Genomic DNA, 72,089 nt, shown 5'->3' with positions numbered 1-72,089 from the left:
CTGAAAAATATGATATCTCTTTATGACTTCATCATCCTCAAAAACCTTCCCTTTTTCACTATAAATATGAACTAAAAACAATACATGTCCTTTCTAGAAACTATGCCTTTCCCACATAGCTATAACCATTCTCATTGATATAGGCTTCTTCTTTCCCTACAATATTATCCTTTCCCTGTCATCATCTAGGCACTCAATAGCCTTACCATAGTAGTCCACTTTAGTCCTATGAATAAACAATCAATCCATGCCCAAACGCATACTATATGAAGCCAATAGAATCACATTCAAATGTGTTGATGTGGCCATACCATTCAGCTCAACTGAAAAATATCTCACCTAGTGATGAACTCTTCTCTTGGTCCCTATATACAACTACACCAACCGAGATTCTGCATGCACTTCTTTATTCAAGCAACACTTGTCCACCAGATCGAGACTAATATAACTATAGTTAGATCTCGAGTCAACCAAAATAGAAACAACTCGATCATGAAGCTTACCATCCATCTCAATAATGGATGCTTGATGATTAACCTGCCTATTATCCACTACTGCATAAATATGAGGAATACTCTTACCAACATCACCAACTCTCTGTGCCTCCTAAGAACCGTAAATATGAGTTCTTCCATCCTAGTATGATGGGAAATATCTCCTGTGATGCTCTCCACCACAAGTCCAACATTGCAACAGATTCCTACCATCACCCCTATTCTGCTCCTCGTGTTGAAATCCATGTCCTCTATCAGCTGCATTGACCTTCTTGTATGACACTACATTCTCCTTATCACTTGCATCCTAAGCCCTTCCTCGCTTCTTATCCCACTTTTCTTTAGTCCTCGCATTAGCTTAACTATCCTTCTTAGACTCAGACTTATTCTTAGAGTACTCATAACAATGCTTTAGCTTAACAATGACTTCCTCCAATGACCAAGGATCATCATACTCAATCTGATCTTTAAATGCTATAGGAAATCCACTGATGAACCTTTGGACCTTTTTCTTCTCATCCTTGAGGTTGGGCACATACCTCAAAACCTCCTAAAACTTGGTCATTTACTCTTCATCTATCGTGAAACCCATCTTCAGCTCATAAACCTCCTTGGATTTATTATCATAATATCTCTCTGACAAGTTCTGTTTCCTGAAGAGTCTTTTAAACTCATGCCAATTTAGATCCTCTATCTTGATGCCTCTAACATGCTTCACATCTTCCCCCAATATTTTTTCTCTTCCCTTGAGACTAAAGATAGAAATATTGGCTTTCATATTCTCAGAATAATCATGCAATCTGTAAAACTTCTTCATCCCAAGAAAACATGATTCCACACCCTATGGTTTCTTCACATTAGCCATCAAAAGTAGGAGGCTTGAATTTCCTGAACTCCTCTGGAAAATATTGCTTCTCACTCCTCCTATAAGGATGTTGACAGTAATGACAATGATGTCTCTCAGAACAAGAACTAGAATAGAATCCATGAGTGCTAGCCCACCTGTGAGGTTTATTCAAATATCTTCCACCTCTGACTATTTCTTCCTTGTCCAACCTATATCTTGATTGAGAGCTGCTACCATATGCCCCTTTAGTCTTCTCTTCCTGGCCATGACTGATCCTGAACTATCCCTTCTAAAAATTTCAAATACGCTGAAGGATTACTACATTAACCTCTACTTTCTTTTCTTGAGTTTTAGAAAGCCTTTCTTGTGCCTCAATCAACTTGCTATTATATTCCTTCCAATTTCTAATTTTTTCCTTCAAACTTCTAAGTGTGTCTTCTATATCAGGAGATTACCCTTCTCCTTGCTGCTCAACTAACCTACCCCATTCCATTGAATTCCAATCGGGCTTGTAAAGTGATTGATGTGAACTATATTCCACCATTATTCTCTTCATATTTGATCTTATATCTCCTTCAAACATGCCATGTTAGATAAACAATGTAAACTTTGAAATGGGAACTGATACTATTACCCATTTTGTAGAGATAGCAAAAAGGTGACCCGATTTTGAAAAGAGGTGATGCAAAACACACATGTTTTTTTTAGAGCATAGTTTTTTGCAATTTAATTTTTTTATGTACATTGCATTTTAGAATGGTAGTGAATGGTAGTGATTTTCATGCTGATTTAAAAAAGTGGTTATTCTGCATCAGACCCTTTTTTAAAAGACCTATTTTTTGAATTTAAATTTTCTAATGTATAAAATGTAAATAATTATTTCATAAATTTAATAATTTTGGAAGTGGTCTTCTTCTTTATATTTTCTAGTTTTTATTTTTATTTTTATTTTTTTTTGTAGTGGGGTTTTTATTGATTTGCATATTTAAAGAAGAAGGTCGATATTTTGCATTTTCGATATTCTACATATTTATACATCGTTAAATAAAGAAATGTTTAAAAAAAAAATTGTTTCATAAACCATAAAAGAATTTGAAAAATAAATAAATAAATAAATTATATACATATAATTAAGTAAGTAAAAATAGAAAGATTAAAAAAATCATTGACAAAAATTAGCAAAAAAAAATTAAAAACAAACTAGATTAAACAAAAAGAGAAAATTAACCAAAAAAATAATTTAAAAACTAATAAAATTAATATTAAAAACATTTAGAAAAAACTAAAAAGACAAAAAAAAGCTTAAATAAAATAAAAATAATAAAAAAATAAAATAAAATAAAAATAAAATTCAAAATTCAAAATTTTAAAAATATACGTCTTTTCCAATTAAAAATAAAAATTAAAAAACATTTTAAACTTAAAAAAAATTGTGTTTTTGATTTTAAAAATAAATAAATAAATAAATAAAAATAAAATAAAATTTATTAAATTTTCATTATTTAATTAAAAACAAACAAAAAAATTTAAATATAATTTTTTTTAAACGACTTTTTTTTAAATAAAAGCAATTTTAATAAAAATTATTAAATTTTAATTTATTAAACAATTTTAATAAAAAATATATTTTAAACAATTTTAATAAAAATTAAATTATTAAAAAAAATTATTAAACCATTTTAATGAAAATTAAATTTTATATATTTTTTTAAATTTTGTTTTTATAAAAACAAAAAAAAAGGAGTTCGGCACCCGGCCGCGCCACCACCGGGCGACGGGAGTGCCGTGGGTCGATTCAAAATTTAAATATAATAAACAATTTTAATAAAATTTATTAAATTTTAATTTATTAAATAATTTTAATAAAAATTATATTTTAAACAATTTTAATAAAAATTAAATTATTAAAAAAATTATTAAACCATTTTAATGAATTTTTTTTTTTTTTTAAATTTTGTTTTTATAAAAAAAAACAAAAAACAAAAAAAAGGGAGGTAGGCCCCCGGCTACGCCACCACCGGGCGGCGGGAGGGCCGTGGGTCGATTCCAAGAATCGACCCACGGCCCTCCCGCCGCCCGGTGGTGGCGCAGCCGGGGGCTGAACTCCCTTTTTTTTTAAATAAAATTAAAAAAAAAATTAAAACTTAATTTTCATTAAAATGGTTTAATAATTTTTTTTAATAATTTAATTTTTATTAAAATTGTTTAATAAATTAAAATTTAATAATTTTTATTAAAATTGTTTATATATATATATATATATATATTGGTTTGTTTTTAAGTTAAAATAATAATAATAATAATAATAATAAAGAAAAAAATAAAATAAAATAAAAATAAATAAATAACAAACAAACAAACACAATTTTTTTGTAAGTTTAAAACATTTTTTTATTTTTATTTTTATTTTTAATTGGAAAAGACGTATATTTTTAATATATATATTATTTATTTTTTAATTTAAGCATATTTTTATCTTTTTAGTTTTTTCTAAATGTTTTTAATATTAATTTTACTAGTTTTTAATTATTATTTTTTTGGGTTAATTTTCTATTTTTGTTTAATCTTTTTTTTTTTGTATTTTTTTTCCCTAGTTTTTGTTAATGATTTTTTTAATCTTTCTATTTTTACTAACTTAATTTTATATATATCAATTTTTTATTTTTTTTCCAAATTTTTTTATGGTTTATGAAACAATTTTTTTTAAACCACTTTTTTAATTATTTTTTGTCTTTTATATATATATTTTTACATTTTTTTTTAAGTAATCATCATTTTAATCTTAATTTCACTAGTTTTTAATTTTTTTTGTTAATTTTCCTTTTTTTTTTTTAAATCTAGTTTGTTTTTAATTTTCAATTTTTTTTTAGTTTTTTGTTAATGTTTTTTTAATTTTTCTATTTTTACCTACTTAATTTTATAGGTTTTTTAATGTGTCCCAATTTTTTTAATGGTTTACATATTTGTTTTTTTTTTCCATTTTTTTTTAAATATGTTTTTTTAACTATTTATTTGTTTATAATTTGTAATTTTTTTCTAGTTTTTTAATTCTTATTTTTTATAGGTTAATTTTGTTTTGTTTTGTTATTTGTTTTTTTTTTTTCTCTCTACATTTTTATGATTGATTTTTAATTTTGATGTTTGATTTTTTTTTGTTTTTTATTTTTATTTTATGTTTTGTTTTTAGTATATATTTTTATTTATGTTTTGTTATTTTATTTTTAATTTTTTTTGTTTTGTGTTTTTTCATTGTTTTAATTTTTTTTTTTTGAAATTTTAATGTTTTTCGGGGTCATGATAAAATATTTTACGCTATTATTTTGACATGTTGAAATTTTACCCTTGAAAAAAATTTGTTATCCCAGCATCAACACTTTTCGTTTTGAGGGTGTTTTTTGCACAAAATTTACCATTGAGAAAAAAAAAATGCTATTCGAACATCAAGACTTCGTTTTGAGGGTGCTTTTTGGACAATTTTTGCACAAAAAATTGGTTTTCACCGCCATTTTTAAAACATGTTGAAAATTTACCCTGGAAAAAAAAGGTGTTATTCCAGCATCATCACTTTTCGTTTTTAGCATTGTTTTTGATGTTTTTTCGGGGTTTTTTGGCCAGAGTTCCCATTTTGAGTTTATAGTTCCCGTTTCAAAGTTTACATTGTTGATAAACCAAATAGAAACATGATCAAAATCATACCTCAGTGTATCTCAGGGGAGGCTATCTCATCTGCATAATCAATCCAGAATAGCACAATGACATCAATCATATCAACATATCAGCATCTCAACATCATTCATGATAACACAAATTGTAACACCAACTATATACATGACAACCATATCCATTGTAATGCATACATAGTGGACACACATATGATTAACATACATGCATAACAATCACATCTAGCCCATCCAATATAAGTGTTTGAACCTAGAAGCTTGATACAACCCTGTAATTTCTCCTCCCATAGTTACCCATTTCTATAAGATTGCCAGGGTAAACATGATATGAGTGTCACTATGATAGGACTCGACCTCCAAGATCCATTTATGGAAGCATGGCTGACACACCGAAAATTTACAAACATCCCTTAGAGAATATAGACCACTCAGGAGCCTACAAACCACTCCATATGGTCAATCTCTGAGTTGGAGCTCTTTTCACTGGGAAAGCTCCCCAGCTGATCCCACAAGACAACATCAGTGTGGTTATTGTTGGCATTTTGGCACAAGTATGGTGCTACGGTACAGGTGTTGTCCTTGATGGCAACTCTCTTTGATGACAGATCTCAGTCCAGACTATAAGAATGAAGAGAAAGTTCATATACGCAGGTTCGTTAAGCCCAAGTTGCGTATACACGCTGGTACGCTATATACTAAGTCGCGGATACGCAGGCTCGCTATATACGAAGTCGTGTATACACGCAGGTTCATGGACAGAAAAGAGCGTACATGTCGAGAAGCTTCCTTTTGGTCTGTGGTAGTTAGTCCTCGGTACTTGAGCCTATGTTTTTGACCAAGGTATCTCGACAGACGTGTTGATCCCTAGTTTTGAAGTTGTTGGTATTGGATTACTATGGTTTTGGCCCGTGGTATTGAGCAAGGCCTAAGACTATAAAAGGAGAAGAAGATCATTAGGCAAGTGTATCGAAAAAGTCTTGAATATCTGATAAAGAAAGAGATCTAGTATGCAGGTTCTGGGTTGCTTGATCTAAGCTAAGGAGAGATCACACCGGTTGATGGAAGACTAGATCTAAGGATAGATCGGGATCAAATGGTTTGAAATGAACTATCGTTATATGGTTGATTATGCGTATTTCTTAGATCTGCATACTGACGCAATGTTATGTTCTGAGTATGACTAATGTCTGGTTCAGCTGCAAGTTATGAAAAATTATTTTTAGATCTGTACGCAGGTTGCCTTTGGTAAAAGCGCGTGTATACGCGGGTTGGTCTCATTGAAGTAGCGTATATCTTTTGAAGCTTAATTTTTGGGGTTGCAGTTGGGTCTGACTGTTATTGCAGAGTTCTGTAGTCTGCTCTGTGTTCTGGTGACTGGGTGTTGACAGGGTTTCAGTGGTTCAGTGACTCAAAGATTGATGATGCTAGTATTGGTTGTTTTGTGCTTCAATGATCTGTTATGAAAATTGGATGAATTGTGGTCTTCAGATTGTAATGTTGTGCTTCAGGAATATCCAGTCTGAAAATGTATGAAAAGTGGTACCTGAAGGAAAGAAGATTGTAGGCCTGCACCTACGTACTAGTATCTTAGCTAGTACAAGAGCAAAGGGGGTTGGAGCTCCCTTCCAGGAGAGTCTGGAAAACAAGAGAAGGTTGTAGCCTTCTGCAGGTTGTAGCCTGCGTACTGGTATGAGGCTGCACCAGTACAAAAGATTGTAAACTGAAGTTTCTTATTAAAGAAAGATAGAGACGACTTGCAGCAGATGGTTTTCACCCACATTAGGTTTCCACCTTATATCATGGTGTTCATGTGTGTAGCTTTTGTGTGATGATCTGTTCTGTTATACTGCACTTGTTTACTATTAATATGGTTAATAATGTCCTGATGCATCTACTGAAGATAAGCTAACTGAATCATAAGATTTCTGGTTATACGCTGGTTGCTTTAGACACAGTAGCGTGTACACGCTGGTTCACTTAACTGAAGTAGCGTATATGTTTCTGAGTATGAAATTGAAAAAGTTTTATTGATCTGATAATACTGATTCACCCCCCCCCTCTCAGTATTATTTCCAACAATTGGTATTAGAGCAGGTCCTTCAGAGAAGCTTGATCGCTTGAAGGTAGATCGTTCATCATGAGCAACTACGAGAGAGAAGCATCAATCAGGCCACCGGTTTTTGATGGGACAAACTTCAATTATTGGAAGGTAAGAGTTACTGCCTATCTTCAATCTCTTGGTACAGAAGTTTGGGACATCGTAGAGACATGCTACACTTTTCCTTCAGCTACTCCTATAGATTCAGCCGAGAAAAAGAAATATGAAACAAATGCGAAAGCAGTCAGTAATTTATTGGGATGTATATCCCAATCGGAATTCATGAAGGTAATGCACTATAAATCCGCAAAAGAAATATGGGACAAAATTGTCACAAGCTATGAAGGAGACGAACAGGTAAAGCGTGCTAAACTTCAAACCCTCAGGATTAAGTATGAGACTCTCAGAATGTATAATGATGAAAGTGTGGCTAACTATTTCCTTAGGGTAGATGAGATTGTTAATTGCATGAAAAACTTGGGTGAAGAAATAAAAGAGGCTATTGTGGTTGAAAAGGTTCTAAGATCATTGTCCCCCAAATTTGAATCTAAAGTGTCTGCAATAGAAGAAAAGGAAAATCTACGAACTCTTACTATGTCTCAGCTTCACGGAATTCTAACTGCTTATGAAATGAGAAAGGGAGGTCCATCAGACAGAAGAGAAGCTGCTTTCAAGGCTTCAGGAAAAGGAGATTATTATGAAGCAAGTCACGTACCGGAAGATGAAGAAGAAGAATCAAATTTTGTCAGAAATCTTCAAAGGGGTTCTGGAAGGTTCAGAGGTAAGTTACCTTTTAAATGCTTTGCTTGTGGAAGAGTAGGTCATTATGCTGCCAAATGTCCTCACAAAGATAAGAATGACAAGGGAAAGGAACCTGTTAAATGGAACAAGAAACAGAATGAAAAGAAGAAAAGCTATTACACTCATGAAGATAGTGATGGTCTTTCAAATAGTGACGAAGATGAACAAGGTAATAGATATAAACTTTTAATGGCTTTTGAAGATGATGACTACATGGATGCTATAGATGTAGAAGGATTTTGTGAAGAAATGAATAATCTCAAAGTTTGCTTAGAAGAGAAAAGTGCTATTATTGATTCTCTACAATGTCAACTGGCTGAAAAGGAAAAACATCTTGAAGAATTGGAATGTGAGATTGTTTGTCTTAGAAAGGAGATTGAGAAAACAAAAGCGATTAATCTTAAATTTGTTAAAGGATCTGAAACCTTGGATGAGATTATCAATGTGCAGCGTTCTCCTCTAATCAAGACAGGTCTGGGATATAATGGAGAAACATCTCAAGCTTCTACCTCTAAAAGTTATCTTGATGCAGCAAGGAGGAGCGAGCAAAGGCCAAATAAAAGTCATCAGGTGAATCAGGGACAGTTTACCTCAAGAACAAATAAAGACTATCAAGAAATTCGGGGACAAGCTGCCTTAAGGACAAATAGAAGCTACAATCAGCCACGGGTAAAATCTTCCCAATTTGCCCCAAGAATGGATGTCAATAGAAGCTACAATCGGTTGGATGATAGATCTGATTATCGCAGAAATTTCTTTAATGGCCAATGTTTTTCTTGCCATAACTTCGGTCACAAAGCAGCTCAATGTGTTGCCTACAAGACAATCATGACTAGAGAAGCTCAAAAGCAAAGAAGTATGACTGGAACCATGAAAAGGACTTATAACAACTTTTCGGTTCTTGAAAATGAAGTTGAATGCTCTATTTGTAATAACTTTGGTCATGAAGACTCTGAATGCAGGAGTAGGTTCTGGAAGACAACTCAGAAGGAACAAACCTCAAATGTCAGAACATGGAGAATAAAGGAACCGCAACCAGAAAGATGTGGGATAACCTTTTATGCAAAAGGTCAAGAAAATCTATGGTACATTGACAGCGGATGTTCGAAGCATATGACAGGGGACAAAGAAAAACTTGAATCATATACCGCAGTAGAAAAGGGAAAGAAAGTTTCTTTTGGAAATGATATCTCTGTAGCCATAAAAGGAAAAGTCGTTGCTCCGTTGAAAGAGAAGGTCAAAGCTGGAAATGTTTTGTATGTTGATGGATTGAAGCATAATCTTCTGAGTGTCAGTCAGATGTGCGATCAAGGAATAGAGGTAATATTTAGATCAAATGGATGTTGTGTTCGTGATCTTGATACAGGTGAAACAGTGATCAAAGGAAGAAGGACTCCAAATAATCTATACATATTTGAAGAAAGACAACAACAATGCTATTTGAGCAAGGATGATGAACACTGGCTATGGCATCGGAGGTTGGGACATCTAAGCTTTTCACAAATAAGGAAAGCATGCAAATATCAGGCAGTTCGTGATCTTCCAGATATCAAAATTCCAGACAACACCATATGCAAATCATGTCAGTTTGGAAAGCAAACCAGAACTAATTTTCCTGAGAAGGAAGGATCAGCTAGCATGCCTCTTGAGCTAGTACATACAGATACATGTGGTCCATTCAGAAAAAGAACACCTCGAGGAGAAGAATATTTGATATTATTCATTGACGATTTCTCCAGGTTTGTCTGGTTAGGACTTATGAAGCACAAAGATGAAGCTTTCGAAAAATTCAAATCCTTCAAGGCCTTGGCTGAAAATGAATCAGGACACAAAATTAAGTGCCTCAGATCTGACAGAGGTGGGGAGTTTACCTCAAATGAATTTTTCAATTTCTGTGAAGAACATGGGATAAGAAGAGAATTCTCTACAGCTAGAACTCCTCAGCAAAATGGAGTTGTGGAAAGAATGAACAGAACAGTCCAACAAATGGCTCGTGCTATGCTTGATGAATCAGGTACTCCCGCAACTTTCTGGGGTGAAGCTGCACATGCTGCGGTTATTATTCTCAACAAAACAAATGTCCGAGTTAACAACACTCAAACCCCTCATGAGCTCTGGTGTGGTAAGACTCCTTCGGTGAAGCACTTCAAAATCTTTGGGAGCAAATGTTATATTAAGAATACTGATGAGCAACTTGGCAAACTTGAACCTAGAGCAGATGAAGGCATTCTTCTTGGTTATTCTCCACATAGCAAAGCATACAAGTGCTACAATAAAAGACTTGGCAGAATTGTTGACAGCATTGATGTTGTGGTTGATGAGAAGGGATACATTCCTAGGCAAGTTCATCATGAAGACATTGAAGAAGATGAAGGCTACCCTCAAAGACAGAATGATGAAGAAGAAGAACCTCAAGAAGAAGAAGAACCTCAAGAAGAACCAGAGGAGCAGACAAGAATAGAAGAGAAGACTCCATCCAGATATGTTCAGAAGAATCATCCAGAATCTCAGATTGTGGGGTAGAAAGAAGCAGGAGTACAAACAAGAAGAACAATTGCAGAAGCTTCAAGCTACTTGGCATTACTCTCTTCCACTGAACCACAAAATGTGAAAGAGGCATGCAAAGATGAATGTTGGATCAAAGCAATGGATGAAGAACTTGAGTAGATCGAAAAGAACAACACTTGGGAATTGGTTCCTAGACCAAAAGATAAGAATGTCATAGGGACAAAATGGGTCTTCAAAAATAAATTGAATGAAAATGGAGAAGTAATTAGAAACAAGGCCAGACTTGTTTGTAAAGGGTATGCGCAGCAAGAAGGAATAGATTTTGAAGAGACCTTTGCTCCTGTTGCAAAACTTGAGGCCATCCGAATGTTCCTTGCTCTCTCAAGCTTTCAAAACTTCAAAGTATTTCAAATGGGCGTGAAATCAGCCTTTCTGAATGGAGACTTAGAAGAAGAAGTATATATTGAACAGCCAGATGGTTTCATTCTTGGGAATGATCCAAACCTTGTATGCAGATTGAAAAAGGCTCTATATGGTCTCAAACAAGCTCCAAGGGCTTGGTACTATCGGTTGGACAAATATCTTCACCAACAAGGCTTTTCAAAAGGGTCAGCAGATAGCAATCTCTATATAAAAGTTGAAAATAACAAATTGCTAATACTTGTTGTGTATGTAGATGATATTATCTTTGGCACCAATGAAGAGGCTATGAGTCAAAACTTTGCCTTGGTTATGCAGAAAGAATTCGAAATGTCATTACTTGGAGAATTGACATACTTTCTTGGATTGCAAATCCAACAAAATGAAGGAGGTATTTTCTTGTCTCAAACCAAGTACCTTAAGCAGATCTTGAAGAAGTATGGCATGGAAGATTCAAAGCCAGTTTGTACCCCCATGGTTACAGGATGCAGCCTCAGTGCAAATGATGAATCAGCAGCAGTTCACCAACCAACTTATAGATCCATGATTGGGAGTTTGCTTTATTTGATAGGTACCCGACCAGATATTATGCATGCAGTAGGAATTGTTGGAAGATTTCAAGCCAACCCAAAGGAAACTCATCTTCAGGCAGTCAAAAGAATCTTCAAGTATCTTCAAGGGACTCAAAACTATGGCTTATGGTATCCTAGAGATACAGATCTCACTCTTCATGCTTACACAGATGCAGATTGGGCCGGAAGTGTGGATGACAGGAAAAGCACAAGTGGTGGTGCTTTCTTCATGGGTTCCAGATTAGTATCTTGGTTCAGCAAGAAACAGAGTTCGATTGCTTTATCTACAGCTGAAGCAGAATATGTGGCTGCGGCATCTTGTTGCACACAACTTCTTTGGATGATGCAGACCTTGCAAGATTTTCAAATCACTTGCACTCCACCAGTCTCTATCTTATGTGATAATACAAGTGCAATCAGCATTTCAAAGAATCCAGTCATGCATTCAAAGACCAAGCACATACCAATCAAGTATCACTTCCTCCGGGAACAAGTGCTTGAACAAAAGGTCAAGTTGGAGTATGTTTCTTCTAAAGAACAAGTTGCTGATATTCTCACAAAACCACTGCCCAGGGAGACTTTTGAATATCTCAGACAAACGCTGGGAGTAGTTGATGCTTCATCCTGCTGTTGAAGCTTGTCTGTTCTAAAGAAAAGTTGGTATACGCGAGTTGTGTAAGGGATATCCGCGTACATACGCTGATTTATGCAGGTGAAGTCGCGTATATGGAGTTCTGAACAGCAAGGGTAGATTCCGGTTGGAGAAGGTCTGAGATGGGTATGCCAGAGTCCTTGCAAGCACAGTTTCAGGGGGAGCAACTTAAAGTCTAATAAAGCATTGTTGGCATTTAGATGCTTTTGGTTCTAGTTCACAACTGTTGTTGGTTTCAGGAAGAAGGAGCACAGAAGGAAATCTTGGTTGCTGATCTAAAAGATGATTATCAGATGCTGCTGGTGACTTTCATAAGTCTTGGTCTAGATTTTTTGTCTCTATGTCATGTATCTCTTTTGTAGTGTCAAGGTCATGTAACGGCCTATGTTGGTTTCCCCACTATGCCTGGGATGAATACTGTAATGTAATTGGTTGTTATATGCAAATTTCTAATGTATCCCCTCTTGATTGGGAGTATGGATGTATGTATTGAGTCTTTTGGTGATAGGAAGGTCCTTTATGATGTATAAGTCTTGGTTCTTTTTGAAGAACATCTTTTTCAGATCTTGCCTACAGTCAGGGGGAGCATGTTCAGCACAGCAGAGCAGAGATATCAGCATGTACTCAGGGGGAGCTCAGCCCTTTGCCCTTGATGACAAAGGGGGAGAATGATTCTAAGGATCTTGGGGTTGCCATCAAGTCCAAAGGGGGAGATTGTTGGCATTTTGGCACAAGTATGGTGCTACGGTACAGGTGTTGTCCTTGATGGCAACTCTCTTTGATGACAGATCTCAGTCCAGACTACAAGAATGAAGAGAAAGTTCATATACGTAGGTTCATTAAGCCCAAGTTGCGTATACACGCTGGTACGCTATATACTAAGTCGCGGATACGCAGGCTCGCTATATACGAAGTCACGTATACACGCAGGTTCATGGACAAAAAAGAGCATACATGTCGAGAAGCTTCCTTTTGGTCCGTGGTAGTTAGTCCTCGGTACTTGAGCCTATGTTTTTGACCAAGGTATCTCGACAGATGTGTTGATCCCTAGTTTTGAAGTTGTTGGTATTGGATTACTATGGTTTTGGCCCGTGGTATTGAGCAAGGCCTAAGACTATAAAAGGAGAAGAAGATCATTAGGCAAGTGTATCGAAAAAGTCTTGAATATCTGATAAAGAAAGAGATCTAGTATGCAAGTTCTTGGTTGCTTGATCTAAGCTAAGGAGAGATCACACCGGTTGATGGAAGACTAGATCTAAGGATAGATCGGGATCAAATGGTTTGAAATGAACTATCGTTATATGGTTGATTGTGCGTATTTCTTAGATCTGCATACTGACGCAATGTTATGTTCTGAGTATGACTGATGTCTGGTTCAGCTGCAAGTTATGAAAAATTATTTTTAGATCTGTATGCAAGTTGCCTTTGGTAAAAGCGCGTGTATACGCAGGTTGGTCTCATTGAAGTAGCGTATATCTTTTGAAGCTTAATTTTTGGGTTGCAGTTGGATCTGACTATTATTGCAGAGTTCTGTAGTCTGCTCTGTGTTCTGGTGACTGGGTGTTGACAGGGTTTCAGTGGTTCAGTGACTCAAAGATTGATGATGCTAGTATTGGTTGTTTTGTGCTTCAATGATCTGTTATGAAAATTGGATGAATTGTGGTCTTCAGATTGTAATGTTGTGCTTCAGGAATATCCAGTCTGAAAATGTATGAAAAGTGGTACCTGAAGGAAAGAAGATTGTAGGCCTGCACCTACGTACTAGTATCTTAGCTAGTACAAGAGCAAAGGGGGTTGGAGCTCCCTTCCAGGAGAGTCTGGAAAAAAAGAGAAGGTTGTAGCCTTCTGCAGGTTGTAGCCTGCGTACTGGTATGAGGCTGCACCAGTACAAAAGATTGTAAACTGAAGTTTCTTATTAAAGAAAGATAGAGACGACTTGCAGCAGGTGGTTTTCACCCACATTGGGTTTCCACCTTATATCATGGTGTTCATGTGTGTAGCTTTTCTGTGATGATCTGTTCTGTTATACTGCACCTGTTTACTATTAATATGGTTAATAATGTCCTGATGCATCTACTGAAGATAAGCTAACTGAATCATAAGATTTCTGGTTATACGTTGGTTGCTTTAGACACAGTAGCGTGTATACGCTGGTTCACTTAACTGAAGTAGCGTATATGTTTCTGAATATGAAATTGAAAAAGTTTTATTGATCTGATAATACTGATTCACCCCCCCCCCCCCCCCCCCCCCCTTAGTATTATTTCCAACAGTTATGGGGTCCCAAATGCATGCATAGATCTTCTTCCCTGTGGTTATGACCCAAAAACTCCATTTTTTTGCTAGCAATTCTAATATTTGAGCCACTTTTTTAGGATAGCGTCTAGACCACTGTTAGTAACTTTCTAGAAACATAAACAAGATGATGACAAGGCAAACCAATCAAGACTCAAGAATGAACTTGACCTAGATAGACATTTCGTCAAACATATAGTAAACATGAAATCTATAGGTCATGAGTGCATATATGTTCACAAAGATCTTAACTTCATCTAAGAATCAATAAGATGGCTCCAAGCCCTCTCTAACTAGATGAAATAACACTTGTTAGCCGATTCATTCATTAACCATTCAGTAACTTGTCAAATCATGAAAGAGATTCATAATAAGATCACTTAATTTAATCAAGCATATAACCAAAATAGAAACCAAGAAAAATCCACCATAAGACCACCATAATAACTAGTATAAGTGCTCATTGATCACAATAGAAAAATAACTCTTATTAACATATGAAAATTCCAAGCAAGTCAGGGACTTCCATGTACCACCTTACCATAGATTGGGTTGAAAAAATTCTCTCTTTCATCCAATCACCCTCATGTCATATTCCAAGCATTAATGTGGGATCTCATGGGATAAAACAAGAAAAAACCAACCTGGACTTCTAGAAGCCAAACCACCTCGGTCCTCAACCCTCAACCACAATGATCTCACATATATAGTCCAAAATTCACTAACATCAACCAAACTGGTCATTACCCAAGTTGTCCAGGGCTCCAAGAACTAGTAACTCAACCCATAGCTAAATCATGGCTCCAAATAATCTATCCCAACCCACGGCCCCAAGGACTAATAATTAAACCCACAAGTCTCCAAAGCATTTGTCCCATCCTACAAGCTCTAGAGACTAGTAACTCAACCTAAGTTGTTCTAAGGCTCGAGAGTGTCTGTTCCAACCCAAAACAATAGAGAACCTAAGAACCAATCATAAAAAAGGTGGGAAACCAATAATACCATTGTTATCAAGGAAATGGAAAGGAAAGGATGAAACCACTATCAATCCAGGAAAATCTCCATGTCAATGATAACGCATAACCAAGGAATCACATGCATATACCATGCATCCAAAAATCAGCAAGGAAATTACACATGCATCCTGTTACCTGCAAAGTATCCTTATTGTAGCTTCTAATCGAACTATCCCCCTTGCACTCCCTTGATTTCCTTTGCTTTCTTTCTTGAATCCAAGTTAATACTAGAGTGCTACAAGAATGCTCCAATAATGTTCTAAGTGTGCAAGAGTATGAGAGAATGAGAGTGTGCTCCACTCAAACTATAAAACAACTAGAAATTTATTCTTTGATGCCTTTTTATCATTGATGTCTCCTTTTTCTCCATTTTCCTTCATTTTTCCTCTAATTTCCCTTGCATGAAATTTTTTGTCTCTTCACCTTCCTTTTCTCCTATTTTCCTTTATTTTCATAATTAAATGTCAAGAATTTCATCTTTTCCTATTCCAATGCCTCTGCCAATTTCCATAGCTAGTAATTAACCCATAAGTAATTCCAACTATATTGTTTTGCCCAACATTCATATTGGAATATGTGACCCATGACCTTAGTTTTATTTTATTTAAATGGAAAATCCACCAAGGGTTGTGACACAGCATTTGAGGATTTCAACCTATATTTTACATCTAAGTTTCCAATGATAGTCAAGCCTTGATATCTTACGAAATCCATATTATTGTGATTGAACCTCTTAGTATGGCTAAGTCCAAGCATCTGATGGGAATCCATGTTAGAGTCTAGTAACTCTAGAAGGATGATCTCATCTCTTTGAGGTATGCCTAGAATTAAAATAAGAAGATGGGACCATATTAAGAATCTCTCCACCTTTCTTAATAATAGAAGTATGGGTTCTCTTAAAACCTTTTTCATCCATATTTTGTGACAAGTTCAAATCCTCCTTAATGGTAACCATATCTAAGGTACCTATCAATTAATAATGTTATCTCCAATTTGAAGGTAAAAGCATGTTAGATTTATGAAGCATCCAAGGCATTCATATTTCATCTACATGGAAGATATATCTGAATTCTTGTAATCCATGATTAAACTTGTTTTGTATCTGTGATGGAGTTACATTGTAAAATATTTAAGGACTGTGGTGATTCTCAAAATAATGTGAATCCTTTCTCATTGCCTGGTACTTGGCTGAAGGGAACTTGTATTCTTACATGGAGGGTATATTTGTTAATACAATATCTAATAATGGCAACAAACCATTGAAGTCTTCAACACTGAAAGATGAAACACTTGATGTAATAAACAATGTACCAATTTGCCTTCTAATAGTCATTGAATTTAAGTTGGTAAAGAGAATCTTAAATTCTTATTGTAGGTAATGAAGGGTGACATAACCATGTATCCTGGATTTTCACTACTAACAGAGGTATCATTTACAACATGTTTACCTTTATGGATTCATAATGAAAATATTGAATTTTAAAAGCGGAACTCAAAGTCCTTACTTCTGGAAATAAAATATGATAATGTTTTTCATTGTGATAAGGATATTATAATGGTTCTAATGGCTAAGTAAGATGAAAATTATTGGTTTTAGTGCTCGTATGATACTACTACAATCTTATATGACCCTTCATGTAATTTGAATCCAATAATATATGTGTAGTGATCTACGGTTTGGAGGCAAGTTATAAGCCATTACCTAGGGTTGTGGGTGTCCAAGGATTGTAAACTCTAGCAAGGACTTGAGTATTTAAGGCCTAAGGTTTGTGCCCAAGGACTAATGGTAAAATTAAATAAGGATTCAAGACTGAGGGTTTGAGCTCAGGTTTGGAATTATCTTGGGTTTGTAAACCCAAGTTGGAAGGCCCTAGGATTTGTAAACAAAATCTTAGTACTATAATCTATGGTTTGGACTTAAAACCCTAGATGATCATTGACAAAATGGTTGAAGTAAGTCCAAGGCTTGTGATATAAAGCATTAGGATGATTTTCTCTTGAAAAATAAGAAACCATAGAACGAAATGACATCATAAGACAAATAAAATTGTTAATGGATGTAAGAAGATCAAGGTCAAGAGGGAGCTAATATGTTCTCAAAATATAAGTATTTTACATCTCTCTCATTTTATTATTACTATTATTGTTGATTATACTATTAGTAGGTCTCTTGTCCTTAAATTCTTTGCTTGGTCGATATTATTCTTCCATGGCCTCCTAAGGAGGAATGCAAGTACATATTGAAGGCTACGAAGGTTTTTGGTAGAAATTAGAACAACATAGAAAACTTGTGATGAAGAGACTCTCCTTGATGGGAGATATTGTAATCAACGAGATCTGGACTCAGAGGGAGTAGAATATCATTGATTTTTGTCAATACAAATTACGATTAGATATCAAGAATTATAAGGCTAAGGATTATCTCAATAAAAGGAAAGAAGACTATGAAAGGACATTTTGTCACTTACACTTATGAAAATATTGAATTCCTTGATGAAATAAGTGAATTACGTCAAGATGGTGAGGTACATTAAGAAGTATTATACTTATAAACTGAAAGGAGGCTTCATGCAGGATCCTTTGAGTTGATGCACTCAAATTAGTGATTGATCCTACATGATTTGTTTACAAATGTAGAAAATATCATATGTAAGAGAGGATGCATTATTCAAAATATTTTCTCTAAAGAGAGAAGGCAAGGCTTCTCCAAGAATCCTTGCTTAAGAGGGAGTTGACCTGAGAAGAAGGATCTTAATAAAGAGAGCAAATTAGGATTTCTATGGTAGGATTATGGATCTAGAAAAAGGAGGTATACTAGCTTATGATTGAGCCAAGGAATGTAGCTCAACATGTTGGTATTATTGGCCATGTTATAGTCAGTTCAGTTGCAAGGGAAAGAGTGCTAAAAACATAGGAAGTTTGTATATTTCTTCTAATTAGGCTCCAATCTCATGGATGATTAGGAAGCTAGTCATCTATTGCACTCAAAATCCAAGTATGTTGCAGTTCAATGAAGTAGTATGATTATAGCTTATAGGTTAGGTTGATTAGGTGTAGGTGACAACATGATGATGAGTTCAGGAAACTTGAGATCAAGTAATAGTACATCTATGATATGGTAAGCCTCGAGTAGGAAACTGATGCTTTGACGAAGTTTTTTCCCAGGGAAAATTTCATGTACTTCGGATACTAGCTTGAGCTTGTAGAGATTACCCCTCTCATTGAGAGGGATTTTTGATATTTCTCCAGCATGGATGGATATTCTCCTAGTATGGAGAATGGGTCTAAGATGCCCAAAGTGCTCAATATGAAGGTTTTAATGAGTGCCTTTGAGAGGAGACCCTAATCACACACTAGGAAATGGTGTAGTGAGGCCCTTTAGGGTTATGACCTTAATCAGACGTCGGGAAAGGGGGAGTGAGGTCCTAGACCCTTATCACAATCCAATAATGGTTAGCTAAGGTCCTTTAGCATTTGGACCCTCATCACACACCAAGAATTTTGGAGTGAGTTCCTTCAACATCTAGACCCTAATCAAACACCGGGTAGGGTGGAGTGGGACCTTGATCACACACTAGGTAGGTTGGAGTGAGGTCCTTTCAATATTTAAACCAACTAGGAGGGGTTGAGTGAGGTATTGGCCCAAAATGCTCTCCAAGAAGGTTGAGTGAGTGATTTCTAGTTGTAGTATCTTAGCGTTTGTGGCCTAGTGAGAGGCCTTGATATTTAAGGACCAATTACTCTGAGAGAGTCCTAGATTTGAGGACTGACTCTGAGTGATTCTTAGATTTGAGGATCGATCACTCTGGGAGAGTAAGTCCTTGGATGGATCACATAGGAAGAGTGAGTTTGGATATGTTGATGATATGCCATGGGTTTCGTACCGCCCCAAATATGGCCACTAGTAGATGCTAATGGTGATGATGGCAGATATGGCTACTAGTTAATGATTATAATGAGTTAAATATTGCAACTAGTGGCTAACAATGAGATGATGCTCACAAATATTTATGATGATTTATTATAACATTTTCATAGAGAAACTCTATCAACATGAGATCATCTGGATAATCATTATGAATACCTCCGTAGGTAAGAGGGATTTTTTATTTTTGTAACTTTGGTCAGTCTTCATAATACATTTTTTAGTCATTATGTATTTGTAAAAAATATTTTTTTTTAATGATAAGAGTCAAAAGAAAAATTATTTTGATTCAAAATCCCATTTTGACTTTCAAAAGAAGAACTTCGAATTTTTAAATTAAAGTTTTGGCTCCAAAATGTAAGGTTGTCATCCTCCTAGTCAAGTCAGCTCCATGCAATCAATTAAACCTTCTCAAATGTTCTAGTTGACTCCATGGAATCAATTCGGATTTCTAATATGCTCAAGTCATATCCAACAGCTAACATGTTCATTCAACGAAAGGAAAAACTATATAAAGGGTTTATTTTCTCTCCCATTAAGCTGAGATATAACTTGCATAGTCTAAGGTATATTTGATGGTATGTGGTAGGGATTTTAAGTATTCTAAGGCAAAGAAAAGGCCTGCATCTTCTTAGTATATGGCTCACATCTGTGGCAGTATATATCTTGCACCTGTGGTAGTATATAGCTCACACCTATGGAAAAATATAGCTCACACCTGTGGCATTATATAACTTGCACCTGTGGTAGAATATAGCTTGCACCTGTGGTGGAATATAGCTTGCACCTGTGGTGGGATATAGCTCACACCTATTACAGAAAATAGCTAACACTTATGGAATAATATAGCTCACACCTATGGTAGAATATAGCTTGCACCTGTGGCATAATATAACTTCCACTTATGGAAATATATAACTCACATCTATGGTAGTATATAACTTGTATTTATGACATCTAAAGCTTGCATCTCCTTAGATCGAAGGCCATCCCTTAGGAACTTATGAAGATCATCTTTGAGGCAGTGAAGAGATATTTTAGAGTATGTTTGTGGTCTTTATTGACTTGACTGGGAGGATGGAAATTGTACCAAATTTGACCTAGTGAGTCTTAGATGTATCTATGTTGAACTAAAGAATTTTCTATTTAAAAAGGTTGTTGGGTTTTTCCTTTTTATGGTTTTCCCAAATTAAATCTTTGTTCCCTTTGTGTGGATTGTCCCCTTATGATCTGGACATACTGATATGTTATATGGTTGATGTATTTATATGTACTTATTGAATGATGAAATGTTAATAAGAATGTGAATATGTCAAAAATAATTATCAGTTTGAAAGACACCATAAAATCAACACCAACTACCCCTCTCCCTTTAATGACTAACTTTTGGGGGAGTGGGAATGAGGAAATAATTTCAAAGTCAAATTATGGATTTTGGCAATATGGGGTTTAAGATATGGTTTTTCCTAATAGGAAAGGTGATTTCCTCCTCCCTCGCTAATTCCCTCTCATGGTATCATGGCTAGAACGAGTGCTCCAACTTCAATTATTTAGTCAATAATACTTCATTAATTAACAAAACAAATTTACATAATTTAAAATCAATCCATGATAATTTGAAAGTCGTCAAAGTATGTATGCCACGATTTACAACAAAAACAAGTCATCATTACAATTACAGACCTGGATAAAATGGGGTGTTACACTAAGTGAGTTCCAACCAATGTATGTCTCAAGCATCCTCGACACAACCCACCCATAGCCACCTATGTAGATTCCCTAAAATATAAGTCACTAAGGTTACCACCTTCTCATATGACCATGCAGAATAGTTGTAGGTAAGATTCATATGCGTGTCAAGGGTCTCGGGCCCTTGACCTCTTAAGAAAACCCATGTACACATACAAATTGTGAAACCAAAATATAATGAAGTGGGGAAATCACTCCATAGACACTAATGTGGCCTCATGCTTGACTCATGTTTTAAATGGTTTTTCACAACAAATGGCTGGAAACAAATGGGTTTACTCCCCTTAGCTTAGATTCTAGTTTTATCTCTATTCCTATGGATAGTGTCCTCTCCAAACCTATTCAAGGCCTTGAAACCTAAGATAATGTGGGTATAGTATCAAGTAAAAATGTCTAATTCATTTTAATTGTGTATTTATTTTATTGGCCACTGTTATGATCAAGGTAGAAAAGTGAATATCTATTGTATAATTTTGACTTGTTTCTGAGGACAGGCATGCAAGTTTGCAAAATGCAAATTTTATGTTCAATGAAACTAAGTTCCAAAAAATAGAATGACATTTATAATTTAAATTTAAGTATGTTCCTCACCACCCTCTCATTTCACTCTCTTAACATGCACAAGTATATTGGACGTGAGAATGTAATCAAATAGTTGAAAAAGAAAAAGAAAATGCACCCAAAACCATAAACCCACCCAATACTAAGAATATAATATGATGAGAAATAAAGAAAAACTAAAATGACTCCACATAGTAGATAGTGATAGGGAGAAACACAAAATGCAAGACAAGAATAGTATATTTCCACTAAGCCCTAACGTTGTTATAAGGAATCAACCCGAATATCAAGTTTGAAACCCTTTAAAAAATAAAATAGACTATAAATCCCGATGGATTTCAAGTCTTATTATTGTGCATAGGTTCTGATGATTTAGATCTAAGCTATATCTAGGCTTTGGGTTGAAACTTTTGAAGGAAAACCCAAAAGAAAGAGGTTGAATTCTCAGAAGTCACATCAAAACAACACTTCAACACTTTGTTTACAACTAGTCATAAAATTGCAACACTCTGAGAAGATTGTCTCAAAGTGTTGGATAGAGCTTCAATGCTTCGCTACCACAATATAAGAGTGTTGTTCATGGTTTTGAGACTAGATACATGTTTAAGTAAATTTTTTAGATCTAACTCCTAGAGAATCCCTAAATACTACCTAGAAACTACAAAAAGAAAAAATGACAAGCAATCAAATAATCAAATAGCCAAAAAATATAGTAAACAGCTAAATCTTCATAGATTCACTCCCCAAGTGCATTCATTGGTCTATGATAGAAAATATATATAAGCCTAATACCCCCTATTAACTCATGAACATTAACTATTGAAATAAATAAGGAAGAAAGTAGTGAAACACCTTATCTTAAAGGTTGGTTCTCGGTTGTTCTTGGCTAGTATGCTTTCCCAAATATCCTATCCTTAGTTCTATACCCACACTTGCAAACATAGACCATAAAATATCCAACTACACTATCCTACATAGGTATTAGTAGCATAAATCAAAACATATTCATATAGAGATAAAGACACATGCCATCACATAAAACAAAACATGAAATAACATGGGGGAAGCATTAACATTTCATTATATTATGATACATATATAATTTTTAGTGTATTCTTGTCCTTTAATATGAGAATTCTTCTCTCACCTACACTTATAGTTAGGCTTCATTGTCAGAAAACTTATCTCAAGGCTAGGATCTCTTATTAATCTAATATCAAGTGCTTATTTCATTGTTTCCTCCTTTTCTTCAAGCTGGAGGCTTGATCTATAGTTAATTGGATGAGATGGACAGGATGAATAATATACATTCTTCACTTGTACTAACATGGTGATGTCACCCTTATGCTCTCTTTTATTCACTATTTCACCCTACCAAACCTTATCTTATCACTCTAGAAACCTTAGCCTCCTCAATACTCATGTTCTAAAGTGTTATAGCATTCAACACTTCCTATCAAGTGATTGAAAACATTGCAGTACTGCTCGTTGATGTCTTAAGAGTGTTTAAGCACTAAAGTTGAAAATATTTATGGTTTCCAATTAGGTAGATGTGACTTTTTGAACATATTTAGTTTTTATTCTCTAATGGTATTAATGAGGTGTAAAATTGAGCTATAATAAATTATCTACTTCCATTTTCAGGATTTTGAATGAATGATTCTATTCCTAGTATACTCGTTTGTGTGTGTGTCTATTATGTAAAATTTGATTTATGTGTCAATGTTACAAGTATAATTGGGTTGACTTTCATTTTTCATTTTTTTTATTTTAATGTAACATTATCATGACAAGGTGTCCCCCCTTATTGGGCTATATAGTATATATATATATATATACAGAGAGAGAGAGAGAGAGAGAGAGAGAGGCTTTGTCATCAAAGCTATAATGGATGAGATAAGCCAACATGATCTTCTAACCATCAATTAGAATTGTTAAATTGTGAGGGTGACCACCCACCCCAATTTGGTCCTTTGTGGAAGGTTATACATATAGGTTTTCCAAGGTGAATTTTTATTAAAAGACTCAATAGTAATGAAATTGATATTATTAGAAGTATAGGTTAATTATTTTTGTTCCAAGTGATGATATATTCAATTGTTACAATGTTGGCTCTTTTGATTATGGTGTGAAAAAGGTGCCCTCGTAACATGACCTTTCTTTCTCATACAAGTTATATTTTATTTTTATTTTTTATGTAACATTATTGTGACAAGATATCCCCCCTTATTGGGCTATATAGTGGCTCTCAATGCAATAACTAATTTATTGTATTAAAATTAGAGAGAGAGAGATGCTTTGTCATCAAAGCATATTTATTGAAATATTTTATCTCTTGTTTTGGCTTGTAATGCCTTCTCATGGTTGTCTAAACTTGTATCTATAATGGATGAGATAAGACAATATTATCTTCTAAACACGAATTGTGAGGGTGACCACCAACCGCAATTTGGTCCTTTGTGGATGGTTGTACCTATAGGATTCCCAATGTAAAATTTTATTAAAAAACTTGATAGTAATGAAGTTGATATTATTAGGAGTATAGGTTATTTTATTTTTTTTAGAGATGGTATATTCACTTGTTAAAATGTTAGATCTTCTGATTATGATTTAAAAAAAGTGCCCTCATATCAGGACCTTTCTTTCTCATACTTGAAGTGTTTCCTTGTTTCACTTTTTACACCTTCTCTTCGATGTACACTTATGTCTCTTTATTGATCATTGTACTAGTCTATATACTTGTACTATGACGTCTACTATGACATCTAAATACATCACTTACTTAAAATGGGCTTGCATCATTTTGATTTTTTATGTTAATGAGATCTATATTGGTTCCTTTCTCTAGGATCTATACTTTTACATATAATGATTTCTCTATTTCAATAGATTTGGTTATTATTTCTTTTTTAACTAATGTTTCTTTGCTAATGAGTTAATCTGTTTTTTCACTGTGTTTTTTACCCTTCAACTTCTTGCCTATGCAAATAATTTTGATTATTAATCGAGAATATTCTTCACCATTTTCTATATTGATTTTATTTAAGGTCTTAATTCTCTAGTTTCTTTTCTTTTAACAATTTGATTTCTTCAAATAATATTTTATTAACAATCTTTGGCAAGATTTTGAATTATAATACTTTCTAGTTATATTATTTTTTTATTAGTTTGGCAAGATTTTGAATTTTAATACTTTCTAGTGATATTAGTGATATTATTTTTCTATTAATTCATTTTATAATTTATTTTATTTATATTTATATATTACCTTGGTTTATTTCATAATGAATAATTCCTATTAAATAGAAAAAAGTAATTGTAATTAAAAAAAATCAAATAGTTAAATTCCATTTAAAAAACAAAATTAATTGAAATTTTAAATTTATATATATAATTCATAATTCACTGGTTACTACTTTTTATTATTTAAAACATACTACTTCTATATTCATTAATTTTAACTTTTAAAAAAATAATTATAATAATAAATTATTATTTTTTCTAGATTTATTTCTAATATTAAAGGGAGGCAGATCATTTAGATCTGCAGTGGAGATACTATATAGAAAATGTCATGCTTCAGACCATCCTTCGTAGTCACTGTTGTTGAGAAGATCTTGTTGACGCAAGCAACGATCATACCCTTGGAGCCGAATATTGAAGTAGGCATGCGTTGGTGGCCTAGGGTGTTTGATAGATCAGTTGAATTTGGTAGCCAAATTCACCCTTCCTCTAGGTTTTAATTAAGGGCTAAATTCTTTTAATTTTATCGGTTCTTGTGAGGCCCCTCTCACAGGTAATATTATGTTTGCAGGTGCGAGCTACGAATGTGGTCTCCTCCCTTACGACCAAGATTCATGAACATACCATAATCCCCTCTTCATTTACACTTCTTTTATGAGGGCTGATATTTTCAAAACATCTTTAATATATATAATTTTTATAATTAAATTTATTAAAATATGTTTTTAATATAATAACAAGTTATCATAAATTGAAAATATAGAAAAAAATAACTAAAAATCATGAGAACGAAAATATATATATATATATATATATATAAATAAAGTTAAATTAAAAAGAAATAAAACTAAAAGCAAAAAATCAATAACTAATAAAAATAAAAATTAGTAAACAACTCATAATAATATCTGAACTAATCAATTTACAAATAAATAATAATTAAAGATAACAAAAATTAAATTATAAATAAATTTCATAAAATAAACTTATACATAATCAAAACAAAACTCAATACCTATAAAGGCAGCTTTCATATCTCATTCGAGGAACACAAATTTATCCTATGATATTGATTAATATGAAACAATAAATGAAACTACCAACATATACATATGCCTTTGAAATCAATGATATTCATGAATAAGAAATAAGAAATGGGGATTTTGACGAAACATAAGTATCTTACGTCAATGATGGAATTGTTTTATTCTAGGTCCATTCTTATGATGCCAAAATAGAGGAACCACAAGATTAGAGGATGGGAAGGAACAATGTGTTCACAATTTTCTAGCAATAGATGAAATACCTGCACTTACGATACGAAACTATTTGTGAAAGTTGAGAAATATAAAGGATATCCTTGTGGCCTAGCTACATCATATTCGAGAATAAACCATGGTATACATTAGGCACACTGGCATGAGATATGTATCTTAGAGAGCGTGGGATAAGTAAAATGTTTGAATTTTTAAGTAATTTTAGTTTTAAATTTGATTACGAAAAGTTTAAATGATATTTTATAAAATATTTTATTTATATGAATATTAATTTTTTTATTATTAATTAATTCTAAAGATATAGTGTGGTGAGTTGATGGATAAATGTAGGATGGACAAAATGTTTTCAACCTCATTTCTATTGGACTTGTTGGGTAAGATATAGTCGCAAAAATAATAAATAACAATAGTGGAAAGCTAAGTAATTTCATGCAAACTCCCCAAATTAATTAGAAGAGTCCCACAACCCCAAAACAACCAACAACAATCTTTAATCAACAACATTACCCAAACCAAGAGCATATGTCTCATTGCCAAGCGACTGCAGAGGATGAAAGGCCTCGTACACATGAGCTTCCATATGCACCAACCTTCCCTCTAGATGGTCTTGTCTGTCTTGAATCTATTTATGCCCGTGCCACAAAGAAACCATCATATGCCACTAGTTATGTTATAGATCATTCGTGAAAGCAATGAATTTGTTGTGGTCATCGTGTCAATCTTGGGCCAATTGTTCCACCTACGGTGTGACCTGACGCAGTTGAGCTTAGAGAGAGTCAAATGGAGGGGGAAGATTGACTCTGCTTGGTGAGTTGGCATGCTCGTCATCGACCTCCTCCCTAATGTCCCGATGTTCCACAGGATGCACCGCGTTGAGACCGCAAGGGCCGACACCCCTATGGGCATGTCCCCTTTAGTGTTGCATCACCTTCCAACCTGCCCACTCACCCAAATTTGATGGTGAATCACCCCATGCAAACCAACAATTGAAAGCGTCCCTAGGAGTCTCTTCTGAAAAAACCCCATTCCATAACCTGCAAGGTGAGAACGGAACCAGATTATGTGATAGCATGCCCCTCCCGTGGCCTGCTATATTTCCCAGGATTCTCCCTTCTACTTGTGTTGAACTCAATTTATAAGTTCATCGAAGACTCCTCGACCTTTTCTGATCCTCAGCACTATTATTTTTCAATAAATGGTAGAGGGATTTCTTGATTGAGTCAAGAACCAAAACAAAATGGAGACCCCTCCATTCTCTTATCCGTGCACTATGGAGGGTGGCCCTGTATTTATTTTTTCATTCAGGGAATGGAAATGAAATAACTTTGTATGAACTCTATCCCGTGCATAAATTCCTTGTGTGGCCTACCCATAGCCGGGAGTGAGGCCTACCTCTAATCTTCCTTTCATTTGAACTTTGGGCAACTCTCTATGGCTAATTATGGTCCACTTGCATCCACATAAAATTTCGTTGACATACCTGACCAAGTCGGGAGTCAGGACGTATAGGGAGGCCGAGGCCACTCCAAATGTGGTCAATCTAACATGAGTTATGACCTTCTGACTAGTCGGGGTCAGCCAAATCCATTCCAAAATGTTTCAGTAAGCTCGTCGAGAGTCTCACTGCCGACTACCTAAATTGGTTCAAGGGTCGATATGATAAAGTTTCCCAAAAACAGTGTTGGGTTTTCCCTTCCAACCACAACAATGTTAACTCCAATCGTCGAATGCACTAATGCTGCCTTCTGAGCATCACACAGTTCCTTTGTACCTTGAATTTGATCTCATCGACACCTGCACTATTGTTCACAATTTCGATAGCTTCGACATTGTCCCCTCATTACGCTCTTCCCAACTAAGGTCGCAAAGACTTCAAAATGGGACCGAAGTAATGCACACACAAGTCGCTTATTATTAGGAATAGAGATTGAAATGAATTAAGGTCAATGAGGGCACGACCTTCTCTCTTGGATCAACACATAACGTACATCCTCACTCATGATCCCCTCCCTGCAATTTAGCTAAGGTAGGGAACTCATTGCCCGAATATTTTCAACTTTCTCACTCTTGGGCCCATCCTTTTCCTTTCCTCTCTCTAGTTACTAAACTGATAGGACTTAATTATATAGATAGGCTTATAGATAAGGTATGACAGACCTTATGTCTTAATTCTTTCTCGAAAGAGGTACTTAGAGGGCGCTGAGCTCCTTTCCTACACATTACAATATATACACTAACAATGCTAAGGAAAATATCTTCACAGACAAAGAGGATTTGGACCATCCATGACACGGAATCCCTAGGGTCGAATTACACGCGAGGTGGTTACCATACACCTTAGGGGGGTTGCCAAAAACTTGAACATCCACCACAATTAACACCATGCACACAATACTACCCATGAAGAGAACAATACCCGATCGCTTAGAGCTTCGTTCAAAAAAACTAGAGAATGTCAAATTGTATGCATATACCTATGAGATAGAGAAGTTGGAGGTCGTGAGAGTAACTTTGAGGGCGGCCCTCACTGCGAAAACTCCTACACATCCTAATTGCACTAATTAACCACTCGTTGCTGCTACACACAATGACCCAAGGTCCCAAATGACTACACCTTGTACCATCGCTACACTCGAATAATCACCAAACTTCCGGAACACATTACAAAACTTAGTAATTCTCAAACGAGGAGCGAGTAATTTTATTAAAAAGAAATTAAAAATCTCGTGAAAATTATGAATAAAAACACAATTTAGATAACCAGTATCAAATTAGAAATAAACGATCTAAAATACACCATATCACACAACATTTCATCATTGGAAGAAAGATGTGCAGACGCACTAATAAAGTCTTAAGTCAATAAGCACTGCGATCGAAAGAATCAAACCTGTTGAAGCAAAGTCGAGTCAATGTCAGCCGTCGTTCACAGAAAAAAATAATGGTGCAATTCACATGCCACCGGTTGGCATAATCAAAGCACCAACGATTCTTTTGGCTTAATCAAAGTTGTGGTCAAGGGGAATCCAGTCATAAGCGACAAAAGGCATTAAATTCTTGAATATTTAATGATCAAAACGCGTTCATATCGGAGTTGAATTGACTTGGATAATGAAGCGGTGGAATTTTTTTTGGTTTACAATATTCAAATCATTATTTCGCTGAAACCTTGAAATCGTTGAAGTAGACGATGCCTTTCTTATATATATAGAATTGCCTGGCATGCACTGCACCTGCAGACTCTCCCTTGTCCAGTGCCCTTGAGAATCCAAGGAACAGATTCTGCTTTCTCTCTTGTCATGGGGCAAACCATGAAGCTATTCTACATCATCCTGCTTCTCTTCATCATCACTGTTTTTCCTGCCAAAGCAGTCGAGGAAAGTGTGTGCAACCACGACTTTAACTATACGAAAGGCAGCAAGTTTGAGAGCAATCTGAACAGAGTCTTCAAGAGTCTTGTTCAACACACCTCTCAAACTGGTTTTAATACTTCTGTGGATGGCCAAACATATGGCCTCCTACAATGTAGGGGAGACACAACAGTTGATCAATGTCACAACTGTTCACAAGAAGCAACCACTAGAATTCGACAGGACTGTGGGAATGCCGGCGGTGGTTCAATCTGGTTGGATGCCTGCTTCTTGCGCTATGAAAACTACAGTTTCTTCGGACACCTGGATACTGTTGATGAAGTTTATCTTTGCAATCTAGATAATGTGTCCACCCCCGATGTGTTTAACGCGGCTCTCGAGAGCCTATTCGCCAATTTGTCAGCTGAAGCAACAGGATCTGGATCTAAACTATATGCTTCCGGAACAACTACAGACTCCTTGTCTCGAAAGATTTACGGTCTGGTCCAGTGCTGGAGAGATATATCTAGTAAAGATTGCAAAGCCTGTCTCTCATATACAATCAATTATATTTTCTCAAGTTTTTCTGGGAAGGAAGGAGCTAGGGGTTTGATCGGAAGCTGTACTGCTCGTTATGAAATCTATCCTTTCTTTAATTCCATTTTGCCTCCATCCCCATCCCCATCCCCATCGAAAGCACCAGCTATTACACCGGTGGCTGATACACCAGCGAAGCAGATCACAGAGTCGAGAGCTTATGCACCAGGGAAGCAGATCCCAGAGTCAATTAATAATAGCACGCAGATAAGCGAGTCACATAAGAAGTCTTCAAAGAAAATGATCATAATTTTAGGTGTGGTTAGCAGCTGGCTTCTCGCGTAGGTGTGATTAATGGTGGATTTCGCTCACTAGGCTTATGGGAGTAATATCATATTATGTATGTATGTTTATTTTGAGAATATATTGAACATATGATAGATAGATAGAGGGTTTTTATATCAGTAGTATAAAATATAAAATCATAACATTTGGGTTAATTTTTTTAATGGTAGAGTCATGTTCAAAATCAAATTTGTTTCAATAGAAGTAAAATTCATTAAAATTTTATATTTTAAACAGGTTATATGATTTTTTTAAATGTAGAGTCAGGTTCAAAATCAAAATTTTCTCTTTGAATAAAAGTAAAATTCATTAAAATTTTATATTTTAAATAGGTTACATGATTTTTTTTAATTGTAGAGTCATGTTCAAAATCAAATTTGTCTTTTTGAATAAAAGTAACATTCATTAAAATTTTATATTTTAAATATGTTACATGATTTTTTTTAATTGTAGAGTGAGACTCAAAATCAAATTTGTTTTTTTAAATAAGTTATATGAAAGAAGAATACCATGGATAAAAACCATATATTATCAAAACCATTCCAAAAACTATAGCATGACAAAACTACCATGAGGAAACATTGGAAATGGTTTTTTTTTATTGCTTTTTATCTTTTTCGCAATCTATACCAATTTTTTTTATTACAATTTACCATTAAATCCTACTCACAAATCAATAAATGAATTCTTATGCTAACTTGTAAACTGAAGTCCGATATTTCATGATATTGATTTGTAAATAAATTTTCATGAACTCTGTATTTCATCACAAAGACTAATATCCCTTGGCTATTAGTTCATAGAAAACCTGAACTCATGATTTAATTACCGACCTTCGGCCGGTCAAGCTAGTAATATTTTGCTTCTTTTATAATAATGTAAATGGTCAAATATGTCAAAATCCAAGAGCATAAACTCAAGTCCGATGTTTCGTGATATTGGTTTGTAAATATTCGACGAACTCCGTATTTCATGACAAAGAAGAGTGTCCCTTGACTATTGACTATAGGTTCCTAGAAAACATGAACTCATGATTTAATTACCAACTTTTATCCCATCAACCCAGTAATATTTTGCTTTTTATAATAATGTAAATGGTCAATTATGTCAAAATCCAAAGGTATTTTGACGCATCGGCAGTTTTATAATATTACAAGAATGTATACTAGCATTTGCAACTAATGTTACAAAGGAAACGCCATAAGGCATAGAGCGTGGAAGAATATTGAAATGTGAATGGGCATTTATGAAAGCAATTGTCATAACAAAAACATCACTAAGGGTTCCAATTCCAAGATAACAACTTATAGGTTGACAAAAATAGATTAAGACAGGGTTACATCTCTTGTCAAGTATCTGAAACAAGAGATCATGACAAAACACCCACCTCATTCATGAGCAGTGATTGAACATATAAAGGCTATATGACAAGCATCCCTGCAAGATATCCATATAAAAGCCTAATACTATCTATGCTCGCTCTGGATACTGTTGTAATCATCCTTGTGACAAAACATCACTAATCGTGTGCAAATTGCCCTGTTTTGTTGCCTGAGTAATGTCATTCAAATAAGGAAGAACCATTCTTGAGACAAAACGCCGCTAACTCTCTGCAAAAGGTCATGTTTTTCTACCTAAGCAGTGTCATTCAAATAAGGAAGAACCATTCTTGAGACAAAACATCACTAACCCTGTGCAAAGTGTCATGCTTTGTTGCCTGAGTACTCACTCATTCAAACAAGGAAGAACAATTCTTGAGACCAAACATCACTAAGCCTCTACAAACTGTCTTGTTTTGTTGCCTTACTGTCATTCAAATTAGGTTGCACTGGGGCTATCCCTGTCTACTGAGGGTAAATAGAAGTAATGAGGAAGATCAGAGCATAGAATTGAATAATTACGCAGAGCATTGATTCTAGTTCGTTGTGAATCTGGCCCCATTCTTATCATCAAATGGTGAAACTCCACTCCGGACAACTAAAAACAGACACCAAGGGCTTGCAGACTACTTCCTCAATTTATCCTTTGCACTCTGACTTATTTGTAATGCAGCATAGCATGTGAAGGGTGTTCTAGTTAGCAGAGTAGGGTAAAGTCTAAAAAAGCGATAGATGAGCAAATCCTAAACTTCAAAATGACAGGAACCATGGCTTGTAATTGTAGTCATTCTTTTAACAAATATTACCAATAAATTCTATATCTGGGATGGGAGAGGTCTCGAATACTTTAAAATCAATCTGCGTTGTTATGTTATAGCTTATAGCCTCTTACGTGCATGCTTTGATTTAAATCAATATCACGGTCACTTTATATTCAAATTTAGAAGTTTAAGGTCACATTATCCTCAAATTTCACAAACCATGCCTCACATGAAGAAATGGAACAGGAAAGCATCTATAGTCATGGTCACTGTATGGGGAAATCAATTTTGGAAGAGTGGGAAATAATTGCAGCAGAGTCTTTAGTCATGGCATAGTCTTTAGTTGTGGTCACTGTATGGGGAAATCAATTTTGGAAGAGCGGGAAATAATTGCAGGACAATCTTTAGTCGTGGTCACTGTATGGGGAAATCAATTTTGGAACAGTGGGAAATAATTACAGCACAACAGGGCAATCTCTTTTTTTCATAAGAAAAAAATGCTGATTTTAGAATAGTAGGAAATAATTGCAGCACAACAGGGCAATCTTTTTTTTCATAAGAAAAAAATGCTATTTTATTATAAACGATAAAACCAATATATGTGCATTGTATTTTCATGCAATTTGCAGAAATTGGTTCAGCATGTAAAAATTCAGGAGAGAGAAAAGCCCCTTCATCAATGATGTATCCTCTCACATTTCATCTATGGTTTCATATTAGAAAATCAACACTTTTATAATCCTTGGACATAATAAGCCCCATCATTTATGAATGAGCTTATAACAAAACATGTATTTAGCATAAGAAGAAATGCACAAGCTAGTTGATATAATTATGCCATTTCATGTAACGAGTTGTCACTGTGCATATCAATAACCATGAGCTTTGAAGATTCAGATAAAAAAATGTATCTCATAAAAGCCTCATGTAAAAAATGTTAATGATTGAGAACACGACAAGCTTGGTGTCATTTATAACAAACAAGATTACGTGCACTTGAAATGCTAGGTTGTTGAGACATATTGCAGATTGAGACATGGCAGGTTGTTGAGACATATTGCAGGTTGAGACATTCTTTTTGAGATAAAGTATATCAAGACTATAAATGAAATTCTGTTTTGAGAATTCTTAGTCTCATAAATCTTACATGGTTTCCATGCTTTTCAGTGGACGTAAAGAAAAATATGAACTGCACAATTTACATTTAGGATCCAACTTCAAATAACACAAAAAAGTGAAGATCAGGCTTCGGCAGTGACAACGAGTAGATTAAGCCATTAAATTACAAAAAATTGTCTCCGGATAATAAATATTACTGCTCAATGATGAAATTATTACAACTTTGAAGAGTTAGGGGCATATTGTTATGGAAGATGATCATATATAAATAATTTATAACTTAACAACAAAAGGGTCTGTATCAGATAATTCCATCAAAGTATATATGCTCAAGTGCATTACCATTTGCACAAAAACACTTGATTTCATATGTACCCAACTCCTGCACCTTCGAGTAAAATTACCAAAAGAATGAAATGCCCCTCAAAATAGCAGTTACCGACTGAATGCATCACCCGCTTCAACATTAAAATTGTTGCATACTCTTTGTGTTGAATATCTCCTGCTCCTTCAATTACTGCTAAAACATTGCAAGACGGGCTTGTAAGTTAACTTAAACTAGCGGCTTTACGTGATAGAACAAAACTTAATTGAGAGACATAATGATCTATGCGGCTCCCAAGTTGATCAATTTCAGTGAGAAGCTTCATTTCCTGAAGAATGAAATAAAAATGTCAACTACAAAGTTAACAAAATGCACACAAAAATTCTGTTATTATGAATAGGTCATAGAGGGACAATATATGCAAATAGGCAAAGGAGAAATGTAAGTGCCATGCCTGCAAAATACAGTCTATTGGACATTCAAAGCATACTCTGGATCGATTGATTATCTTGTTATGTAAAGCCATCAAAATATATATGCTCAAGTGCATTACCATTTGCACAAATACACTTGATTTCATCTGTACCCAACTCCCGCACCTTCGAGTAAAATTACCAAAAGAATGAAATGCCCCTCAAAATTGCAGTTACCCACTGACTGCATCACCCGCTTGAACATTAAAATTGTTGCATACTCTTTGTGTTGAATATCTCCTACTCCTTCAGATAATGCTAAAACATTGCAAGACGAGATTGTAAGCTAACTAAACCAGCTGCTTTACGTGAGAGAACAAAACTTAATTGAGAGACATAACGATCTATGCGGCTCCCAGGTTGATCAATTTTAGACATATTTCAGGTTGAGACATGGAAAGTTGTTGAGACATTCTTTTTTAGATAAAGTACATCAAGACTATAAATGCAATTCTGTTTTGAGAATTCTTAGCCTCATAAATCTTGCATGGTCTCCATGGTTTTCAGTGGCCGTAAAGAAAAATATGATATTCCGTTATTATGAATAGGTCACAAAGGGACAATATATGAAAATGGGCAAAGGAGAAATACAAGTGTCATGCTTGCAAAATACAGTCTATTGGACATTCAAAGCATACTCTGGATCGATTGATTATCTTGTTATGTAAAGACAAGTGAATTGGTGAAAAAACTGACCAACGTAGGACGATACACCAGCGATGGCACAAGCTAGCAGAAGCAATGCAGAGAAGACTAGTATAGCAAAGCAGTAGAGAACTCTGAAACGGCTCAGGAACTGCTGCTGCTGCCTTGAATTAAATCTCAGCTGCCTAGTCCTCATGATGATGATCCTTTGGCGCGGGATCAAATCCATCCACCACCACTTGATTGTTATAAATACACATCTCAACTAATCTGAAAAAAAAAAAAGCCCTAATCCCTAATCCTGCTGCAAATCTCTCTGAGGGCGAAGATTACTGTGACCCCAAGGGCCCATTACCATCTCTGTTCTCCTCCTTCACGAGAGTTTTCACATGAAAAATTGAAGTGGGAATTAAATGCGGAGATCCATTGCCACAGAGCAAAGAAAACTATTCATTAATCAACGTTACGAAGCATTTGATCATGGTAATTATGTTCTGTGGATGAAAAAAACATTTGGGAACAGTAAGATGCAATGGGCACTTTGGAAGAAAAATTGTTCTAATAAAGGTCTGGTGGGCTCTGACCAGGGCCAACAGGTCCTGGCAATATAAATGCTACGTTGTTGAGACATATTGCAGATTGAGACATGGCAGGTTGTTGAGACATATTGCAGGTTGAGACATTCTTTTTGAGATAAAGTACATCAAGACTATAAATGCAATTTTGTTTTGAGAATTCTTCGTCTCATCAATCTTACATGGTCTCCATGCTTTTCAGTGGACATAAAGAAAAATATGCACTGCACAATTTACATTTAGGATATGACTTCAAATAACACACAAAAGTAAAGATCAGGCTTCGGCAGTAATGACGACGAGTAGATTAAGCCATTAAATTACAAAAAATTGTCTCTGGATAATAAATATTACTGCTCGATGATGAAAGTATTACAACTTTGAAGAGTTAGGGGCATATTGTTATGGAGGATGATCATATACTTAGGGCATATTTCTGACTAATGATTGATCCACATACATGGTGGACCATTTTTTTGTTGAAATTTATGATTAAATGGATTGAAATTGTAGAGCCTAATTGGCACTAATGGACTCAGTAACAAATATCTACTTCACCCTGATTATGCACTGTGGGTTTCCTATACAATTTCATGGAACAAACAAACAATTCGATTAAAACTGTAGATTGTGATGGTATAATTGGATTCAGCAATAAACATATACTACACCCTGATTTCTGCAAGATCATGAAAATAAACAAATAATTTGGCTGTAATTGTATTTGTAGATTTTGATAGCATAGAAGGATTCAGTAACAAACAACTTACTGCAGCTGAATTATGCCAGTTGTGACATACAATTTTCTCAATCAAACAAACAAGAATATTTTTAGAAATGAGGGCCAAGGTCGTTATTAAATGCACATTCTACATAACAGATAGGTAGAGACAATGTCTTTAAATGAGATTTTTTGGAGTTTCCTAGTGAAAAAATTTGTGGCCAAATCTTGATTTGTGTTGTTTAAACTGGTTTTTTAATTGCATATATAGATTCTGCACCCTCAAAAATCTCTGGGGCACTTTCTTTGTGAAGAGTTCACCTCGACAGCTTGTGATTTCAATGAATCCCTAGCAGATTTTAGACAAATTTAATCAGAAAACTTTTCAAAAAATCACATTTAAAAACTATTAGAATCTAAAAATATCTTGCAATCCTAAAAATAAGAGCAAGTTCAAACCATTAACCTTGTTGTTATCTGCCATATTTCTGAATATATAAAAATGCCCATGGTTGCCCCTATAAACAAAATTTGCTCACCTAAAAACAAAGCACTGCTATCAAAGAGGGGAGGCTGCAGGAATCACAAACAAACGAAAGAGACTATTAAAAATTGTTGCTTGTTGCAGATTTTGTTTCTTTCTTTCTTGCAGTTACAGTATCTGTCCTTACCTTTGAGTATATTGGCTGTGAGATAAGAAGTGAAGAGAAGCAGAGGACACCATTAAAGCAGTAGTAGCAGAGGAGGTTTTGACTGGGGCGATCTGGGAACACGTCCACATTACTCTAAACTCTTGATCTCTCCATTAGTCCTGTGAATGTGTTGCAAGGTCACGCCAGTCGAGCGTGCTCTGTCTCATTTATTCATGTGAGCCCAATATGCAGGGGAAACCTTTTCTGGAACTGAGAGTCATTGAATGTCTGTAATTTATAATTTATTGAAATGAGATTGATAGAGAAGGAGAAAGGAGCCGAAATCTGGTAGTACAAGGAGTACACGTGAAGTGAAAATATGGCCCTAAGATTTATGTTGAGTTAGGTCAAAATTAGATGGTGTCACACGCTGTCGGTGGAAGCAATGAAAGGGCTTAATCTCTTCCATATTTAGGTTGAAAGGATAGCGCCACGATGGGAGGTCAGTACAAAATTGCAATGTATGAAATGTGCTCCAGTACTATTTTTACCAGAAAAAAATTGAATAGTACACACAATAATACTTTATTATAATAATAGAACAAATTGAAGTATAGTAAGGTTTGAAGGTGTCAAAGCCAGTGTGAATGCTGACGTGTCTATGAGACTCAGTTAATACAGTGACTATTGAGACTATGACATTAGCCAGGGACTTGCACACCAAAACCAGTTTCTGGCCTGATAAATCTTTTGTTCACGGATGATATGTTATAAATCATATACATTTCACAACTTGCTTGACCACGGTAAGATAAGCACCGTACCTACCTAATGTATAAAAGAAGACTGATAAGCAGGAGGAGGGGCAGGCAGTCCACTGCCAAAGTGATGGTTGCTGTAATTAGTAGAGGAATTGTAAGAACCGTGCTCTAATATGTCTGATTTTGAGTCTGAGTCAGTAAAGAAAAATGCTCAAATGTAACTATGTGCTCCTTCAGCAACCATGATGTCATGGTGACTTGGGAGCTCCATAGGCAATTTGTGAATTTCCAACCATTACATTAACCCACTTGCAACTTCTCTCAGTAATTCTTTCCTCGCATCTCTATTAGATACTTAATAGACATTTTAACATGGGATAATGTCTAAAACACAGGGAGAACATCAAGGTCTACAATGGAATTTATTGTGAGTATTAAAATGTTTAGATATTTGTTTTCAGATATTCTAATATAATCCCAATGCAGCAGAGTGAGGTACAAATGTTGGAGAATTCCTAAAACAAAAAATACTTGTGCCATTTTGACTTCTTTTGAAGTTGAAAATTCTTCAGAGAAATAGTCCCAACAGCAATGACCACGGAACTACAAATAACCATGACTGTCAAAAAGCAATAAATTAGATGTGACAAGATTATACACATAATAATCCCAAAATAGGGACATCCAGTTATGCCACTGCAGTAAGATCACCTGAAATATCACATAGAAAACAGCCACAAACCAAAGATGGCCCATGTGGCATGGCACTGAAACAAAGCCTTTATAAACCAATTGTATAAAATGGTTTTTGGAAATGCTTGAGACCACTCAAAGCAATGATGGGACTGCACAAAGGAAGTTTGTGCAAAGAGGCTATCACATCAACCCAGGAATTTGCATGAAAAGCAATTATATTCCTCCTCCCTTACAGTGACTATTGAGAAAGTTCCAAGAAAGTTACTATCAGTATTCAAAGGAATAAGAAACTTTACTCTGTTTTTTCTGGGGTTCAAAGAAAACTGAAGAGTTCAGAACCTTCTTTATAGTTTCTCTCACAACAAAGAAATAAGCACCGTACCTACCTAATGTATAAAAGAAGACTGATAAGCTGGACGAGGGGCAGGCAGTCCACTGACAAAGTGCTGGTTGCTCTAATTAGTAGAGGAATTTTAAGAACCGGAACCCATTTAGAACATTAAACATTATATAGTGAAAAGCAAATATTCCTCGTCCCTTACAGGTTTTATGGGGCCTAATAAGATCAAAACTTGAAGGAGGTTGAGTGCCTCAGCATGTGTCAAACAATAGATCTAACGGCTACGATGAGGATAGAAAGGCATTTGGGGGATATTATTTCAAAGGGAAATGCCTTACGGCGTAATAAGGAGATAAACTCCGTTGTAATAGATGCACTAGCTATTCATCAATAATTATTAATAACATATTGTATCTTCCTTTGAGCTCAATTATGTGACTCAACCCCATCTAATTTCATCATTTAGTGATCTGGCTCATTTTGTAATACATGATGCCATACAAATTTAGGTTTGTGTTTTCAAGTTTTGTAAGCTCAACAACAACAACAAAGGTTGCAATTTATATAAGGACCACTCAAGGAGTGTCAATAATGCAAGGACATAATAATACTGATTCAGAAATGAAAGCCATGTTAGAATGAAGCATGGCATGATTAGCATGTGCCACATCATCAAGATGACATTAACAAAATTAACCGAATATGCGGACAATTAGATTTCACGACGTCACAATGATAACATTAGCACAACAGGTTTAAAACAACAGGTGGCGACTCGAAAAGGCACCACATACATCTTAGGAGGTAAGCTAAATGGTCTTTTCAATAAAAAAAATAATAGCAATAAATTCCACCTTTTCAAATTCCACTAGGTCCTATAAAAGTTTTGAGGCCAATTAGCTAAGAAGTTCTATTTTTTATGTTTTCACGTCTAATGATAACCCTAAGCTAATTTTATGTTATTCCAGGGCCATTGAACCCATTGGATTTATAGGCTCATGTCTTCAAGCTGTAAAACTCCTCTAACGGACCCAACAATAAACCAAAGACAAATTCAAAGCAGCAGGTTGAATGGATTTATGAATAATAATGCAAGGACTACACAAAATGAAATCCATTGAGGCATAGGAGCCTAGCACATCATGCATTTTAGGACCAATTAGAGGATCAACATGTTCAAGGCAAACAGAGGAGGATTGCCACTGATCCTAAATTTAGGAGCGCCTTATCACCGTTAAATCACCTAAATGAGAAGCTGCTATTTACAGTAGTCCTGTTATAATGATCAGTCATAGGTCTAAATGTTATTTCATTAAGATGAAAGGCACAACAATAATATAATTTATTAATTTCTCAGCCAACATTTTAGTGTTATTCAGAAGTCTTAAAGTTATTTACTTATTTTGGATTCGGACACCCTTCAGGGCATTTGATAACTATTTTTTTATGATATATTTTATAACAGCTGCGGTTTTCTTAAATTAATTGCATCCCCATATACCAGGTCCCAGGTCACACAACAAAACGCAAATCTTCATAAATATAATTCAAGCATCAGAATAGAAAGTCATCTCTAAATTTGCATTTTTTGTATAGTGTATATGAAGATTTTGCCCTGGAGCCTGGCACATCATGCATTTTGGGACCAATTAGAGGATGCAACATGTTCAAGGCAAACAGAGGAGGATTCCCACTTATCCTAAATTTAGGAGCGCCTTATCACCATTAAATCACCTAAATGACAAGCTATTATTTACAATAGCCTTGCTGTTATAATGATCAGTCATAGGTCTAAATGTTATTTCATTGAGATGAAAGGCACAACAATAATATAATTTATTAATTTCTCAGCCAACATTTTAGTGTTATTCAACAGTTTTAAAGTTACTTATTTATTTGAATTCGAACACCCTTAAGGGCATATGATAACTATTTTTTTATGATACCTTTTATAACAGCTGCATTTTTCTTAAATTAATTGCATATCCACATGCCAGGTCCCAGGTCACACAACAAAACACATTTCTTCATAACTATAATTCAAGCATCAGAATAGAAAGTCATCTCTAAATTTGCATTTTCTGTATTGTGTATAAAGATTTTGCGGTCACAATGATCATTAGTACAAAGTGAAAAGAAAGAATCTGGAGTTGGTCTTTGCAGAGAAATTTATTCTCAAACATGCAATCACTATTTTGAGGAAGTATAAGACAATTCTACAAATTTAACAGTAGGTTCATGGCTATAATGTTTCTCACCCCGTGACAGCAATACATCAGTGATCATAATGATTACTTTACTGTCGTGGTGAATGCTTGAAGACATGCAGCCCCCAAAGCTAATTTAGAATACTAATCCATATAAAAGGCAATTTGAGGAAGATGAAACATGATCAGCCAATTAGAGTTCATGAAAATTTAATGCAGAAACCATCACTTGAGTGAACGACATTGAACTCATCAATGTTTTCCAAGTCAGAATCTGCTTCCATATCCTTCCATTTCGCCCAATCCTCTGAATTTTTTTTTTCTTCCCTCAGAGGTGAGGGAACTCTCAATTCATCGGTGAGGACATGATAAGGATCCTCAACAAAATACTTATTCTCAAGTACCTCTTTAGCATTTAGCCTAGCTACAGGGTCATAGCAAACAAGTCTTTCCAAAATAGAAAACATGTTGTCTGAGCAATTGGGGATATGGTTCTTCAGACCAACAGGGCTTCCATCACTAGGAAAACAAAGTTTCCTATAATTAGGAAGATTGGAGCATCTAGGCCAATTTTCTTCTGTTGGAGTCCCAATAACTTTAACCAGCCTGCTAAGTTGATCGATGTCTGAAGTCCCAGAAAAGAGACGTTCTAAAATCAAGAGCTCCCCCAGAATGCAACCTAACAACCACAAATCAATTTATTTTCCATAGATCGTTGCTCCCTAGAGCAACTCCGGAGCTCTGTACCATCGAGTTCCAACACCAGATGTGAATCCCTGCATCACCATATCACCTTCATTTTTCCAGCTCAAATCCAAATTCGCAGTTTCTGCCATATCATCAAAATTAGTTTCAACTGCAGTGGATGAATACTCCTCCCCTTCATTCCGCACTCCCTTAACACTATTATCTTCCTCCATTAACCTATCTCCTGGGGCATCAGCAACGATATCCTCTTGAGGAAGCTCATACTCTACTTCATAGATCGCCCTCTTGAGGAAGCTCATACTCTACTTCATAGATCACTTCAGGCTCTTCAAGTATCCCTACCTACAAGTATTGATATTCGAATTCAGAGATCACTAAGTTATTGAATGTTCAGGCATCCTACTGACGAAGAATCACTAAACTTTAAGCACTATTCAATTTCAATTTGGGCAACTATTAACCTTGTGCTTCTATGCAACATTTGCTCGAATAGTTATAATAAAAGGCAAAAACAATTCATTTATCTAGTTTCCAAAGCGCTTTGAATCAGTCAAAATTTTCAAGATTTTAGATTGAACTTTTCACGTGTGAGATTTGTTAACATTTTGAACTACTACGAAGATGCAGTTAACCATAAACAGGCTTTCAGCATATTTTAAAATATTAAAAACATGAAATGGGAAACAGAACAGAATGTACGAACACTTCAAGAAATAGGGTCAAACAGAGCTGGAGGATTGATGGTGATAAGAAAAAAACACAAAAGAGGCAGCAGATGGCAAGCCACTAAATCATCTATACTTACCTATCCAAAATCAGCGCGCTTGAGAATTTCATTAGCCGAAATGAGCAGATTAGAGGGCTTTAGGTCACGATGGATAACCCAATTGGCATGGCAGTCAGCCAGCCCTTGCAAGATCTGAATCATCCAGGCCTTAACCTTGGCCTCGGGAATACCATTTTCTCCCTTATTCTTATCAGACTTAATGACAGAATAGAGATCGGAAGGCAGAAACTCCAAAACCATAACTGCGTCTTCATTTTCTCTCCAAAACCACTCATAGAGCCTCACAACATTGGGGCACCCACAAAGCCTCTGCAGCGCCTCAATCTCTCTCCAAGAGGTTTGATAGTCATGCACCTCCTTAAGGGCTACTATTAGACTGTCCTCCTTTCTCCGCCTTCTCTACACATCCGAATAAGTTCCGCTGTTGACCCTCTCTAGAATCTCGTAATGGGCACATATTTCTTTGTTGTCGTGGGGACTCCAGCTGCTCTGCACATTGTCCTCCATGTTTTGCATTCCTCAAATCTCCGGAAGACGTGTTCCCATGAAATATTTTCAAGATTTTGTTGGAAATAATACTGAGAGGGGGGGGGGGTGAACCAGTATTATCAAGTTCTTTTAATAAATCTTCCTTATTTATTCTTTGAATTATTTTTGCATGTCAGTACCATAAAATAATGAGCATGAACAAAGAAAACAGATAGTCACACCAAAGAACACAAGATGTAAGGTGGAAACCCAATGTGGGTGAAAACCACCTGCTGCAATATGTCTCTATCTTCTTTCAAATTAGAAACGCCTTTTACAATGGTTTTGTACTGGTGCAGTCCTTTACTAGTACGCAGGCTGCAACCTGCAGAGAGCTACAACTCTCTCGTTTTCCAGTCTCTCCTGGAAGGGAGCTACAACCCCCTACTTCTTTTCTTTCAAGGACCACTTTTCATAAATTGATGCAGGAGCATTAGCTTGGGAAAATACCTTGTATTTTTATTAAACCTAGGGGTCTCATGTTTTTGAGAAATTGTTAATTTTATGTAAATATTTATGAGATTTTGTGAGGATTTGTAATGTTTCCAAATAATTGGACAACAAGAGAGAAATTAGCCTTGAAATATTTCAGAATTAATTATAAGCCTAATTTAGATTTAGTTTCAAGAGTTTTAGGGATGAGAATCTATCCTTTAGGGATGTTGAGAGATTTAGGGGTTTGTTGAGGAAGTGAAGGGATTGAACATTTAATTAAATGATTTTTTTTAAATTGTATAAATTATCAAGCCTAAAAAGCATTGAAAAGGATGGAGCGTGAGGGAGTGAGTGTGAGAAGTTCTCCTTAAGAGCCTTCTGGCAGTTGTAAAAGGGCCATAGATTTGTATATCTGGCCATGAGTAGCAAGTTCTGTATAACCGTTTGTTTCCATGTGAATATAATTATGCTGAATTGAGTCCTGTATGAGCTTATTGACGTTAATCAAATATTGAGATATGGTTCTGGTTGCAGAGATCGATGTCATATGACCTGGAATTTGCATGAAATGATTATGGTTCTTAATGTTCTTAATTTTCAATGCGCCATTGTGTATTTTCCGGTCGTCGTCGAAGGCACCTTTCCGTATTGATTACTTTGATTCTTGTTCTATGGTGGCGCGCTTGTATGCGGTTTAATTCAAGTGTTGATGGCTTTGATTTTTATTTTACTGTCGCGCATATATAACTCTGGTAGTTTTCATTAAATGGCGCAGCGGAAGCGCTGAACCATATCGGCGTTGAGATCTAACGAAACGACAGGATTTAACGAAGGGCTAGTCAATTGTTCCCTTCAAATGAAAATAAAAGCCAATTCCGCTCGGCGACCTGTGTCTCTGTCAGAACGCTGATTGCATGCGGAACTGAGCCAATGAATTTGCGCCGATTCGTGCTTAGCATCCGGGGAGGAAATGGCACATATGGTTGATATCGTAATTATTCTGGAGATTTTCATTGATGGTTAGCGAAGAAAGGATCTATGACATAAGCCGCAACCTCGTGGTTATGCTACATGCGGCATAGTGCCCTGGTTATAAGGACCTGTGGCGGATAAAAGGATAACATTAATGACCACGTTACAGTCAAAGTTTGGAGGCCGCATGTAATTGTATAGGGCGTATGCAAGGCGAATTATATACATATGCACAGGAGCAGAAGTATATATGTGTAGATGCGACTTATATTTATAAGGACCGATATATATACATGTATCAGAGACTGCCTATAGTAAATCGGTGTCGTATATATATGAAGCCATCATTACTGGTTGAGCCATTCGTTACTGGTTATCAAAGACCATAGTTGGGTGAGCAGATACAACTATATATACATCGACCGGAGGAAACAAGAGGCAAAGATATATGGGGAGAGCTGTATGTCCATGCGGTAGTATATGTATGTGAATGTCGTATGCTGTATAGTGCGACAGGGGCCGAGGATCGGAAACTGGAAGCGAATATATATAACCGGTGGGGAAAACCTTTAAAGATTTTATAATCCGGGTCCGTTTGAGCTTGGCGATTGCGATTTATGCATGCGCATTGACCGAACCTGTATGGAGGACCAGTAGAGGTATGTATACGCCTTATCTATGGCAAGCCAATGTATGTGTTCCGATGCTCCATATTTGGTTAAAGTAAAGGCGATATATATCTACTCTCGAGCTTCTGTTTAGAAGCCAGGCTTTAAACCAGCGCCATATCAACAAGGAGGGGAGAATATACTATGGGTTTATATATAACACTTGTGTGTAAGTCTGCCTGTTAAATATCGCTTCACCGAAAGCCACGGTTTGTCATAAGAATTGAAGTTTAAAGGTAAGGGTGTACTCTTCAATTGAATCCTGCCCAAAATATTTGGAAATTGTTTGTGGAAGTTAAGTTGTGAACTGGATTTGATGTCAAGCATGGTTTTGTAATGCATGAAAATTACCATATCATGAAATAAGCTTCCGGAATTTAAGTATATACTCTGGCGGGTATTGAGGAAAAATTGAGGCGTATGCTTGTATATGAATGTATGGAAAAGATCCTGGTTATTTGCAGGCCTAGCCTGTATCATTTTTGGTATCAGAGCTGGAATAGCTCTGTTTGAAGGATGAAGTTTTTTTATTTAATTGCATGTGATAAGATCAGATATTAAGACTGAAGAATGTTGCAGCACAGAATGCGTGCAGGTGGGAGATGAAGCGAGATCAATAGGATCTTGAAGGTGAATTGTAATTGATTATTCGACCTAAAGCACAGAAGTAAGAAAAGGCCAGGTATGGGTTTCAGCTTATATCGTCTTTATTTTTAAATAAAGGAAAAGTCGACTTTTGAACAGAGTAACTGTATGTTGAATAAACCTTGAAGATTAATAATCCCATATGCGCTGGTGGTGATTGTGGATGTCAATCTCGGTTAAGTTTAAAGGGCATATATTGAGTGCAGCAATGCCAAGTATTGAGATTTGATTTGGGAAAATACTGAGATGCATTCTATATGCATCGGAAATTTGTGATTCTGGGTTTGGAGGAGTTTAGCTCGCTGTCATTTTGGTATGAGAGGGTTGGCTCTGTTGAGTCAAAAAATGTTTATTTTGAAAACTGAAATGTATTTTTGACTGTATGATGAATGATGAAAGGAAGATCAGAGTTTTAAATTTGATGTGTAAGCTACACAAATGCAGTGAACAGGATGGCAGAAGTGAATGGAGACAAGATCGTGCAAGATCTTAGAAGGTGAAATGATTTTTTCTGATTTGAAATTTGTGATGAGAGTTTATGGTTGCAGAAAAGACGATGGCATTGAACCTGGCATTCAGCTAAAGGCTGAATAAGGAGGACAATTGCAGTGTCCTGAAGAAGAAGGTGAGTTGAAGAGATAGCCTGAAGAGTGAGCAGAGGAGAGTGCTCAAAGAGGTTCCAGAGGCAGTGAACCAGTACTTACCAAAAGACTGAGTGAGGAGAGCTTGGTGAGGTAAGTGGCGGCAAGACAGGAGAGCTTGTTGCAGAGGCTAGTGCAACTCATGGCAAGTGAGAAGATGATCATGGAAGATCAAAGAAGAGGTTCAGAGGAATGCCACAGCAATGAGATGACTGCAGAAGTCAAAGAAAGAGAGATTGCAGTAATGAAAGTGCAATTGCAGGTACTAGAGGAATGGCTGCAAGAGCAGGAAAACCAGAATAGAGGATGGATCTTTCCACTGAAGGGAAAGAAAGTGAAGTGGCAGAGGCTACAAAAGAAAAGAGATCGACAGATAAACATGCAGTTAATGGAAGAGCTGAAGAAGCTCGAACAGATAATGGATGTACAATTGAGACGTGAAGAACTCAGAGCAGCTGAGTTGGAAGAGGAGGAGGAGATCATTGATGATTTCTTAAATTATTGGGCAGATCACGATCAGCTGGATAATGTGAACTCTTGTGTTTTTATAGCTGACAGTTGTGATGAGATTACAGGTTTTGTTGAAGAGGAAGTTCATGTGAATGAAGAAGATAATCAGCTGGAAGAGCTGGTATACGAACCGAAGATTAAAGCTGTTGAGACTTGTAGTTTTCAAACTGACAAGTTGTGTATGAATGCAGGGACTGTCAGTGATAGTGAAATGCTTCAGCAATGCTACAGTGAAATTGCATTGTTGGAATACTTGTTGGAGAATCCAGAGTATGACAGGGAAATGGTAGAAGAAAGAGTTCAGTACAGTGAACGAATGCAAAAAGATATCATGGAAGCAGATGATGTGGGAGAAAGACTGGTTGACAGTCTTGAGAATTCTTCAGAGGATTCTTTGGGCAAAGAGAAACAGCCTACTGAAGTGCTGGCAAAGGAGGACAAGGCACTGATGCCTTCTGATTTTTATTCTAACAAGTGTTTTGTGAATGCAGGTATTGTTGCAGAACATTTGACTCAATTGAGAAGTCAAATGAAGGAAGAAGAAGTTTTCTGTTCTAGAAAACAAGAGGGCATGGATGATTGGGTGGCAGTGAAGACTGAACAAGTCAGAACAGAAACAAGCATAGAAACAAGAAGTCAGCGAGTGACAGTACAAACTGAGCAAGCCGTCTTAGCTCAGCAGACAGCAAGAAACCAACAGCCGGGAGATTTATTGGATCGAGAGATTGAAAGTATCAGAAGACTAATGACAAAAGAATCCCGGAAGAGACCAGCAGTAGCAAGGAAGAGAAGCAGCAGAAGCAGCAAAATTAAAATAGAGACAGATTGTGAAAGTGCAGCAAGTGGAGCAAGACAGCATAAAGTGTGGGATCCAGGTGGACAGAGATTTAAAAAGCATGATCTGGAGATCATGGTCATTTTCAACCTTGGGAGTCTGATGCAGGAGCATTAGCTTGGGAAAATACCTTGTATTTTTATTAAACCTAGGGGTCTCATGTTTTTGAGAAATTGTTAATTTTATGTAAATATTTATGAGATTTTGTGAGGATTTGTAATGTTTCCAAATAATTGGACAACAAGAGAGAAATTAGCCTTGAAATATTTCAGAATTAATTATAAGCCTAATTTAGATTTAGTTTCAAGAGTTTTAGGGATGAGAATCTATCCTTTAGGGATGTTGAGAGATTTAGGGGTTTGTTGAGGAAGTGAAGGGATTGAACATTTAATTAAATGATTTTTTTTAAATTGTATAAATTATCAAGCCTAAAAAGCATTGAAAATGATGGAGCGTGAGGGAGTGAGTGTGAGAAGTTCTCCTTAAGAGCCTTCTGGCAGTTGTAAAAGGGCCATAGATTTGTATATCTGGCCATGAGTAGCAAGTTCTGTATAACCGTTTGTTTCCATGTGAATATAATTATGCTGAATTGAGTCCTGTATGAGCTTATTGACGTTAATCAAATATTGAGATATGGTTCTGGTTGCAGAGATCGATGTCATATGACCTGGAATTTGCATGAAATGATTATGGTTCTTAATGTTCTTAATTTTCAATGCGCCATTGTGTATGTGCCGGTCGTCGAAGGCACCTTTCCGTATTGATTACTTTGATTCTTGTTCTATGGTGGCGCGCTTGTATGCGGTTTAATTCAAGTGTTGATGGCTTTGATTTTTATTTTACTGTCGCGCATATATAACTCTGGTAGTTTTCATTAAATGGCGCAACGGAAGTGCTGAACCATATCGGCGTTGAGATCTAATGAAACGACAGGATTTAACGAAGGGCTAGTCAATTGTTCCCTTCAAATGAAAATAAAAGCCAATTCCGCTCGGCGACCTGTGTCTCTGTCAGAACGCTGATTGCATGCGGAACTGAGCCAATGAATTTGCGCCGATTCGTGCTTAGCATCCGGGGAGGAAATGGCACATATGGTTGATATCGTAATTATTCTGGAGATTTTCATTGATGGTTAGCGAAGAAAGGATCTATGACATAAGCCGCAACCTCGTGGTTATGCTACATGCGGCATAGTGCCCTGGTTATGAGGACCTGTGGCGGATAAAAGGATAGCATCAATGACCACGTTATAGTCAAAGTTTGGAGGCCGCATGTAATTGTATAGGGCGTATGCAAGGCGAATTATATACATATGCGCAGGAGCAAAAGTATATATGTGTAGATGCGACTTATATTTATAAGGACCGATATATATACATGTATCAGAGAATGCCTATAGTAAATTGGTGTCGTATATATATGAAGCCATCATTACTGGTTGAGCCATTCGTTACTGGTTATCAAAGACCATAGTTGGGTGAGCAGATACAACTATATATACATCGACCGGAGGAAGCAAGAGGCAAAGATATATGGGGAGAGCTGTATGTCCATGCGGTAGTATATGTATGTGAATGCCGTATGCTGTATAGTGCGACAGGGGCCGAGGATCGAAAACTGGAAGCGAATATATATAACCGGTGGGGAAAACCTTTAAAGATTTTATAATCCGGGTCCGTTTGAGCTTGGCGATTGCGATTTATGCATGCGCATTGACCGAACCTGTATGGAGGACCAGTAGAGGTATGTATACGCCTTATCTATGGCAAGCCAATGTATGTGTTCCGATGCTCCATATTTGGTTAAAGTAAAGGCGATATATATCTACTCTCGAGCTTCTGTTTAGAAGCCAGGCTTTAAACCAGCGCCATATCAACAAGGAGGGGAGAATATACTATGGGTTTATATATAACACTTGTGTGTAAGTCCGCCTGTTAAATATCGCTTCACCGAAAGCCACAGTTTGTCATAAGAATTGAAGTTTAAAGGTAAGGGCGTACTCTTCGATTGAATCCTGCCCAAAATATTTGGAAATTGTATGTGGAAGTTAAGTTGTGAACTGGATTTGATGTCAAGCATGGTTTTGTAATGCATGAAAATTACCATATCATGAAATAAGCTTCCGGAATTTAAGTATACACTCTGGCGGGTATTGAGGAAAAATTGAGGCGTATGCTTGTATATGAATGTATGGAAAAGATCCTGGTTATTTGCAGGCCTAGCCTGTATCATAAATTTTCAAACTGGGTCCAAGAACATCAAAAACCCATCAACTACACTTGCATCATCAATCTCTGATTTCACCAAAGCCAACCCGCATACAGATCTGCAAATATTTCCTTATAACTTTGCAGTTGTTACATCAGTCATACCCAGATCATAACATGTGTAAAATAAAACATGCATCAATAATTCAGACCCAGATTATTAGATTTATAGATCAAGCGTATGCCACAGATCAAAATCATATAGAGATACCACTATTCCAGCCTTAAGATTTTGACCCATCAATAGAACTTATCCTTCTCCTTACGCTCAGGTTCCTTCTTCATTCAGATCCAGATCTGCATCAAAACCCAATCACAATATTCCAGATCTAGCACTTTATCAAATATTCAATAATTCAGAAGATGCTTTGCCAAATGATCTCCTTCCTCTTTTATAGTCTTAGGCCTTTCACAATACCATGGGCCAAAACCATAGGATCAAAAAACTGTTGGACTAATACCATGAACCAACCATGAAAGTACGCGAGATCAACACTTTTGGATGCAATACCACGGGCCAAAACCATAGGATCAAAAACTGTCGGACTAATACCATGAACCAACCATGAAATTGCGCGAGATCAACACTTTTGACGAGGTACCATGGTCCAAAACCATAGGTTCAAATACCAGGGACTAACTACCATGGACCAAAGGTAAGTTCTTCAACATATACACGCTTTTCCTCATGGGTTCAAATACCAAGGACTAACTACCATGGACCAAAGGTAAGTTCTCCAACATATATGCGCTTTTCCTCATAGGTTCAAATACCAAGGACTAACTACCATGGACCAAAGGTAAGTTCTCCAATATATACGCGCCTTTCCTCATAGGTTCAAATACCAAGGACTAACTACCATGGACCAAAGGTAAGTTCTCCAACATATACGCGCTTTTCCTTGCATGAAAGTGCGTGAACTTTTTCTCTACATGAAATAAACTTTTCTCTGCATAAAAGTGCATGAACTTTTCTCTACATGAAATAAATTTTTCTCTGCATAAAAGTGCGTGAACTTTTCTCTACATGAAATAAACTTTTCTCTGCATATAAGTGCGTGAACTTTTCTCTACACTATAATTTATTATCTGAGATGAGTGGGTTGCCATCAAGTACAACATATGTATCATAATGCCAACAATCTCCCCATTTGGACTTGATGGCAACAACAACCAATCACTCTCCCCCTTTGACATCAAGGGCAAAGGGTTATGCTCCCCCTGACTATAAACCATATCTGCAAAGAAGAACCATAATCCATGAACATGAAAGAGATAGAGATGTATTGCAGCAATATTCAGACCAGCATCCATGATCTCCTTCTATACTTCCTCCATAATGCCAACAATGCATGATATGCTCCCCCTGAACCTGTGCCATTCGATCTTTGACCAATCCGCAACCCAGCACATGTACGCATATGCTTCAGATGAACCTTGCGTACAACCAACAATCAGAAGAGATTCAACAACAAGATGATGCATCAACAACCCCCAGCTTTTGCCTGAGGTATTCAAAGGTCTCCCTAGGCAATGGTTTGGTGAGTATATCAGCAACCTGTTCCTTAGAAGGAACATACTCCAACTTGACCTTTTCTTCAAGCACTTGTTCCCAGAGAAAGTGATACTTGATTGGTATGTGCTTGGTTTTTGAATGCATGACTGGGTTCTTTGAAATGCTGATTGCACTTGTATTATCACATAAGATGGAGATGGGTGGTGTACAAGTGATTTGAAAATCCTGCAAGGTCTGCATCATCCAAAGGAGTTGAGTGCAGCAAGATGCAGCAGCAACATATTCTGCTTCAGCTGTAGACAAGGCAATCGAACTTTGTTTCTTGCTGAACCAAGATACTAATCTGGAACCCATAAAGAATGCACCACCACTTGTGTTTTTCCTGTCATCCACGCTTCCGACCCAATCTGCATCTGTATAAGCATGAAGTGTGAGATCTGTATCTCTAGGATACCATAAGCCATAGTTTTGAGTCCCTTGAAGATATTTGAAGATTCTCTTTACTTCCTGAAGATGAGTTTCCTTTGGATTTGCCTGAAATCTTCCAACTATTCCCACTGCATGCATGATGTCTGGTCGGGTACCTGTCAAATAAAGTAGACTTCCAATCATAAATCTGTAAGTTGGTTGATGCACTGCTGCTGATTCATCATTTGCACTGAGGTTACATCCTATGACCATGGGTGTACATACTGGTTTTGCTTCTTCCATACCATATTTCTTCAAAATTTGCTTGAGATACTTGGTTTGAGACAAGAAGATCCCTCCTTCATTTTGTTGGATTTGCAAACCAAGAAAATATGTCAGTTCTCCCAGCAAGGACATTTCGAATTCTTTCTGCATCACCAAGGCAAAGCTTTGACTCATAGCTTCTTCACTGCTGCCAAAGATAATGTCATCTACATACACAACAAGTATCAGCAATTTGTCATTTTAAACTTTCATATAAAGATTGTTGTCTGCTGATCCTTTTGAAAAACCTTGTTGATGAAGATATTTGTCCAAACGATAGTACCAAGCCCTTGGAGCTTGTTTGAGGCCATAGAGAGCCTTTTTAAATCTACATACAAGATTTGGATCATTTCCAAGAATGAAACCATCTGGTTGCTCAATATATACTTCTTCTTCCAAGTCTCCATTCAGAAAGGCTGATTTCACGTCCATTTGAAATACTTTGAAGTTTTGAAAGCTTGAGAGAGCAAGGAACATTCGGATGGCCTCAAGTCTTGCAACAGGAGCAAAAGTTTCTTCAAAATCTATTCCTTCTTGCTGAGCATACCCTTTACAAACAAGTCTGGCCTTGTTTCTAATTACTTCTCCATTTTCATTCAATTTATTTTTGAAGACCCATTTTGTTCCTATAACATTCTTATCCTTTAGTCTAGGAACCAGCTCCCAAGTGTTGTTCTTTTCGATCTGCTCAAGTTCTTCATCCATTGCTTTGACCCAACATTCATCTTTGCATGCCTCTTTCACATTTTGTGGTTCAGTGGAAGAGAGTAATGCCAAATAGCTTGAAGCTTCTGCAATTGTTCTTCTTGTTTGTACACCTGCTTCTTTCTGTCCCAAAATTTGAGATTCTGGATGATTCTTCTAAACATATCTGGATGGAGTCTTCTCTTCTATCCTTATCTGCTCCTCTGGTTCTTCTTGAGGTTCTTCTTCTTCATCATTCTGTCTTTGAGGATGGCCTTCATCTTCTTCGATATCTTCATGATTTACTTGCCTAGGAATGTATCCCTTCTCATCAACCACTACATCAATGCTGTCAACAATTCTTCCAAGTCTTTTATTATAGCACTTGTATGCTTTGCTGTGTGGAGAATAACCAAGAAGGATGCCTTCATCTGATCTAGGTTCAAGTTTGCCAAGTTGCTCATCAGTATTTTTAATATAGCATTTGCTCCCAAAGATTTTGAAGTGCTTTACCGAAGGAGTCTCACCATACCAGAGCTCATGAGGGGTTTGAGTGTTGTTCACCTGGACATTTGTTTTGTTGAGAATAATAACCGCAGCATGTGTTGCTTCACCCCAGAAAGTTGCGGGAGTTCCAGATTCATCAAGCATAGCACGAGCCATTTGTTGGATAGTTCTGTTCATTCTTTCCACCACTCCATTTTGCTGAGGAGTTCTAGCTGTAGAGAATTCTCTTCTTATCCCATGTTCTTCACATAAATCGAAAAATTCATTTGAGGTAAACTCCCCACCTCTGTCGGATCTAAGACACTTAATTTTGTATCCTGATTCATTTTCAACCAAGGCTTTAAAGGATTTGAATTTTTCGAATGCTTCATCTTTGTGCTTCATAAGTCCTAACCAGACAAACCTGGAGAAATCGTCAATGAATAATATCAAGTATTCTTCTCCTCAAGTTGTCCTTTTCCTGAATGGACCACATGTATCTGTATGTACTAGCTCAAGAGGCATGCTAGCTGATTCTTCCTTTTCCGGAAAGGTAGTTCTGGTTTGCTTTCCAAACTGACATGATTTGCATATGGTGTTGTCTGGAACTTTGATATCTGGAAGACCACGAACTGCCTGATATTTGCATGCTTTCCTTATTTGTGAAAAGCTTAGATGCCCCAACCTCTGGTGCCATAACCAGTGCTCATCATCCTTGCTCAGATAGCATTGTTGTTGTCCTTCTTCAAATATGTATAGATTATTTGGAGTTCTTTTGCCTTTGATCACTGTTTTACCTGTATCAAGATCACGAACAAGACATCCATTTGATCTGAATATCACCTCGGTTATTTGATCACACATTTGGCTGACACTTAGAAGATTATGTTTCAATCCATCAACATACAAAACATTTCCATCTTTGACCTTTTCTTTTAACTGAGCAGTGCCTTTTCCTTTTATAGTTGCAGGAGTATCATTTCCAAAAGAAACTTTCTTTCCTTTTTCTAGAGCAGAATATGATTCAAGTTTTTCTTTATCACCTGTCATATGCTTCGAACATCCACTGTCAATGTACCATAGATTTTCATGTCCCTCTGCATAAAATGCTATCCCACATCTTTCTATTTGTGGTTCCTTTATTCTCCATGTTTTGGTGCTTGAGGCTTGTTCCTTTGTCTGCTGAAACCTGCTCCTGCATTCAGAATCTTCATGACCAAAGTTATTGCAAATAGAACATTCAACTTCATTTTCAAGAACCGAAAAGTTGTTATAGGTCCTTTTTGTAATCCCGGTCATACTTCTTTGTTTTTGAGCTTCTCTAATCATGATCGTTTTATATGCAACACATTGAGCTGCTTTGTGACCAAAGTTATGGCAAGAAAAGCATTGTCCATTGAAGAAATTTCTGCGGTTATCAAATCTTCTGGCCAAACGATTGTAATTTCTATTGTCATTCATTCTTGAAGCAAATTGAGAGGATTTTACCTATGGCTGGTTGTAGCTTTTGTTCATCCTTAAGACAGATTGCCCCTGATTTGCTTGATATTATTTGTTTGTAATTGGTCCCTGCTTTACTTGGTGATCTCCATTGTGCTTTTGCTCATTCCTTCTTGTTGCATCAAGATAACTCTTTGAGGTGGATGCTTGAGAAGTTTCTCCATTATAGCCCAAACCTGTCTTGTTTAGAGGAGAGCGCTGTGCATTGATGATCTCATCGAGAGTTTCAGATCCTTTGACAAACTTAAGATTAATAGCCTTTGTTTTCTCAATCTCTTTTCTAAGACCAACAATTTCGCCTTCTAACTTTTCAAGATATTTTTCTTTTTCATCAATTTGAAGTTGTAGAGTATCAATGATCCTATTCTTTTCTTCTATACATGTCTTGAGTCTAGAAATTTCTTCACAAAAGCTATCCACATCTATAGCATCCATGTAATCATCATCTTCAAATGCCATTAAGAGTTTATAGTCATTACCTCGTTCATCTTCGTCACTATTTGATAGACCATCACTATCTTCATGAGTGTAGTAGCTTTTCTTATTTGCAATCTGTTTTTTGTTCCATCTAGCAGGTTCCTTTCCTTTATCCTTATGAGGACATTTTGCAGCATAATGACCTACTCTTCCACAAGCAAAGCATTTAAAAGGTAACTTACCTCTGAACCTTCTAGTTCCCCTTTGAAGATTTCTGACAAAATTTGATTCTTCTTCTTCTTCTTCTGGCATGTGACTTGCTTCATAATAGTCTCCTTTGCCTGAAGCCTTGAAAGCAGCTTCTCTTCTGTCTGATGGACCTCCCTTTCTCATTTCATAAGCAGTTAGAATTCCGTGCAGCTGAGACATAGTAAGAATTCGTAGATTTTCCTTTTCTTCTATTGCAGACACTTTAGATTCAAACTTGGGGGACAATGATCTTAGAACTTTTTCAACCACAATAGTCTCTTTTATTTCTTCACCCAAGTTTTTCATGCAATTAACAATCTCATCTACCCGAAGGAAATAGTTAGCCACACTTTCATCATTATACATTCTGAGATTCTCATACTGAATCCTGAGGGTTTGAAGTTTAGCACACTTTACCTGTTCATCTCCTTCGTAGCTCAAGACAATCTTGTCCCATATTTCTTTTGCGGATTTATTTTGCATAACCTTCACGAATTCTGTTTGAGATAAGCATCCCAGCAGAGTATTGACTGCTTTAGCATTTGTTTCATATTTCTTCTTTTCGGCCGTATCTGTAGGAGTAGCTGAAGGAAAAGTGTAGCCTGTATCTATGATATCCCAAACTTCTGTACCAAGAGATTGAAGATAAGTAGTAACTCTTACCTTCCAATAATTGAAGTTTGTCCCATCAAAAATTGGTGGCCTGATTGATGCTTCCCTCTCGTAGTTGCTCATGATGAATGATCTTCCTTCAAGTGATCAAGCTTCTCTGAAGGACCTGCTCCGATACCAATTGTTGGAAATAATACTGAGAGGGGGGTGAATCAGTATTATCAAGTTCTTTTAATAAATCTTCCTTATTTATTCTTTGAATTATTTTTGCATGTCAGTACCATAAAATAATGAGCATGAACAAAGAAAACAGATAGTCACACCAAAGAACACAAGATGTAAGGTGGAAACCCAATGTGGGTGAAAACCACCTGCTGCAATATGTCTCTATCTTCTTTCAAATTAGAAACTCCTTTTACAATGGTTTTGTACTGGTGCAGTCCTTTACCAGTACGCAGGCTGCAACCTGCAGAGAGCTACAACTCTCTCTCGTTTTCCAGTCTCTCCTGAAAGGGAGCTACAACCCCCTACTTCTTTTCTTTCAAGGACCATTTTTCATAAATTTTCAAACTGGATCCAAGAACATCAAAAACCCATCAACTACACTTGCATCATCAATCTCTGATTTCACCAAAGCCAACCCGCATACAGATCTGCAAATATTTCCTTATAACTTTGCAGTTGTTACATCAGACATACCCAGATCATAACATGTGTAAAATAAAACATGCATCAATAATTCAGACCCAGATTATTAGATTTATAGATCAAGCGTATGCCACAGATCAAAATCATATAGAGATACCACTATTCCAGCCTTAAGATTTTGACCCATCAATAGAACTTATCCTTCTCCTTACGCTCAGGTTCCTTCTTCATTCAGATCCAGATATGCACCAAAACCCAATCACAATATTCCAGATCTAGCACTTTATCAGATATTCAATAATTCAGAAGATGCTTTTCCAAATGATCTCCTTCCTCTTTTATAGTCTTAGGCCTTTCACAATACCATGGGCCAAAATCATAGGATCAAAAAACTGTTGGACTAATACCATGAACCAACCATGAAAGTACGTGAGATCAACACTTTTGGATGCAATACCACGGGCCAAAACCATAGGATCAAAAACTGTCGGACTAATACTATGAACCAACCATGAAATTGCGTGAGATCAACACTTTTGACGAGGTACCATGGTCCAAAACCATAGGTTCAAATACCAGGGACTAACTACCATGGACCAAAGGTAAGTTCTTCAACATATACGCGCTTTTCCTCATAGGTTCAAATACCAAGGACTAACTACCATGGACCAAAGGTAAGTTCTCCAACATATACGAGCTTTTCCTCATAGGTTCAAATACCAAGGACTAACTACCATGGACCAAAGGTAAGTTCTCCAATATATATGCACTTTTCCTCATAGGTTCAAATACCAAGGACTAACTACCATGGACCAAAGGTAAGTTCTCCAACATATACGCGCTTTTCCTTGCATGAAAGTGCGTGAACTTTTTCTCTACATGAAATAAACTTTTCTCTGCATAAAAGTGCGTGAACTTTTCTCTACATGAAATAAACTTTTCTCTGCATAAAAGTGCATGAAATTTTCTCTACATGAAATAAACTTTTCTCTGCATATAAGTGCGTGAAATTTTCTCTACAATATAATTTATTATCTGAGATGAGTGGGTTGCCATCAAGTACAACATATGTATCATAATGCCAACAGATTTTAACTCTCAAAACCCGCCCATCAAATATTTTCGAGGTATTCAAGTCTCAAAACCCTGAAACACTAAAACCCTATGGAGAAATCCCCAATTCCATGGTCCGGAGAACATGGCCAGTGTTTATAAATCCCAAATTCCTCAATTCAAACCAACCTTCATAAGCCAAGAGAGTTTCATTTGCCCTCTGAACAAAGTAGACCGAATCAAATATATTTAACATCTGAGCAGCCTTATAGATCAAACACGAACAAGAAATGCAGGAGTTATGACCGAACCGACCCTCCTCAACACCCTCGCCCTCCCCTCCTCTGCATTAAACGCAAATATCAGCGCTCAGGACGAGTTCATTCGGTAGGTATTATAACTGATACGTTAACCTTTTTTTTAAGGTTTTTTAATGTTTTATTGCATTTTTTATTAAATTAGACGACTGATTTCTAATACGGCATTATTAGTTAAATTAGCATCGTATATAATAGTAGTTCTACGGCATTATTAGTAGTTCTACGGCATTATTGTATATAATAGTAGTTCTACGGCATTATTTACATTCTATTATTAGTTAAATATTCATTTCTCTTTCTTTCTCTCGTGTTTTTGTGCTTTTGAATGTTTAATGTCTATTACACCTTGGATTGGAGTAAAACAATGTGTGTGTTTAATGTCCATTATACTTTGGATTGGAATAATACAAAGATTATATTTAGGGGGCAAGAAGCAACAATCCTTATTGGCAATGACACATGAAGAGCTTTGTATCAAATCAACTTTCAAGGAGGTTAATCAAAGTAACTCTACATCTACATGGAGGCTTCTGATACCTGTGTTGGTAAAGTTAAATTTTGAGTAATCGAAATATGATTGGAATTGGAGGCATTATTTAAAACATTGAAAGGAAAATTGAAGGTCTCATACATTGACAAAACACGAGATGATATGAATAACTCTATAAAAATGTAGGTGGTGAAGAAGAGGTTTCACTTCGCCATACAATTAGGATATGTCTCATAAAAGTTGAAGGTGAATCTTAAATTATTATAGTTTCTAATGTGAACACAAATCAAGGTGACAAATAACATTGAAAATGTTCATTAAATAATGACTAGAAGATTATTAAGGTTATGTTGGCAGTGCTGGACCCGCTAACATTCAAGCGGATCTCCCCGGTAAGAAGTCCCAACTAGACGTCAGACCATTTGGAGTAGGAGTCCCAACAGTGGGTGGTAATGTAGTGCCTTGACTGTGGTAGTGCGCAGAGATAAGTATGATGACTTTGGTCAGAAGCAAGTGTGTGACCTTGCAGCAAGTCAAGGGAGATGCATGGGGGCTCTAACACATGGAGGGGAAACGAGAGTGTGTCCCTTATAAGCATGTAATAGTATGTAGCCTGAAAGGAACACATGAGCGGAATGACATCACAAGCTCGAAAGAGGAATAGTCCACAAACCAAAGTGATGGGTTAATCCAACAACATGCCTTCAACAAGATTCTTACAATTGCATACTAAATAGTTCATAACCAATGTGAATGTTCAATAACATACATTGCTAAAGAAACCAGAATAGTCCAACTACAATAACAACATATGCATGAAAATGTGTTGGTTCAGTTATATTATTATTAAGTGAAAGTTCCATCCATACGTACACCATTGATAGCCACTAGCCCCAATAGTGGAACATTACAGTCAACACCACCTCCTCCTCAAAAAATTATACTCTCTCTACACTATGGGGAAGCCAAGGCTCATCAAAATACTCTCATTAAGCCTTCTCTAAGCCTAAGCCTAGCCAAAAGCTTGGCTCCCAAAAGCCTATTCTATGAGTTATGAGGTTTTATTTATAGCAAAGGGTGGGGTGACCCTTGACATTCCCCTTTGTGACTCTTTGAATACCCTCATGACTCTTCAACTTCTTTACAAATAACTCATTACATTACATAGTGATTGTTCACATTCCAATAATGACACTAGGAATTTCACTTACAACATATTTACGAATAATATACATTTCCCACATGTACCCATGTGAGACAAAATAGGCTAGAGACAACCTACCAAGAAAAAACTCTATGACTTCGATGTTTGGGGAAAGACCAACTCAACAACCTTCACTTGATGCTTCTTGGTCACATACTGATGCCAAGCTGGGTACGGTGTGATGATGTTCCAAAACTGCTTGGTGGTGTCTTTCTGATAGCAGACTCTTGCCTCCATAACTTCCGGGTATATGGTCTTGGAACTTGTGTCCAACTCATCTTAAAGCATATGCAAAATGGTGTTGACCATGACATGACCACCAATGTAATTCTACATGTTATGTGCGCTTAGCTCCAAGTCATCCCTAGTGGCCTCTCACCTTAGCTGCTCCATGTACTCATCGATCTCTAGCCAAACTTGGTTCTTGTACTTAGCCTCAGAGAAGGAACCGATTGACAGGATCTTGAGTGTTTTCACCATGACATCCAAACTCTTATGTAAACATGCATATGAAGCCTGTATGTTACTGATGAATGAAGCAAGCTGCTCATATTTCTAGATCAAGATCGAGACATTTGCTTTGTCTAGCTCTGCCTATGGCTTTATCATCTTGGGAAAGTAATGTGAGGCCCCTTTGTACCTCATTGTCCACTCTTACATGTGGGTGATGACAACATGTATGTATGTGAGGGTTTGGACAAACCTTTTGCTCCATTGTTGAAATCCATGCACATGGAAAACTACCTTATGCACATTGCTAAATCCATCATATAGTTTCAGTATGGTAGCCTCTAGTGTTGATACTTCAACAAGTATCACTTTCCTCATCTTTTCCATTGCGGAACGTGTTATCTGCTCTCGATATTTTTCTGCCTCTTTCCTGACTGCCTGTAAGTTCTTTGCCAGTTTTTCATTCTCGGCCAACAAGTACTTGACATTGGAGCTTGTTGCTCCGGCATAGGCCAATGTGGCTTCGTTAAGGGCGGCTGGATGCTTCCTGGTGTATGAAACCATCACCCTTTCCTTCATGAATGCAAGTGATGCGTGATCATCTAGAAAGTGCTTCCTTCATGCCTATACAATCTTCTCCTGCAACTCGTCAAATGATGGATAGTACACATTGGATCATCATCAAGGAGGACAACATCTCCTTGTTTACTCAAGACTGGTTCTGACACGAGAGGTGGTGGAAACTGAGAGGTGGCCTCGGGTGCTCTTGGCATGAGGTCAATGTCTTCATTCCATGGCTCCTACTCTAACTCAATGACTATCTGCTCAATCAAGTAATCAATCTGTTGAGCCATTTCCCAATCTTGCATCTGTTCACTCTCTACCTTAGCTATTAGTTGTTCTTACTCCTCAACCTATATGGGCATTGTTTGCTCTGTCATTGTTCCTTTCCTTTCTTCTTCTTCCTTTTTCTATTTTTATTCTCTTTCTCTTCTTCTCAGCTCTTGTTCCTCCTTCAACTTCTTCTCCATCTCCTGCAACTTTAGTTATGTTATTTGCAAGCTCTACTTTTTCTCTTCCTCCACTCTGTTGTCGATGCCCTATGCTTCCTTTTTCTTCCACTGCCTAGACTGCCTTCATGAAGATTGAATACACTTTTAATCTACAACATTGTTCTCACTATATTATGTTAGCAACTTCCTCTTTTTGTGATCTTGTACTGGATTGTTTCCCTTTACTACTGTTGTTGGACTTGTTTCCATGATAGTGTTGACTCCTTTTCTATGGAAAACTAAGTGTCTGCATATCTTGGCAAGTTAATTGGCACTTGCTAAACTTCTTCCCCGGTGCTAATTCTAGTATTCTTTCTTGAAGCAACTCTCTTTGGTTCCATGGTACAATTACTGCTGGAGATAAGTGCTTCACGAGTGTGGTGCCTATGGAACAGAAAGGACACTCATGGAAAGAAAACATTCTTACAAATCTAACTTCACTGCATGATCAAGCAGAAATCAAGGCATCTAATGAGAGGGATTGCACAATTTGGACCAACAGGGATCACAGACTGACTGTGGGAACTACGTACTGCACAATCACAGTAGTTAGTGTGAAATCCTGATGATTCGAATTGTGCAATACATAGTTCAGTCTGGGGCAGAGCCTAGGAGAGACTGCGCATTGCGCAGTCTCAGTGACCAAGCTGGGAGACTGGCTCCTGGAATGCAGAGTTTGTAGCTGGAGCCAAGCCAAGACAACCTCTGTGCAATTTGAGAAGCCACGATAGAGGCCTTGCACTCTCAGATTGCATAGTGCATGTAAGTGAATGTGAGATCCAGGCAAGGGGAGGCCAGATCTGCCCAAGGGGAGTATTCAATCATGTAGATCTAAAGGATTGTGCGATGCTAAGCATAGATCTGATTGAGTGATGATGCATGCAAGTAAAACAAGTGTAGGGATCAATCAAACAGAAGGAGAACAAAACATGTGGAGAGATTCACCGTAACGACGAACGTTACTATGAAAACATGGTAATACATGTTGAGACAAGTTAAAACACCAGGATTTGCTCAAAAAAACAAGTGAAACAACACTCTCACAAGCAGAAACCAACAGAAAAAGTGGCAAAAGATGATAAACGAAAAACTCACATGGAAAAGTGACAATGATGCTCCGAAGGTTCCTTGATCTCCTTAGGCATGCTATAGCCTAATGATCGAGTATACAAATGAGCTCTACAGGCATCTATTAGATTGAATTGAGCAAAATTGGAATTCATGACATGCATGATTGAGATCAAGGACAAAAGACCACCTGGTAGAAAATTCTAAAGATAGCATTGTTCCACCTTCGGAACAATAGTAATAGATCCCTACTTCCTAAGGATGTGTTTCTCATTTTCGGGAAAAGATGCCATGCATTGCTTGGAGAGATTGCACAGTTTAGGAAGGACTGTGCCACCCTATGGCTTATGCACTGAGAAACTTATGCACAATTTCTCAGCTGAGTGACTCTGGGCTGCCTCTCATACTCTACACAGTTTCCCAGCTGAAGGCTAGTTGTGAACTAGCTCTACGCAATTCTAGAGCTAAGGCTCACTGTTGGCTTGGACTGCACAATCGCTGAGAGCAAGGCTAGTTACCCTCAAGGATTATGCGGTTCACTAAGGCAACCCCGAAACAAGGTTGAAACCAAGTCAAGAGATCGCCTTGAGGGTTAGACAATAAAGAAAGTAAGAAAACACAAGACAACATGCAAGAAATAAATATTAATGAAAGCACAAGTACATGGGTCAGTGCGAGATGAGTTGTTGTGCTTCAGGAGGGAGGCTCCAAAATGAAGCATAGGCAATTTTTTGAAGGGTGGTTGTAGCTGCTACAACAGGTTACACACTTCCATTTCCTTTAATGAACACACATCTTTCAAACACATGACATGAAAAGAAGGTTATAAGCACTTTGACAAAGTAGGAATGTAAGAAGAACTAGGTGAGATGTCTTTTCTTACACTTTGATATGACCTAGAAGAGAAATACAAAAAGCTTTAGATAAAACAAATAACAATTATGTATAGGATTTAGAAACAAAAAATGTGGCCATCAATGGATCTAGATGCTCTTCAAGTCAATGGTATTCATGAGTAAGAGGAAAGAAGTGGGGATTCCAACAAAACCTGAGCATCTTAGGTCAATGATGGAAATGAGGAGGGGATTATTTTTATGATAGGTCCATTCTTGTGATGTCAAAATAAAGGAACCATAGGGTCGGGAGATAAGAAGTAACATCGTTCTTTTTATCAACACTGTTACAACTTTATAGTAGTAAATGAACTATTTTGACCTAGAGGACTATCCACTAAAGTTGTTGAATGTAAAGGCTATCCTTGTGGCCTAGCTAAATTGCATTCGAGAGTAATCCATGGTGTACATTAGGTATATTGGTTGTGGATATGGATGGTCAAATAAAATTGGATGATTATGAAAACATTCGTGTCCTAATATTTGTAGTGAAGCAACTTCTCGCATAATAACAAAGACTAGACTCAATTAAAAGATAAACCATCAATTATTGGAAAACAATAGAAATAAGTTCCACAAAAAGATGACAACTTAGAATGAATATGAATTGTCATTCTTAACTTTGTGAAGAGAGATGATGAAAAGTCCATGTAATCTGTTACCTAAAATCCTAAAAAACTATTCATATATATTACATTAGAAATGTATGTGTAATTCCATGTATGTCACTCCAAGAGATAAGTAGTTGATCAATAACTCTCATCTTGCCAAAATTTCAAACTACAAACAATTAAACAAATAAGTTGGATTAGACTTTTAACGACTGAAGTTTAAATTCACCAACTTAAAAATCAGTTACCATCAATACAAAATGGCACCTTAAGGAATGTCCTATAGCATATTCTTAAAAACAAATTTAAACAATGTAATTTCAATCCTATTATGTATACCCATAGACTTATTCAAACAAAAAATTACACATTACTTTATATTTTTCCCGAAGACTTCTTATTTCAACTCAAGGTGGATGATGATTTGTTGACTTTTTAAATTTTTTTAATTGACAGCCTAAATTGATTCTCAAGGGAATATATGCGTATTAAAGAGTTTGTTAAGTTATATTGTCTTTTAATAAATTTTAAAAATTATATTCGTGCCACATGACTCCCTACCCACCAATTTCCTAGGGATTTGAGGTTATTCCAATTCTAATAAGTTCCTCTATGATAAGTACCTCATTATTATTTATAACATTCATTTATAATTCTGTTTTTTTCTTAAGTTAAAGCTAACCTATAACATTTTTATACATAGTTAATAAGGTAAATGTGTGTATTAGTAAGACATTCTTTGTATTGCAATATTTTTTTTGGTTATATTTATGAAGCTTTAGGCTATATCAACCACGTTAATACTTTTAATGTAATTGTACTAATTAAAATAAAAAATTTAATGAAATAAATTTATAAGTGTTACAATAAATAATAAGATAATAAAAAATAAACCTAATCTAACATGTTAGTTTTGTTGGGTTGTGTTATATTCTTTCCACGTAGTTAATAGGGGGTTTGAAGGGCACCCGTAACCCCACTTTATGGGGTCCGGGGCAGCGCCCCGGAAAATTTTGGTTTTGGACCATATGTTAGGTTGGGCAGACCCACCTATGGTTTTGTGCATGATTTTCGCACATGTTTTTTGGACACGATGGTTTTTCGGTCCATGGTATTGGTCGCGATGGTTTTCGGTCCATGGTATTGGATGCTTCGGCATGTATAAATATGTATTGTAACATTGAAAGGAACATAATGAAAAATCAAGCTGGTAGTCCCGGTTTTGGGATCCAGGGAAAAATCTCTATGCATATGTGTTTTATGGGTTATGCTCTCGCATTGTTTATTTTCTTTGTTTAAGAATTCGTATGCAGGTAATTTCTGTATAGGGTTAAAACCTACATTTGGTATCAGAGCTGTTTTGGCTTCAAGGGGACGCCTTTGTTGCTGAGGGGTTTCGCTCGGGCCTGTGGTAGACCCTGTTCAGTGGGAGATCTGCAAGATCGATTCTGGTGGTGAAAGAAGATGGCGAGCAGTGGAAAGATAGAGATTGAGAAGTTCAATGGTCAGAATTTTGAGTTGTGGAAACTCAAGATGGAGGATCTGTTGGTGGATAAAGATCAGTGGATCACGGTAGATCCGGGTACTAAACCATCAGGAGTGACTAATGAAGAATGGAAGAAGTTGGATCGAAAGGAAAAGAGCACAATACGATTGTGTGTCTCGGATTCAGTATTGCTGAATGTATCAGGGGAAGCTACGGCAAAGGCTTTGTGGGTCAAGTTAGGCACTTTGTACCAATCTAAGTCTCTGGTGAATAAACTGTTCCTGCGGAAAAAGATGTATAACCTGAGGATGAAAGATGGAGACTCGGTGATAGAGCATCTGAATGCGTTTAATACTATGGTAAGTCAGTTATTATCTGTTGATATTAAAATTTCAGATGAAGATAAGTGCATCAGTCTGTTGTGTTCTCTACCAGATTCGTGGGATAGTCTGGTTATTGCAATAGGTAGCAATGCAACTGCTTTGCAGTTTGATGAAATAGTCTCAGCCTTGCTGACGGAGGAGATGAGACGGAAAAATATGGACAACCAGAATGGTGATGCCTTGTCTGGACGAGGACAGTCCCAGAACAGAAACAAAAATAAGTCATCGAGTGGGAGATCTAAATCTAGAGGGAGATCTAAATCTCCAGGAAAACCTACAAAGGTGGTGTGCTAGAAATTCGGAAAGGAAGGGCACTTCAGAAGGGATTGTAAATCTAAAGCTCCTGATAAAGGAAAGGGATCTGATGATGCTCCTTCTGCAGAGGCGAAAACCACCTCAGATGAAGGTGGGGATGTGTACTTGGCTTCTTCAAGTACGCATGTAGATCATGAGGCATGGTTGATTGACTCAGGTGCATCCTTTCACTTCACTCCCCATAGAGAGTGGTTCTACGAGTATGAGAAATACGATGGTGGTGATGTCTTCTTAGGAGATGATAGGAAGGCTAGAATCATTGGTCGGGGAAAAGTAAAGTTGAAGTTGCAAGGTGGAAGGGTTAGAACACTTCCGGGTGTTCTACATATTCCTGCATTGGCCAGAAATCTGATTTCTGTAAGCAAGTTGGATGATGCAGGTGTAAAGACGGTGTTCGAGAAAGATACCTGCAAGATGGTTCGAAGAGCACTGATATTAATGCGGGGAGTTCGGATTGGAACTCTGTACAAGCTGCAAGGTAGCACTGTTGTTGATGGGTGCAATAGTTCTATGGTTCCTGAAAATGGAGTAGAGAATCTAGTGGTCTCTAGAGAGAAGACCATGTTGTGGCATCAAAGGCTTGGACATATTGGAGAGAAGGGCCTTCGAATACTTCATGGTAAAGGTATGGTAGAAGGTATGAATAATAGCTCTCTGGATTTTGATTTCTGTGAAAATTGTGTATATGGGAAGCAGAATCGGGTGAGTTTCCCCTCTGGTGGTAAGAGGACGAAACAGATATTAGAGCTTGTGCACAGTGATGTGTTTGGACCTGTGAAGGTTCCATCACTGGGTAAGTCTGTGTACTATGTATCATTCATAGATGACTTCTCAAGGAATACATGAATATATTTTCTTAAGAAGAAATCTGAAGTCTTTGACAGGTTTAAAGAATTTAAGGCTCTGGTGGAAAATCAGACAGAGAAGAAGATAAAGGTGCTGAGGACAGATAATGGTGGAGAATTTTGCAGCAAGGAATTTGAAGAATTTTGTAAGAAGTGTGGTATAGCACGGCAGAAGACTACTCCATATACACCTCAGCAAAATGGAGTCGCAGAAAGAATGAACAAGACGTTGATGGAAAGGGCAAGAAGCATGCTTAGTGGTGTCGGGTTAGGACAAGAATTCTGGGCAGAGGTGGTGGATACTGCATGTTACCTGATCAACAGATCACCTTCATCAGTGTTGGAGGATAAGACTCCACAAGAAGTATGGACTGGTAAGAAACCCTCTCTTTCACATCTAAGGGTATTTGGATGTGATGCATATGTACATGTTCCAAAGGAGAAACAAACCAAGTTGGATAATAAATCTGAAAAGTGCATCTTTATTGGGTATAAGGATGGTTTAAAGGGTTATAAGCTTTGGAACCTAGTCACACGGAAGGTTGTGTATAGCCGAGATGTGTTTTTCAGAGAGGTAAAATATGTTATTCAACATGAAGTCCAACCAAAGGAACCTGAGAAGATAGAGTTTGAGCCAAAGGTGGAAGAATCAGACTCTGCAGCAGAGGAGGAATTAGAGAATGAAGAGCCACAAACTCCGGCTGTGAGAAGATCAGTTTGAGAAAGAAGGCAGCCAGAAAGGTATAGTCCATCTGCTTTCAGTTCAAATTTTGCTTTGTTTGTTACTGATAATGATCCCAGAACTATGAAGGAAGTCGTGGATTTAGAGGATGGAAAACTCTGGAAAGGGGCCATGGTCGATGAAATGGCATCTTTGCACAAAAATGAGGCTTGGGATCTGGTGGAGTTGCCGGCTGGAAGGAAACCCATTGGCAGCAAATGGGTGTTCAAGAAGAAGAAAAATGCAGAAGGAAAGGTGGAGAAATACAAAGCTCGGTTGGTAGAAAAGAGTTATTCCCAGGTGCCGGGAATTGATTTTGGTGATATTTTTTCTCCTGTTGCCAAGGTAACTTCTATTAGATTACTTTTATTTGTTGCTGTTGCTTTTGATTTTGAGGTAGAACAAATTGATGTGAAGAAAACATTTCTTCATGGGGATTTGGAAGAGGAAATCTACATGAAGCAACCTGAAGGCTTTGCGGTGAAGGGTAAGGAAGAACTGGTATGCAAGTTAAAGAAGTATCTGTATGGATTTAAACAGTCACCAAGGATGTGGTATCAGAAATTTGATACATTTATGCGGGGACTTGGCTTCACCAGAAGCAAAGAAGATCATTGTGTGTATTTTAAATTAATTGGTGACCATATTATTTATCTAGTCTTGTATGTGGATGATATGTTGCTGGTTGGAAATGACAAAGAAATTATCCAGGATTTGAAGACCCAATTGTCCTCCAAATTCGACATGAAAGATCTTGGTGCTGCAAACTATATTTTGGGCATGGAAATTAAAAGAGATCGGTCAAAGAGGAAGCTTTGGTTAAACCAGAGGAAGTATGTTGAGACAATACTCCAGAGGTTTAATATGCAGGATAGTAAACCGGTGAAGGTTCCTATTCCTGTAGGTGTGAGGTTATCTGCTAAACAGTGTCCCAAGACACAAGAAGAGGAAGAGGACATGTCCCGTGTCCCATATGCAAGTGCAGTGGGTAGCCTGATGTATGCAATGGTCTGTACTAGACCAAACATTGCACATGCAGTGGGAGTATTGAGCAGGTTTATGTCAAAACTTGGGAAGGAGCACTGCACAGCAGTGAAGCGGGTTTTCAGGTATTTGCGTGGCACTAGTGATTATGGTCTGTGCTACCAAGGAAGACCAGGATTGGACAGAGTGTTGGATATTCATGGCTTTGTTGATGCAGACTGGGTTGGAGATCTGGATCAGAGAAGATCTACAAGTGGGTATGTGTTTAACCTATTTGGAGGTGCAGTCAGTTGGATGAGTAAGAAACAATCTGTAGTGGCACTATCAACTACAGAGGCAGAATACATGGCAGCCACTCATGCAAGCAAGGAAGCAGTTTGGTTGCAGAGATTGTGTTCAAGTATGGGGTTAGTATAGGGAGCTATAAGAATAGACTGTGACAGCCAAAGTGCAATTTTCTTGGAAAAGAACCCTGCTTATCATTCAAAGACAAAGCACATTGATGTTCAGTATCACTTTGTGAGGGATATGATAGAAGACAGAAAGGTGTTGCTGGTAAAGGTGGACACTTTGAAGAATACTGTAGATGCATTGACAAAATCTGTGAGCTCTGAGAAGTTCTCTTGGTGTAGAGAAGCAATGGGAATCTCAGGGCTGAAAAAATGACTAAGCTCTCTTGTGGCCCCCTGTGGAAAGAAAACAACAAGTGGGAGATTGTTGGGTTGTGTTATATTCTTTCCACGTAGTTAATAGGGGGTTTGAAGGGCACCCGTAACCCCACTTTATGGGGTCTGGGGCAGCGCCCCGGAAAATTTTGGTTTTGGACCATATGTTAGGTTGGGCGAACCCACCTATGGTTTTGTGCATGATTTTCGCACATGTTTTTTGGACGCGATGGTTTTTCGGTCCATGGCATTGGACGCGATGGTTTTTGGTCCATGGTATTGGATGCTTCGGCATGTATAAATATGTATTGTAACATTGAAAGGAACATAATGAAAAATCAAGCTGGTAGTCCCGGTTTTGGGATCCAGGGAAAAATCTCTGTGCATATGTGTTTTATGGGTTATGCTCTCGCATTGTTTATTTTCTTTGTTTAAGAATTCGTATGCAGGTAATTTCTGTACAGGGTTAAAACCTACAAGTTTAACATTTCTTGAAATACAAGCAATCATAAAAATGTAATTTCTTCTACTTTAAGTGAAAATTTTCATCTATACCTAATTTTCCTTATCGTTGTTATTGGAATGAAATGAAGGATGGTTTATGTATCTTAGAGAACGTAGAATATATATATATATATATATATATATATATATATATATATATATATATATAGATATATTGTATTTAATATAGTAATTTTGGTTTTAAATTTAATTAGAATTAGATTAAATTGCATTTTTGTAGAGGAATTTTTTTATAAAAATAATTATTCGTACAATTTTGTTTTTTAAAATATTTTAAATTATTTTTTTCAATAAATATTAAGAATAGTGTTAAATTTTCTTGTGTGGAGGCAGAGGCAAGGAGTTGCGCGAAGAGTTCAGTTGAAGCATGGATATCGCAACTACACAGAGGCTTAATCAAAGACAAGAAAATGTCTCACGACAAAAACAGTGTAAAACAAAGTAAAGCTTAGAGCAACACAATTAAACTTAGGATTAAATTCTAATTCATAAAAATACATTCATATGAGACTGTAGCTCATTCACGAAGTAAAACAAAGGTTTACGATGATTTACACTTTACCAGGGTTCCGGAGTAACACATAGTAAAAACACAGTAACTGTTGTTTTCACGCGTCCACCAAAATTAGCTCCATGATTTTATCCTCACTCTCTAACTTGTCCTCTCTCTGCTACAACAAAATGACTTTTACATCCATATTTATCTCAACGTAAAAATTTGACATTAAGACATGACAGAGAAAATAATTAATGCGCAAGTGTTGTGGAGTGTGGGAAATAGTCGGCAGTGAATGTTTGCCCATATTTACAAAACTTCATTTTCTTTGATGTTTTGTGGAATGGTCCGGCTCCTGTTCTGACTTCAGTCCTTCCATCTTCACTCAAAAACGCAACTGTGTAGTAGTTGACTGAGTAAGCATGATGTTTTTCATTGTGTTTAAGGTGGCGGTTGGGATTAATATTTCCATCACTCCCCCTTAATAACAACTGCCGCCATTGACAATTCTCAAACATTTTATGCGATAAACAAAACTTTCATGTGCCAATGGATTTGTGAAAATATCAACAAATTGTTCCTGTGACCTGCAGTGCTACAACACAATTTCATCATTGTTAATCAACTCTCTGATAAAATGATATTTAGCATCAATATGCTTGGTCCTCTTGTGAAAAACAAAATTCTTTGATAATGCAATTGCGGATGTGTTGTCGCAGAAAATAGTTGTCATTCCCTCTTGGTCGTGGCAAAGATCCCTCAACATCCTTCTCATCCAAACTACCTGACATGCTACTACTATTGCGGTGACATATTCAGCTTTTGTTGTTGACAGTGACATTATTGGCTGCTTCTTGGAGGCCCATGAAATGGCTCCAGAACCCAAATGAAAAACATATCCTGACGTGCTCTTTCTGTCATCGACACTTCCACCCCAATCGCTGTCAGTTTAACAAACCATCCTGAAATCACTTGTTGCAGTGTACAAAACGCCATACTTTTTTGTCCCATTGACATACCTTAGAATACTTTTCGCTTCTTGCCAATGTGTTTCCTTGGCTGTCTCCATGAACCTTGACACCAAGCTTACTGCATACATTATATCCAACCTAGTGGCAGTCAAATGCATCAAGCTGCCTATCATGCTTTTGTATAATGTTGGATTGACACTGCTGCTGCAATCTTATTTTCTCAACCTCAACCCCATGACAGTTGGAGTGGGTGCGGGCTTGTTGTTCTGCATATTAAACCTCTCCAAAATGTCTTCTACATAATTTGCTTGAGAGATAAAAATGAAATTTTCTATTTGCTTCACTTCTATGCCCAAAAAATACCTTAACAATCCCAAGTCAGCCATTTCAAATTCATTCTTCATTAATTGTTTGAAATCAGCGATGAGGAAATCATCATTGCCTATAAAAATCAAATCATCTACAAATAAGAAAACAATAAGAATCTTATCATCGCTCTCTTTGATGTAGAGAGTAGGTTCGTCGTCACATTTGTTGAAACCATTGTCCAACAAGTAGGCATTTGTCTTGTTGTACCATGCACGTGGTGTTTTCTGCAGCTCATAAAGAGCTTTCCTCAACTGATACATTTTGTCTTCTTGGAATTCTACCTCATAACCAAGTGGTTATGAAACATATACTTCCTCTCTCAACACTATATTTAAGAATGATGA

General features: G+C 36.6%; 1 protein-coding gene and 1 pseudogene across 1 annotated transcript; one reads left to right on the top strand and one right to left on the bottom strand.

The window, feature by feature from the left end:
- The first annotated feature begins 29,356 nt into the window (after window positions 1-29,356).
- On the top strand, window positions 29,357-30,370 carry LOC149151924 (cysteine-rich repeat secretory protein 38-like). The gene has a single exon (XM_089443316.1). It carries the CDS (start codon window positions 29,438-29,440, stop codon window positions 30,368-30,370), a length of 933 nt encoding a protein of 310 aa, XP_089299442.1. The 5' UTR covers window positions 29,357-29,437.
- A 10,834-nt stretch (window positions 30,371-41,204) lies between these two features.
- Window positions 41,205-43,015, bottom strand: LOC149151923 (cyclin-dependent kinase F-1-like; annotated as a pseudogene).
- Window positions 43,016-72,089: the final 29,074 nt, after the last annotated feature.

This window comes from Pinus tabuliformis, chromosome 9, assembly GCF_031772625.1.
Source record: "Pinus tabuliformis cultivar Carrire ecotype Pingquan chromosome 9, CPIR1, whole genome shotgun sequence".
Taxonomy (NCBI): Eukaryota; Viridiplantae; Streptophyta; class Pinopsida; order Pinales; family Pinaceae; genus Pinus; species Pinus tabuliformis.
Note: the sequence above shows the minus strand (reverse complement) of the source record. Positions and strands in the feature narration are given on the sequence as shown.

Coding starts and splice junctions, on each gene's coding strand:
- LOC149151924 (XM_089443316.1), top strand. CDS start 29,438: ATGGGGCAAACCATGAAGCTATTCTACATCATCCTGCTTCTCTTCATC.